Here is a 72,089-nt window from a genome sequence, read left to right as displayed (position 1 = left end):
GGATATTTAAAAAATCGGACAGGTCAACTCTCTCTTCGTTCTATAGGTGAAATATTGTGGATGAACTGGGTGCTTAAATAACTGACAGAATATCTCATAATATTTTAATATTAGCAACAGCTAATTTTTATTTTATTTTGATACTATTGTACACTTAAGACTTTAGGCATTTAACAAGCATCCTCTTAACTAATTGCTGTAGCAGAACATTACATCTTAACTAATTCACCTTTATTAGTTCATAGCAGTAGTTTAAGAAGAATATAAGTTACATTAAGTCTAATTACGTACTGGATACATTTATTTGCTCTGTGACCATGGAACATCTCCTATGGCCAAAATTGACAATGAAGTGGAAGGTGTTGCTACAAATAACTTGTTCTGGCCATAAATTGCATCTTTAGAGAGATGAAACACACTTGTCAAAACTATTCAGTGTTTATCTAATACTGCGTTTGTTGGGCCAGGAGCAGCTGCTATCTTAATTGCATTTCAGCTACAGCAGTGCTTAAAATACCATATACAACAGAGTAATAAAATATGGAATCATTTTTCATCTGCATATGACAACTGTAGGATTTAAGTGTTCCGACTAGGCGGAGGGACTTTCATTTGCCCACTTTTCTTTTTTTTTTTTTTTTTTTTTTTTTTGCCGTGGGAGAAAGCTCATTATACTGCAGCACACGAAATATTAGTCCACTTTGTTATATAATTGAATATAAGATTTGCTCAAATTCGACAAACCTTGTTGTCACAATTTAGTACAGGAAAATTTACAACTGTCATGGGCCAGCAAAGCATAACTTGATGCACTAACAAACTGTTCTTTCACAGCACAATGTCCTACTTCATCAGATGAGGTCATGAAATGGCCAGAGCACTTGCTGGCTTAGCACTACATTGACCTCAGTGAGAAAGCGCTGCAGGGCTGATAGGGGAGGCGTGGTCTTCAGGGACGCCTCCCACACGTCGTTACGGATTTCTGCTGGCCCTCGCTAATGTCTGTGGTATCGATTCGCGTCACCATATTTGGTGTGGCAACTAGATCTCTATAGGACACCACATAAGGTACTTTCACAATAATCTTCACGTTTTTTAAAAAAGATACATGTAAATAACGTCCTATCTTTGAAGAAGAAGTTATACTGGTTAGGGACTCACGCCAACAGAGGAAGAGCAATTTCACTGTATTTCCATGCTTAGATTCAATCACTGAAATATAACAAGCTCCTTGATCAACAAAATATGTTGGAATGTTTCTAAACCAGTTACTTAACAACGATCGATACTATGTGAAGCAAAGTTGTTTCCAGAACCATGGATTTACAGAACCCGTTGCTGAAACATAGCCGTTCAACTCGCTTATTTTATTCCGGAAATACACTAAAAGTTATGGTATGGCAGCCATATAAACGGCGAGCGTCAACTCGAGGCAACAGCGCCTGATAGTGTATGGGGCAGGAGCACGACGTGCGTATCTGAACACATACTGCAATGCTAATGTGTGGCATAGAATTAGGCAAATGGTTCGCAATAAATTACTAACGTGGAAGCCTCTCATACACACCTCAAGGAAAGAACAAGAAATAGGACGCACTGGATTCAACCGGTCAACAGGAAAAGAGACGATTTTGTGGCATTTTTAAAACTCGTTGAGGACTTGTGAAATGATGTTGATAAATTTTCGATGAATGTGCAAATTTTTTACGATCTATACATAAGAATAGAGGATTCAATCCAACGCCAACACGTCCTTCAAAGAATATATCCAATGTATACACATGTTCGCAGACACAATCAAATGACTGAAAATATTACACCTTTTATATTTTATTGTGATTTTCATAACTCTTTCAAATTAATTTAATATTGCTTCTCAGAAGGTGAACTTCTTAACCAATAGCGCTTGTAAACAACATTTATCGTCAATTCCCGCTTCCGGTAAACATAACTACCATCTTCAGATCTGTGAACGCATTCATACAATTTGAAATTATACTGAGGTAAAATGAAGTATAATAGCATATGCATTTACTAGCACGAATCATAAAATAAAAGTATTCCACAATGTCCTTAAAGGCAACAAATTAGATATTTTAGAGAACTTACGGATATACTGTCACAAGAAACGGTATAAAAAAATGTATTTAATAACCATATAGAATACATTGGCCATAATTTTTTCAAAATATTTCATGATGTCCTATGAATTACTTTCCACATATAATTAAATACAGTTTTCTTGTCAACCATTGAGTCATTGAGCCCATACACAGACTGTGTGCTACGATATCGTGCATTAACAGTTGGTGGTTTGTTATTGTATGTGTCACTTAGGTACAGTAATTATCAGGATCTGTATGTACCGAGCTATAGTGAAATGCCAAATACAGATTCAACATACACTTTTAAATTCAAGGAGTTCAGAAGCTGTATGAAACACTGAACTAGCAGTTGTAAACCTTGAGCTACATATCAGGTCGTGTTTCCTACACATTTTATTTCTCATATTTATATCATACGTCGATGATAAACAGTTGAAGATCGTGGCATCGACGGCACTTACTTAACAACATTAGCCATGAGGCAGATTTTACGTTACTCCTATGTAACCTTAGACTTTTGTCCACACATATTTCATTCCATAGGTTAGTTCACTGCATGCTTATATTAGCGATCTCATATGATTAACTGGCTCGAGGGCAATTTTATGGGAATAGAAGGGGACGTAGGTGAAGATGAAATGGGAGATATGATACTGCGTGAAGAATCTGATGGAACACTGGAAGACCTAAGTCGAAACAAGGCTCTGGGAGTAGACAAGGTTCCCTTAGAACTACTGATACCCTTGGGATAGCCAGCCCTGACAAAACTCCGCCACCTGGTGAGCAAAATGTATTAAAGAAAAATATAATAATTCCAATCCCAAAGAAAGCAGGTGTTGACAGGTGTGAAAATTACCGAAATATCAGTTTAACAAGTCACGGCAGCAAAATACTGACACGAATTCTTTACAGATGAATGGAGAAACTGGTGGAAGCCGATCTTGGGGACGATTAGTTTGGATTCCGTAGAAATGTTGGAACACGTGAGGCAACACTGACCCTACGATGTATCTTACAAAATTGATTAAGGAAAGGCAAACCTACGTTTCTAGCATTTGTATACTTAGAGAGCTTTTTACAATGTTAACTGGAATACTGTCTTTCAAATTCTGAAGGTGGCAGGGGTCAAATACAGGAAGCGGAATGCTGTTTGCAATTTGTACAGAAGCCATCTGGCAGTTATAAGAGTCGAGTGGCATGAAAGGGAAGCAGTGATTGAAAATGGTGTGAGACAGGGTTGTAGCTTATCCCGGATGTTATTCAATGTATATATTGAGCAAGCGGTAAAGGAAACAATCGAAAAATTAGGAGTAGGAATTAAAATCCATGGAGAAGAAATAAATACTTTGAGGTTTGCCGATTACATTATAATTCTGTTAGAGTCAGCAGAGGTCCTGGAAGAGCAGTTGATCGGAATGGACAGTGTCTTGAAAGGAGGATATAAGATGAACATCAGCAAACACAAAACGAGGATAATGGAATACAGTTGAATTAGATCAAGTGATTCTGAGGGAATTAGATTAGGAAATAAGACACTTAAAGTAGTAGAGGAGTTTTGCTATTTAGGTAGCAAAATAACTGATGATGGTCGAAATAGAGAGGATATAAAATGTAGACTGTCAATGGAAAGGAAAGCGGTTCTGGAGAAGAGAACTTTATTAACATCAAATATAGATTTAAGTGTCAGGAAATCTTTTCTAAAAGTATTTGTATGGAGTGTAGCCATGTGTAGATGTGAAACACTGACGATAAATAGTTTAGAGTAGGAGAGAATAGAAGATCTCGAAATTTGGTGCTACAGAAGAATGCTGAAGAATAGACGGGCGAATCACGTAACTGATGAGGATGGTCTGAATATAACTGGGGAGGAGAGGAATTTGTGGCACAATTTGAGTAGAAGAAGGGATCGGTTGGTAGCCATCGAGGGATCACCAAGTTGGCATTAGAGGGCATTGTGGAGGGTAAAAATCGTAGAGGGAGACCAAGAAATGGATACACTAAGTAGATTCAGAAGGCTGTAAGGTGCAGTAGTTACTTGGAGATGTAGAAGCTTGGACAAGATAGAGTAGCATGGAGAGCTGCATTAAACCAGTCTCTAGACTGAAGTCCACGACAACATGATGATTAACTGACCAATCAATCTAACTCATCTCTGTAAGTTGCAAGGCAGCAATCACGTAGTATTTTCAGGAAGCCGCATTCCTTTTACGTGGTTCCGGTGTAAGAGAATTAAGGTGATCACTGATTCCGCGCTTTTTAATTCCTGACCAGTTTTGTAATACTTTGAGCTGGCTAATCCTTCCGATCGGCACCGCAACACAGCAAACTTGGCAACTACAGCATTAAATTCAAATGGTCTTCCTCAATACCCCAAAATTCTGGCAATGGGTACAACCTTGGTGCTCTGTTACCTGAATATCGAAGGAACCTCTAAAATCTAATGTGAATATATCTCTCGTCTATGCTGTGAGAACAATGTGGGCGTAATTAATCTATAAGAATACAGTGATCTCCAAAGCAGAGGAAAAATCCCAGGATGTACATTACTAGATGGTCTTCACGATGTTCATCATGTGTACAGAACAACAACGTATGTTACGATGGATATAACTGACTATAGACAACATTCTTATCTTGGCAGTAATGACGTGCGGGTCGACTATTAGCAACATCTACAAACCTCCACTATTGATTTGACCCACACCCCTATTCAGACTTTATACTGACCTTGGCATCTATGTTAGCCTTCTGCCGCCGAGCAGTGTGTCAGCAGTGGGCAAGTAGCAGCATTAGTGCATATACTAGGCAGTCTTGTATTTAAATAACCGTTTAAATTTTGTGTAGAATTGTTTGTGCTCTCTGTAGATTAGTTCAGACGTTCGTTGCACAACAGTATTTAGCATGGATAGGGACTGCGACTGCTGTGTTCTGATGCTGGCTTCCAGCTTCAGGCAGTGTTGGCTTTGGTCACACAGCTTGATGCTGTTGCCAATGGGCATCACTGTGGGGATCCGGATGAGGGTTTGTCGGGGATGGCCAGCTCGTCCCACGCATCCCCCGATCGGACTACGACTGTGGCTGCCCGGGATATTGCCCACATTGAGGCTGACCCCTCACCCGTGTTAGAGTGGGAGGTTGTCTCGAGGTGTGGCAGCGGGCGAAAGACATTCCAGAGGGCCGAACGGAAGGGCTCTCCAGTTTGTCTGACGTACCGGTTTCAGACTCTGTCTCTGGCTGATACTGATCTTCAGCCGGACATGGCTGCTCGTTCTGTTCCAGAGGTTGCCTCTCAGTCTGCAAGATCTGGGCGGTCGCAGAGGGTGGGAATAGTGGTAGTTGGGAGCTCCAACGTCAGGCGCATAATGAGGCCCCTTAGGGATATGGCAGCAAGGGAGGGGAATAAAACGAATGTGCACTCCGTGTGCATACAGGGGGAAGTCATTCCAGATGAAAGAGTCCTTCCGGATGCCATTAAGGGTACAGGGTGCACCCATCTGCCGGTGGTCGCTTATGTCGGCACCAATGATGTGTGTCGCTATGGATCACAGGAAGTCCTCTCTTGCTTCCACGGGCTATCTGATTTGGTGAAGACTGCCAGTCTCGCTAGTGAAGCAGAGCTGACCACCTGCAGCATCGTCGACAGGACTGACTGCGGACCTTTGGTACAGAGCCGAGTGGAGGGTCTGAATCAGAGGCTGAGACGGTTCTGCGACTGTGTGGGCTGCAGATTCCTCGACTTGCGCCATAGGGTGCTGGGGTTTCGGGTTCCGCTGGATAGGAGTCCACTACACGCAGCAAGCGGCTACACGGGAAGCAGGGGTGTGTGGCGTGGACTGAGCGGTTTTTTACTTTAGGTGGCCTCGGGCAAGTACAGAAAGGGCAATAGCCTCAAAGGGTGTGGGGCAAAGTCAGGACATGCGGGGACCAAGCAGCAGTCGGTATTGTAATTGTAAACTGTCGAAGCTGCATTGGTAAAGTACCGGAACTTCAAGCGCTAATATAAAACACCGAAGCTGAAATCGTTATAGGTACGGAAAGCTGGCTGAAGCCAGAAATAAATTCTGCCGAAATTTTTACAAAGGCACAGACGGTGTTTAGAAAGGATAGATTGCATGCAACCGGTGGTGGCGTGTTTGTCGCTGTTAGTAGCAGTTTATCCTGCAGTGAAATAGAAGTGGATAGTTCCTGTGAATTATTATGGGTGGAGGTTATACTCAACAACTGAGCTACGTTGATAATTGGCTCCTTTTACTGACCTCCCGACTCAGCAGCATTAGTGGCAGAACAACTGAGAGAAAATCTGGAATACATTTCACATAAAATTCCTCGGCATGTTATAGTCTTAGGTGGAGATTTCAATTTATCAGATATAGACTGGGACACTCAGATGTTTAGGACAGGTGGTAGGGACAGAGCATCGAGTGACATTATACTGAGTGCACTATCCGAAAATTACGTCGATCAATTAAACAGAGAACCGACTCGTGGAGATAACATCTGAGACCTACTGGTAATAAACTGACCCGAACTTTTCGACTCTGTATGCGCAGAACAGGGAATCAGTGATCATAAGGCCGTTGCAGCGTCCCTGAATATGGAAGTAAATAGGAATATAAAAAAAGGGAGGAAGGTTTATCAGTTTAGCAAGAGTAATAGGAGGCAGATTTCAGACTACCTAACAGATCAAAACGAAAATTTCTGTTCCGACACTGACAATGTTGAGTGTTTATGTAAAAAGCTCAAGTCAATCGTAAAATGCGTTTTATACAGGTACGTGCGAGTAAAACTGTGAGGGACGGAAAAACCCACCGTGGTTCAACAACAAAGTTGGGAAACTACTGCAAAAGCAAAGAGAGCTTCACTGCAAATTTAAACGCAGCTGAAACCTCTCAGACAAACAGAGGCTAAACGATGTCAAAGTTAGCGTAAGGAGGGCTATGCGTGAAGCGTTCAGTGAATTGGAAAGTAAAATTCTATGTACCAACTTGACAGAAAATCGTAGGAAGTTCTGGCCTTACGTTAAATCAGTAAGTGGATCGAAACAGCATATCCAGATACTCTGGGATGATAATGGCATTGGAACAGTGCATGACACGTGTAAAGCTTAAATACTAAAAACCTTTTTCCAAACCTGTTTCACAGAGGAAGACCGCATTGTAGCTCCTTCTCTAACTCCTCGCACGAACGAGAAAATGGGTGACATCGAAATAAGTGTCCAAGGAACAGAAAAGCAACTGAAATCACTCAACAGAAGAAAGTCCACTGGACCTGACGGAATACCAGTTCGATTCTACACAGATTACGCGAAAGAACTTCCTCCCCTTCTAACAGCCGTGTACCGCAAGTCTCTAGAGGAACGGAAGGTTTCAAATCATTGGAAAAGAGCACAGGTAGTTCCGGTTTTCAAGAAGGGTCGTCGAGCAGATGCTCAAAACTATAGGCCTATATCTATGACATCGATCTGTTGTAGAATTTTAGAACATGCTTTTTGCTCGCGTATCGTATCATTTCTGGAAACCCAGAATCTACTCTGTAGGAATCAACATGGATTCCGGAAATAGCGATCGTGTAAGACCCAACTCGCATTATTTGTTCATGAGACCCAGAAAATATTAGATACAGGCACCCAGGTAGATGCCATTTTCCTTGGATTCCGGAAGGCGTTCGATACAGTTCCGCACTGTTGCCTGATAAACAAAGTAAGAACCTACGGATTAACAGACCAGCTGTGTGGCTGGATTGAAGAGTTTTTAGCAAACAGAACACAGCATGTTTTCTCAATGGAGAGACGTCTACAGACGTTAAAGTAACCTCCGGCGTGCCACAGGGGAGTGTTATGGGACCATTGCTTTTCAAAATATATATAAATGACCTAGTAGATAGTGTCGGAAGTTCCATGCGGCTTTTCGCGTATGATGCTGTAGTAACAGAAAAGTTGCAGCATTACAAAATTGCAGCGAAATGCAGGAAGATCTGCAGCGGATAGGCACTTGGTGCAGGGAGTGGCAACTGACCCTTAACATAGACAAATGTAATGTATTGCGAATACATTGAAAGAAGGATCCTTTATTGTATGATTATATGATATCAGAACAAACACTGGTAGCAGTTACTTCTGTAAAATACCTGGGAGTATGCGTACGGAACGATTTGAAGTGGAATGATTATATAAAATTAATTGTTGGTAAGGCGGGTGCCAGGTTGAGATTCAATGGGAGAGTCCTTAGAAAATGTAGTCCATCAACAAAAGAGGTGGCTCACAAAACACTCGTTTGACCGATACTTGAGTATTGCTCATCAGTGTGGGATCCGTACCAGGTCCGGATGACAGAGGAGATAGAGAAGAACCAAAGAAGAGCGGCGCGTTTCGTCACAGGGTTATTTGGTAAGCGTGATAGCGTTACGGAGATGTTTAGCAAACTCAAGTGGCAGACTCTGCAAGAGAGGCGCTCTGCATCGGGGTGTAGATTGCTCTCCAGGTTTCGAGGGAGTGCGTTTCTGGATGAGGCATCGAATATATTGATTCCCCCTACTTATACCTCCCGAGGAGATCACGAATGTAAAATTAGAGAGATTCGAGTGCGCATGGGGGCTTTCCGGCAGTCGTTCTTCCCGCGAACCATACGCGAGTGGAACAGGAAAGGGACGTAATGACAGTGGCACGTAAAGTGCCCTCCACCACACGCCGTTGGGTGGCTTGCGGAGTATAAATGTAGATGTAGATGTAGAATACCGATGACCACGCTCGGGGATACAAGGATGGTGATACAAATGACAGCATCTTACACCACTGGTTGCCCTTGTGTAGCTTGTGTTAACTGGTGTTAGTTTATTCCACGGCCGAATATTGTGCTTCAGTATGGAAAAATAATGCACCTATACGCAACCTTGACGTCAAATTGCATCAGGCAATGAGAATAATCAGTGGCACTACTAAATCTATACCACTTCCACGACTACCTGTATTATGCAATGTGGCACCTCCCTCAGTAAGATGAGAAGCAGCATCAATAAGAGACTTCCAAAAGTGTTTCACTCAGCAGAACTCACTTCCATATAATCGACTGCAGAATACACCTGCCAGAAGACTCATATCCCGAAATTCACCCTGGGTAATGCGAGATGTGCCTCTTGTATGTGATGTCTGTCAAGAATAGAAAGAGATTTGGGAGAAATTTCCTCCGAGTGAGTCTCATCTTATGACTGGCCTGAACGAACGTGTGAAGGGATTTGGTCTTCCCAGAAAACTGTCTACACCCATGAATCGATTCCATACAGGACACAAAAGATGTGGTGCCGGTTGATATTAATGGGAGTTAAAAAGATGCCCTGATGTGTGACTGGTGGTTCTATGCAAACTATGCTGCACCTGATTGTATTCGCGAGCTGCATTTGGTGACACACAGAGCTGGAGTGAGCCTAAGGGATCTACATAGTAACAATATTTTCTCTGGATTGTTTGTTTACACGTTTATATGACGCACATTTTTGTATATATTTAACTTTTTATATATGCATTCCTTAAATAACAGTGTAAAATGATCATATAAGCCATAGAAATAGAAAAACAAATTTCCGAGAATTTATCGACTCTCAAACATCTTTCGCTACTTAGGTGCTATTCCACTATAGTCTCTGCAATGCACTTCGAATTAAGGGGGAATATCAAGTGGACTGAGGCGTGAATAGCGATTTGGAATGAGTTCGAAGGTGTGCTGGGGCAACTTGCGCAGCAGTGCAAAGCTGCTGTGCCAGGTGGCGTAGTGGTTACAGCATCTGCTACGTAAACAGGAGACCCAGGCTCGATTTCTGGCCTTAAAAGTTCATTCGTCGCTTCAGATATGCGAGACATGAAAGCGTATCTGGAGTCATGTGGGTTCATTTGCTTAAGTAGTTGTTTTCTTCTGAATGTAGCAGTTCCTTCCCAGAGTATTTTTCTTTTAGTGAGGAGATGTGTTCCTTAATTCTTCATTGTCATTTTCAAAACGTGCGGTAGGCAGTAGAGCATGGTCTGGAAAGTCGTTTTCAGTTAGGCAGCGGTCTGTACTTACATATTAAAATTCTTACTTTTTGCTCAAATTAGAAGTTCTGCGCAAGGAAGCCACAGGATTTTTCTAACGCACTTCCGGAAAGCCACAGCTTAATTCAATGCAAATGATTAGCTTTTCAGAGCATTCACACAAGGTTGGCGCCGATGGTGACACCTACAACTTGCTGACATGAGGAAAGTTTCCAACCGATTTCTCATACACAAACAGCAGTTGACCGGCGTTGACTGGTGAAACGTTGTTGTGATGCCTCGTGGAAGGAGGAGAAATGCGTACCATCACGTTTCCGACTTTTATAAAGATCGGATTGTAGCGTATCGTGATTGCGGTTTATCGTATCGCGACATTGCTCCTCGCCTTGGTCGAGATCCAATGAGCGTTAGCAGAATATGGAATCGGTGGGTTCAGAAGTCTATTACGGAACGCCGTGCTGGATCCCAACGGCCTCACATCACTAGCAGTCGAAATTACAGGCATCTTATACGCATGGCTGTAACGGATCGTGCAGCTCTTATACGCATGGCTGTAACGGATCGTGCAGCTACGTCTCGATCCCTGAGTCAGCAGATGGGTACGTTTGCAAGACCACAACCATCTGCACGAACAGTTGGACGACGTTTGGAGCAGCATGGACTATCAGCTCGGAGACCATGGCTGTGGTTACCTTTGATGCTGCATCACAGACAGGAGCGCCTGCGATGACGTACTCAACGACGAACCTGGGTGCACAAATGGCAAAACGTCATTTGTTCGGATGAATCCATGTTCTGTTTACAGCATCATGATGGTTGCATCCGTGTTTGGCGACATCGCAGTGAACGCACATTGGAAGCATTTATTTGTCATCGCCATACTGGCATATCACCCGGCGTGATGGTATGGGGTGCCATTGGTTACACGTCTCGGTCACCTCTTGTTCGCATTGACGGGACTTTGAACAGTTACGTTCAAACGTCCACAGTGTAACGTCCACGAACAGTGGACGTTACATTTCAGATGTGGCTCTACCCTTCATTAGATCCCTGCGAAACCCTACATTTCAACAGGATAACGCACGACTGCAAGTTGCAGGTCCTGTACGGGCCTTTCTGGATACAGAAAATGTCCGACTGCTGCCCTGGCCAGCACATTATCCAGATCTCTCAGCAACTGAAAACGTCTGGTCAGTGGTGGCCGAGCAACTGGCTCGTCGCAATACGCCAGTCACTACTCTTGATGAACTGTGGTATCGTGTTGAAGCTGCGTGGGCAGCTGTACCTGTACATGCCATCCAAGCTCTGTTTGGCTCAATGCCCAGGCGTATCAAGGCCGTTATTACGGCCAGAGGTGGTTGTTCTGGGTACTGACTTTTCAGGGTCTATGCACCCAAATTGCGCGAAAATGTAATCACAAGTCAGTTCTAGTTTAATATATTTGTCTAATGAATACCCGTTTATCATCTGTATTTCTTCTTGGTGTAGCAATTTTAATGGCCAATAGTGTATATGACGTGACAAATAACAACACACAAGCAGTGAAGACTAGAATAACAAACGTCAAATACGTCTAGATGTAGACACCAATAATGTGCCACAGCTGCCATTGCACTCATCGGTTTGCTCTGGTGTTACCAACGCCTGTGGCTGTGGCTGTGGGGCCTGCCGTTTCCCACAGCAGAACCACGGTAGCCTCGTCCCGTTTACACGGCAACCGGACAAGTGTTAAGAAACCCTAACCGTCCGCAGTAACAAAATTTATTTCCTGAAAAATATCTGTCAATAAGGGTCTCGGAGGGTCCAACGGTACCGAGCGAACATCGTGTTAACCGCCAGGCGTCACTGGATGCTGATGTGGCTGGGCAAGTTGTCAGCACACCGATTTCCAGGCCATTGTCAGTTTTCGTGACTGGAGCCACTACTTCTCAGTCAAGTAGCTCTTCAATTGGCCTCACAAGGGATGACTGCACCTGTTTTACCAGCAGCGCTCAGCAGACCTGGCCTGGTCACCCACTCAAGTGTTAGCCGAGCCCGACAGCGCTTAACTTCGGGTTTCTGATGGGAATCGATATTACCACCGCGAAAAGATCTTTAGAAAACTGAAGGGAGCCAATAGACGTGGTGTTCCAAGTAATTACCCATCCAGGTACGAACCTGGCCTGACGCTGTTTAACTTCATTGATGGAATGAGGAACTGTGCATTCAATCTGGTATGGCCTTTGGTGCATACGCTAAAAAGTTGTTGTAATGTATTCGGCTCGTACTAGACTGAGGGGTCTCTAAAATAGTGAGAACTGTAATCAACGTGTGCAAAACACAGTTTTGTTTTATTTTCTTTGTTGCGTATTTCCTTATTTCTTTCCTGGTCTCTCGCTGTGGTGAAACGCATAGCTCTACTTAGAATCTTTCTGTCATTGCTTTGTCTTTCAAGACTGCAAAGGATCAACGAAGCACAGTACATAAGAACGGGCTGAATAATGATTGGTGTATCAGTACCATCGCCCGTAATACTTTTCCAATTAATCACAGGCTGACATCTATCTTTTCCCACTGCTACCTCAGTGCAGTATCCTTCCTTAGTTATCTTTGGATAGATGTTGTTACATACTTTAGTGACATGAATAAATCCAGGGTCTGGTTGGCGATCGTGTATCGAAACAATGTCGGGTGCTTTCGCACGTTTATGCGAAGTACATTATATTTACGGATTCCAAGGGCAAATTGTCATCTACAAGTCTGTACCTACAACAAAACTACGGCTTACACCACCACTAGGTCAAAGCTTATAACTTCTGGAACAATGTACAGTGTGAGTAACAATAAAAACTATGCCATTATTGACAGCGTTGAGGCACAGTTTAGTGAGAAGAGCGCTGAACATAGTGTTACAAGTTCTGATTAGGTAATTGCAGTAGCCGAAACGTCCTTATAAATAATGTATTTAGCTCATTCGACGTCTATATTTTACGAAAATAACTAGTTCCTGTCGAACCCACATTCATGTAATATTGGAATATCGGACATTGCTCCACAACTGTATGAGACCGCTTTTGATGTTAAGTATCTTAATGAAAGTGGCCGTTAGTGTTAATCAAACTAATGCAATGAGTTATTATTCCTTGTTCCATTTTAGCTTATTGCAAATAATGAAAGAGGATTTTTCACGAGATACGTTTCACTTGTATCTACAAAACATTTTATGTGGTTATTCTTGAAATGCAGATACGTAACAAGTTTCTATATTTTGGTATTTACAGACTGTAAACAATACTTCCCTATGAAATACGTGAACAATTTACTCACGATGTTTTTGCTTCTTGTTTGCATATTATACAAACCACTGCTTATTCGTTCATTGTTAGCGGAGGTTAAGGTTGTACAAAAATTGACTGCACATCAATTATAGCGAACGAAAACGCAGTGTGAACAAGAGGCAAAACCACTTTGAGTAAATCTTCCGCCAATTTTATAAGAAAATTCTGTCATTTATCTGTAAATACGAAAATGTAGAGAGATACTGTGCGTGGTAAAAGTATCTTCTTTAACAATTTTCAGTAAGCTTTAACTAGAAAAGCTTTAACTAGGAAAATAATAGTAATTGATTTCGACACCTGCAGCAGAAGACGGAAGACAGCCGTGTAAACGAATATTAACTTACTCAAGCAACGCGATCTGCTTATTAGAACAAATTTCGTTTGTTACAGAGAAGTTTCCTTGACGAAGGAAAAGAGGTAAACAAATACACAGTTTTGTAAATGTTGTCAGTACCAACTGGGTGCTCAGTATGGAGCAGTATTGTTTTTAATTAAAATTTGACTCATTATGACCAGAAATAAGACAGACTGTTCCATGTAACCAAAACAAATTGAGTACATGTTGAATTGTAATTGATCCATAAATTCCCATGAATAATGTGGCTCTATTTCTAGACTTAACCGCAAATCTCGGCGGACGATTATTAATTCGTATGTCTACTGCACTGAGTACTGTTAAATTATTAATTCAGGAGAAACTGGAAGTACCAACACTTGAATTTGAATTCCTGAAGGTCAGTACGGTTGTCTCACTTTGTGCTCAGTACTCATGTTTTTTTTTTTTCTACTACTACACATTTATAAACTGGAACAGATCTCAAGATATATCTTTCATTATTGTAATCGATGTTATATTTCACGTCACAAATTATTGACTGGTTGATTTCAATAGCAAAGAGATTTAGAGATTTTGATGATTACAGAATCTGTCTTGTCTCAAAACGTATTAAAATGGAAGACCGTGTCTTCTGAGCCTGTATGTGAAATTGTAATAAAGGGCCTTCAAGAATTAAAATCGGATAATAAACGTACATTGTCAAGAAACAGAAATGTTCAGAAAAAATTTAGCCCAACACTAATTAAAAATATATAAAAGAATCAACAAAGACAGAGTGAACTCATGTAAATGAGGAAAATTCTACTCGTAGCAGGTCCCTACAGAATACAACTTTACTGATAAGTAAATTATTTTCACGTTAGATAAGGGAAGTAGCTTCGAGACCTTCGAGTCGGTGGAATTTAGTTTGCGGTGTTGTGGTGATGTGAGGTCATTTAAACGATATAAAACATCTCTATGCATGAAAACATAAATTTTCATTTCTGTCTTGCTGAACTACGAGATGTTAACTGAAACCAAATGTCAGATTGTATTTAGTTAATTTGGGCCTTATTCATTTTTGATGGAAGTTATATAATTTAACGGACGCCGTAAAATGTAGATTACAAAAGCTGACATCGACTAATTCCTCATTACTGCCTGTAGGTATGAGTCTCTTACAAATCTTCATTAATGCAGGTGGCGGAGAAGATACATTTAAAATAGCCGCATTACGTCCCTGCTTCATTACACTACAACGAAAGCGTCGTGGGAGTGCTGCTTCCAACCCTATGGAGACGCTGCTAGAGAAACAATGAAATTAAGTATATTTTTGCTCTGGAAATAACGGTAGCATACGTTCCAAAGAGCAGCCATGCATTCTGTTAGTTTCCCCACATGCTTCCCCTGCAATACAGATGAGGGTATAAATGAAATGGTTTGGAGCACATTAGCACCAACTATCATTTTCTCATATGGGCATGCACATGATGTAATGAGTACAAGTGCAGATATTTCTGTTGGTGACTGAGGACGGTGCAATGAACAACGTTAGATATTTGTGTCATTTGCTGACTATGATCATAAATATTAGTAGCAGTGTGTTTTCAGGTTGGTTAGTGCCTCCAAGTATATGTTGTAAGAAATGTGGGGTGTGGACGCAAAACAGTTAGTCTTTACTGACGGTCGCATTCCACTTGGAGGTGCCCTTACAACCGTGCAGAAAACATCAGACAGTGCATTATGTGACACGTTTATGTGAAGACTGTTCAGCACAGGGAAAAAACAATCAGACTTCTGATGTGCACGTATTGAGTTACCACATACAAAACTATCTGTACTTATACCCGATGCAGCATGTACAGTGAGAGGCGGAAGGACGGAGGCACTGTTTCTAAAGCGGTTTAGTCTATGCATTGTCTGTCGTTAGAGGGCTAACGACGTCAGTGGCCAGGAAACTGGACCTTCGGGGCAGTGAAAACTGAAATGAACTTGAACTACGTTGAAACAATCTTTAGGGCACTACATTATATACCCATCAGGAACATGGATTACTCTGATACAAGGTAGCTCAGAATTCCATTACTACACATACTCTTAAATGGGATCAAGACCAAGCTCACCTCTGAAAGATTTGTTAAAGTAATAACTTGACGTGAAATATGAGGGCGGAAGAAGACAGAACAGCCGAAGGTTTAATAGAAGAGAATGTAATTTTTCTCAAAGATGTGGCATCTGTGGCTAATCAACGAGAAAGTACCATGGACTTGTGTTTACTATCAACTACCCAGCACCTAAATATAACATTGGAAATAAAAAATGAAGTCAGACTATGGTAATAAGGCTCATCGACGATCACGTCTTTAGACACGAATCACAGTGTTGGGTTGCAAAAGAAACGGGAACGAAATCGACCACGTCCGTTTCGAAGCACTCTCCTGGCATGTGACATGGGCAGTCAGAGATATCTAAATGTGGATGGCGAGATGGGAATTTGCACCGACGACGGCCCGAATGCGAGTCCAGTGTCTTCCGACTGTTCCATCTTACTCGTTGTTCACCAGGAAAGCAGGAGCTGAAGGACGCATAGGGAGATCGTCTGTCATCCAGGCTGACTGTAGATGAAACTTCCATCAGCAGGAAAGTATCAACATAAACACAGACATACCTCGCAGACTAACGTGTATCTTCTAAGAAACTCCTAATTTAGGAAGTGCAAATGCTAAATATTGTATTTAAAAATCTGTGGTAAGCATAAATGGCTCTGAGCACTATGGTACTTAACATCTTAGGCCATCAGTCCCCTAGAACTTGGAACTACTTAAACCTAACTAACCTAAGGACATCACACACAACCATGCCCGAGGCAAAATTCGAACCTGCGACCGTAGCCGTCCCGCGGTTCCGGACTGCTGTGCCTAGAACCGCACGGCCACCGCGGCCGCTTGTGGTAAGCATAATTTCGCAAACCAGATCATGCAGCTAGTCAGCACTCCACTTCTGAAACCACATTACTGGCCATTAAAATTGTTACACGAAGAAAAAAAGCAGATGATAAAAGGGTATTCATTGGACAAATATATTATACTAGAACTGACTTGTGATTACATTTTCGCGCAATTTGGGTGCATAGACCCTGAAACGTCAGTACCTAGAACAACCACCTATGGCTGTAATAACGGCTTTGATACGCCTGGGCTTTGAGTCAAACAGAGCTTGGATGGCGTGAACAGGTACAGCTGCCCATGCAGCTTCAACACGATACCACAGTTCATCAAGAGTAGTGACTGGCGTATTGTGACGAGCCAGTTGCTCGGCCACCATTGACCACATGTTTTCAATTGGTGAGAGATCTGGAGATGTGCTGGTCAGGGCAGTAGTCGAACATTTCTGTATCCAGAAAGGCCCATACAGGACCAGCAACATGCGGTCGTGCATTATCCTGCTGAAATGTAGGGTTTCGCGGGTGATAGAATGAAGGGTTGAGCCACGGATCGTAACACATCTGAAATGTAACGTCCACTGTTCAATGTGCAGTCAATGCGAACAAGAGGTGACCGAGACGTGTAACCAATGGCACCCCATACCATCACGCCGGGTGATACGCCAGTATGGCGATGACGAATATACGCTTCCAATGTGCGTTCACCGCGATGTCCTCAAACACGGATGCGACCATCATGATGCTGTAAACAGAACCTGGATTCATACGAAAAAATGACGTTTTGCCATTCGTGCATCCAGGTTAGTCGTTGAGTACAGCATGGCACGCGCTCATCTCTGTGATGCAGCGTCAAGTGTAACCACAGCCATGGTCTCCGAGCTGATAGTCCATGCTGTTGCAAATGTCGTCGAACTGTTCGCGCAGATGGTTGTTGTCTTGCAAACGTACCCATCTGTTGACTAAGGGATCGAGACGTGGCTGCACGATCCGTTACAGTCATGCGGATAAGATGCCTGTCATATCGACTGCTAGTGATACGAGGCCGTTGGGATCCAGCACGGTGTTCCGTATTATCCTCCTGAACCCACCGATTTTATATTCTGCTATCACTCATTGGATCTCGACCAACGCGAGCAGCAGTGTCGCGATACGATAAACCGCAATCACGATACGCTACTGTCCGATCTTTATCAAAGTCGGAAACGTGATGGTACGCATTTCTCCTCCTTCCACGAGGCATCACAACAACGTTTCACCAGGCAACGCCGGTCAACTGCTGTTTGTGTATGATAAATCGGTTGGAAACTTTCCTCATGTCAGGACGTTGTAGGTGTCGCCACCGGCGCCAACCTTGTGTGAATGATCTGAAAAGCTAATCATTGCATATCACAGCATCTTCTTCCTGTCTGTTATATTTCACATCTGTAGCTCCTTATCTTCGTGGTGTATCAGTTTTAATGGCCAGTAGTGTACATACTAGCTAAACACGTTTCACTAAGAATCTGACTACCTGTCGAAGCGGATAGTGGGACCACAGGCACGTATAATTATTAGTTATAAATAAAATGGCCTCTGGCTGCCAATTAGGTATTATAATTTTTTTATGACATGATAGATTTCAGGGTGTTGTGGCGTAGCAAAACAGCCACGCCACTCTGAGGTAGCAGAAAGGCAGGCGTACACACACGCCGGCTGGCGTGAATTCTGGAACAGGATACCTAATTAAATTGAAATAAGAACACCGTGAATTCATTGTCCCAGCAAGGGGAAACTTTATTGACACATTCCTGGGGTCAGATACATCACATGATCACACTGACAGAACCACAGGCACATAGACACAGGCAACAGAGCATGCACAATGTCGGCACTAGTACAGTGTATATCCACCTTTCGCAGCCATGCAGGCTGCTATTCTCCCATGGAGACGATCGTAGAGATGCTGGATGTAGTCCTGTGGAACGGCTTGCCATGGCATTTCCACCTGGCGCCTCAGGTGGACCAGCGTTCGTGCTGGACGTGCAGACCGCGTGAGACGACGCTTCATCCAGTCCCAAACATGCTCAATGGGGGACAGATCCGGAGATCTTGCTGGCCAGGGTAGTTGACTTACACCTTCTAGAGCACGTTGGGTGGCACGGGATACATGCGGACGTGCATTGTCCTGTTGGAACAGCAAGTTCCCTTGCCGGTCTAGGAATGGTAGAACGATGGGTTCGATGACGGTTTGGATGTACCGTGCACTATTCAGTGTCCCCTCGACGATCACCAGTGGTGTACGGCCAGTGTAGGAGATCGCTCCCCACACCATGATGCCGGGTGTTGGCCCTGTGTGCCTCGGTCGTATGCAGTCCTGATTGTGGCGCTCACCTGCACGGCGCCAAACACGCATACGACCATCATTGGCACCAAGGCAGAAGCGACTCTCATCGCTGAAGACGACACGTCTCCATTCGTCCCTCCATTCACGCCTGTCGCGACACCACTGGAGGCGGGCTGCACGATGTTGGGGCGTGAGCGGATGACGGCCTAACGGTGTGCGGGACCGTAGCCCAGCTTCATGGAGACGGTTGCGAATGGTCCTCGCCGATACCCCAGGAGCAACAGTGTCCCTAATTTGCTGGGAAGTGGCGGTGCGGTCCCCTACGGCACTGCGTAGGATCCTACGGTCTTGGCGTGCATCCGTGCGTCGCTGCGGTCCGGTCCCAGGTCGACGGGCACGTGCACCTTCCGCCGACCACTGGCGACAACAACGATGTACTGTGGAGACCTCACGCCCCACGTGTTGAGCAATTCGGCGGTACGTCCACCCGGCCTCCCGCATGCCCACTATACGCCCTCGCTCAAAGTCCGTCAACTGCACATACGGTTCACGTCCACGCTGTCGCGGCATGCTACCAGTGTTAAAGACTGCGATGGAGCTCCGTATGCCACAGCAAACTGGCTGACACTGACGGCGGCGGTGCACAAATGCTGCGCAGCTAGCGCCATTCGACGGCCAACACCGCGGTTCCTGGTGTGTCCGCTGTGCCGTGCGTGTGATCATTGCTTGTACAGCCCTCTCGCAGTGTCCGGAGCAAGTATGGTGGGTCTGACACACCGGTGTCAATGTGTTCTTTTTTCCATTTCCAGGAGTGTATAAGAAAAGTATGCAGCTCCTTGAATACTTAACTTTAATGCATCCTTGTGGTACATCGCTATTGACGATACAAATGAGTCTATCTCCAGATACGGTTAATTACAATCACTGTAAGGCTAATGGCGCCTTGCTAGGTCGTAGCCATGGACTTAACTGAAGGCTATTCTAACTGTCTCTCGGCAAATGAGAGCAAGGCTTCGTCAGTGTAGTCGCTAGCAAAGTCGTCGTACAACTGGGACGAGTCCTAGTACGTCTCTTTAGACCTGCCGTGTGGTGGCGCTAGGTCTGCAAGTACTGACAGTGGCGACACGCGGGTCCGGCACGTACTAATGGACCGCGGCCGATTTAAGCTACCACCTAGCAAGTGTGGTGTCTGGCAGTGACACCACACAGGGCAATAGGTCCCATCCTCATATGCACCTGCACACACACCTAAATATTCAAAACATTACAACACGTCAAGGCACGTACAATATAGACAGCGGTCATGCCACAGTGTTAACACTGGCACCCGTCAGGGCACCGCCTTTAAGAGTGGTCGGGAACGGCTAGCACTTGGACTGGTCACCGTCAAGGTCTGTAGCGTGCTGCTGGCAAGCGGGGTGCACTCAGCCCTTGTGAGGCCAATTGAGCTATTTGATTGACAAATAGCGGCACCGATCACGAAAACTCACAAAGGTGAGGAGAGCGGTGGGCTAGTCACATGTGTCTCCGTATCCGCATACAGTGACGCCTATTTCCTGAGGAGGACACGGTGGCCGGCCGGTAGCGTGGAGCCTTCAAGATCTGTTCGGATGGTGTTTATTTGTTTCTACGTACAATATAACAACAGTGCTGATAAATTGTATGTTACATGACTTCAAGGCTACCGGTCATGAGTTCAGGGTAAAGTTTTCTGATTAAGTCAGAAAATTACATTCACTCACATTCAAGATCTAATATTAAGTCAATAATAATTTCTGCCTTTTGAATGTCAATGTCAATGTCATTGGACATAGCTCGTAGCCCGTTGGTATCCAACTGGAACAAAAACCTCTTTCATTGGGGTTGTGTAACCCCTTACTGCAACCAACAGCCGGCCGGGGTGGCCGAGCGGTTCTAGGCGCTTCAGTCTGGAACCGCGCGACAGCTACGGTCGCAGGTTCGAATCCTGTCTCTGTCATGGATGTTTGTGATGTCCTCAGGGTTAGTTAAGTTTAAGTAGTTCTAAGTTCTAGGGGACTGATGATGTTAAGTCCCATAGTGCTCAGGGCCATTTGAACCATTTGCAACCAACAAACGTTTATGGACAGTAAAATATTTCTGGTTTGTGTCAATATGTAAAACTACCGACGTTTCGATCACTGTTGCCAGGGGCCCTTCTTCAGGGTGTTTTTGTTTACTGTGAATGAGAAATCATCGTTTCCTATATTCCTGCAGACGTAGCCGTTATCTAATTCTGACAGGCTGTTAAGGATGAAGGGGAGGGATGTTAGAAGTTCTTTATCTTTTTTGTATTATTTCTTTTCATTCGTGGAAACCCGACGTTTTGATTGGTGCTTGCATTACTGCTTGTGGCTGGTGGAAATCGGCGAATGGAAAACCAGGCGCAAGTTGTGACGTGGCATTGTTTTCCTGCTTCCTAGCCCGGCTGAGGCGCGGCAGTACACTATGTACCTGCCGCCGCTGCGGCCTCCCGCCCGCCTTTGTGTACTGCTTCACGTGAGATGTTGTCCTTTAACGCTGTTATTCCTGGCAGCCAAGATGGTTCAAATGGTTCAAATGGCTCTGAGCACTATGGGACTTAACTTCAGAGATCATCAGCCCCCTAGAACTTAGAACTACTTGAACCTAACTAACCTAAGGACATCACACACATCCATGCCCGAGTCAGGATTCGAACTTGCGACCGTAGCGGTCGCGCGGTTCCAGACTGTAGCGCCTTTAACCGCTTGGCCACCACTGCCGGCTGGCAGCCAAGACGTCAGAAGTCGGTAGCCTTCTTCTCTGTTCGAGTTGGCGGGTCGCTTGGCTATTTCTATTGCCTTTCTAAGTTACGTGGATCGACAACATATTCCTGTCATGTGACGCACATGCCGTCACCAGTGTCGTATAGAATATATCAGACGTGTTTTCCTGTGGAGGAATCGGTTGACCTATGACCTTGCGATCAAATGTTTTCGGTTCCCATTGGAGAGGCACGTCCCTTCGGATACTAATCGCACGGGTTTGCGGTGCGGTCGCAAAACACAGACACTAAACTTATTACAGTGAACAGAAACGTCAATGAACGAACGGACAGATCATAACTTTGCGAAAATAAACTTTTCACTCTAGTGAAGACTTGAACCAAGGACCGCTCGTTCCGCAGTTGCTCACGCTAACCACGGGACCACGGCGCTCCTCTGTCTACACCGTCCTTGATGTTGCCTATCTTGTGCATGGACTACTCAGTTTGTATATTTTGCTTATTTTTTTTTATAGTTCCACACAACTTCTTCCTGTTTTCTCGATTGTTCTGTGTTCAGTTTTTCAAGGCCTATCCACTGTGCCCAGTTATAACTAAATCTGAGGGGGGTGCGATGGGGAGGTTCCCTTGTGAGTGTATTTCAAATGTTATTCCTACCTTCACATGCTGTAATGAATTTTGTTATATTTCCGAACAAAGCTAGTTTGATACCCAAGTGCATCAGTAATGAATTCAGTGTATATGCAAGTAAAATCAAGGAAGATGCGCTATCTTAGAAAAACTAGCGAAGGCAGATATTACAGCACAATTCGCCATCTTCATTCGTCACGATCCAGAAGGGACTTCTTTACACAGATTTTCGAACATTGAAAAACAATGACCGTAGAAAAGAACGACAAATTAGCCGGTTGTTTGAGCATCCAAAGTCTAACAAGAATTAATGTTTTGAAACAAAATACGTTATAAAGACTACCATGTCAGACATAGCAAAACATATCATTCTCTAACCATTCTAGAAGGCGAAAGTATTTGAACCAGGACAATACTTCTACGTATTAACTGGAGAAGCAACTTTTGAAGAATTGAATTAAGGTAACGTGAGGCAACCGTTGCAACTGTGGTTTTGGTAGTTTCCCGCATTTGCAAGGAGAATGGCGGAACACGAATTTCCACCATCCTGAAACAGAAAAATAGACCAAAAGAATAAAAAAGTCCAAATGAATCCCCCTGTTTCAAAATAAATGGCGTCCCGAGAGAACAAATATCCCATCCTTAGAGTGGGTGCGCCCCCTTCAGGGGTGGATCAGTTATTTGGAATACTAAATCAATAAAAGAGCTTCTTCCTACCCACTTGGCGTTACATACAATATCCTACTAAGAAAACAAGATTAAAAGTAAACAATACCACAACATCATTAACGACAGCTGAATAAAGAAGGGTTCTACCATACCGCAACTTACCATCTCCTTCAGATATGGAATTAAAATTTAAAAAATAAGTACAAAGGTTACAACCCATAGTAGACAAATACTATCAGTGTTACTGTTGGCAACCTGCAAGTTGATAATAATAATTTCGTATACAACAATAAACCAATTTACGACGTGTAGCGCATTAGCTGTACAAGCAGTATAATTTCTACAGGACCTGATTTGTGCATTTGAATATTCATATGTTTGTTTTGAATGTTATTTGACCACCAAAGTTAAGTAGCATGAGAACACTAGTAAATAAATGTCTAGAGTGAAGAACAGAACTTCATTCACAGTCCCAGAAAATGGAGGCGACGATATAAAATACAAAATCTGACAATTCAAAGTTGTAAATTAAGACTGATCTTCAAAATACATCAGCTTTTAATATAATTTTCTCATTATTTTTTATAAATTACTTACATTAAACTATTTTCTTTTCCTTAAGAAATGATGAGCTACACATTTGATTCACATTACTGATGATCGGGACAACCATAATTGTATTAAATCTATTTTACGACAGGTATCGTTCAATGAACTTCATAAGCAGGCGCTTACAACAGTCTTCGCAACAAATTCTCATAGAATTGAGCCGATATTACGACACTGGAAGTCTACTCCTCTTCGGTAACTCTGGAGGCAAATTCTGGAACATAACGACCACATAAGCATTCCGCCAACCACCAGGCAGAAACACGGTGAGCAGTGAGTGCAGGGAATATGACGCGCTGAGCATGCTTGGCTTGACCAGTGTACACAGGAAACCACCTTAGATTCGGTGCAATTTATGGTCTTTTAACTATTTTTTCTGACATAGTTGTTTCTATACGACTACTTACACCTACCATTCTGAACAAGAAATTGCAGAGCCACAAATTCCAGCCTTCTTTGTAAAAAAGCTTCTATAAGTAAGCCTGAAATTTCTGCACCGCTGGATGCTGCCCGCAACAGCAAACGAACTTCTGCTAATTTCATAAGTTCCTGCAGCACGTATAATCAACCTTCTTGTTGTATGTATTGAAATCTATAGGTTCGCTTACAGTTTAGGTCCTGCTAGAATCCGTCTAGTGCCACGTAGGTATTCCGTTATCTCTTAACACATCTGCTATCAGCCTCTCCTCTCTTCTAGTTACTGTTTTCTGTACATTAATTTCCTCGCCTGTTCTGAGGTGAACACCACATTTCATCTTTTATCAGCCCACTATCTTTCTGTAGCACTAGTTTTCACACTTTGCAGCTCTGTTCATTTTCAGTTCTCTACCGTCCGTGACCGACATCCACATGTCAGAATACTATTCGCGTCCCATGTCCTATATAACTTTTTGTTGTACACATCCCTACATGTATTTTCCTACACATTTGTCGCCCACTACGGTTCCCTTTAGTACCATCGCACCTCACAGTTGTAACGCATGTTTTCTCTCCCTTTTTTCGTCATTTTTCTCTAACACCACACTTTAGTCGCTGTGATACTCAGACCTGCTGCATTTGAGACGTACACGCTTGGACACCTGAATGTTTAATTCTACTTGAGTTCTTTTAGTGACTAAATTTCTTTCTGCCTGCGCTTGTCAACTTCTTACATGCTTCTTGTTTTGACAGGTGTGAGCTAAATTACTTCCAAGTTTGCAGAATTCCTTAACTTCTTCTACTGCCTCCTCTCCAGTTATGATTTGAAGTTTGTCAGTGTTCTTATTTATGTTGTTTCTCGGTACTCCGCTTATGTCAGTTTATGTTTACTGTCAGTCCATATACCGAGCTTACTTGAGTTTTCACATGACTCATCTCATCCTACAATTCTTCCTCAAGTTATAAGAACGTCATGAGCAGATGTTATAGTTGGACATCACTACACGCTGTTCTGGAGACCTGGTCCTGAATCTTTCTTTGGCTTCCTGTGATGCTTCTTCAGTGTACAGGCTCGTCAGTAGAGGTGACAGGCTACCTCCCTGCCTTACACCTTTCTTTTTCTGTCTTGGTCATCCAGTGGTCTTAGTCTGAGCGCAAAAAGCGAAACAATTAAGACAACCGTAAAAGAGCGATTTGTGGTATCCCTTAGGACCCTGACGTATTCCGGTTGCTGTTATCATATTCACATTCGACTTGCATTTCACATTAAATTGAAGTTCAAGGGACCTAAATATTGTGAACTGTTAATATGAAACCTTTCAAAAGTTGATCTGTCGATGGCCAAATAATTAATCATTTAGAATCTACCACGCAACTGAGTATCCAGTCTAATGAGCACGTCTCTGATTGAAATGAAAGAACCTTCGAATCACGTACGTGATTGAGAAATTTCCATTAAAGCTACACAGGCTGTAAGCCCCCCACAAAATATATAAAAATAAATGAAAATGAACCACGAACCAAATGTATAACCTCCACACAAAAAAATAATTAAATGATTTTTTAATATTGTAAGCTCTGAACAAAATTAATTTTAATGTAACCTCTGAACAAAATTAGCTCCGATTTATGATCTCTATGCTGAAATGCATTTAATATAACCACAAAATTCAATTCCTAAACACCGAAATAATAAAAAAAATTCAGTAACCTGGTAAATTTTATGACGACAGCAGCGCTGCGCCTCGGCCCTGTATTCTGAATTAAAAAAAAAAAAAAGGAAAAATTCTTACCTCAATAAAAACTGCGAATATATATCTGCTCTTATGTAGAATTTTTTTGGCACAGCTTTGTGCAATGCTGGCATATATATATATATATATATATATATATATATATATATATATATATATATATATTGGAGGAATGATCATGTATTGGAATTATTCTTTAAATTGAACTGAATGCTTTTCTTTAAAACATTACTTTATTTATAAAAATTATTATTGGAGGCATTTTTTAAAGGAAATTAATTACACTTAATATACATTACTAGATATTCGCAACGCTGCTTCTTTACCTTCTACAATAATACTCATCCTACAGAGTCCCGACCAGAGCAGACTGCCGACACGCGCAGGCACGCGCCGACTCCTGTCGACTACAGCACACTAGCACGGACTGACGACTACTGCCGACTCACGCCGACTAGCGACAAGCAACAACTAACTACATACTACTCTTTGGTCAGAGAGTCTGTCATGCCTCGCCCATCGCCGGCAATGTATACGTCTTACATAACCCTCCACTGGGGGGGGGGGGGGGGGCAAAAATTTGGCAGCGATGGTGAGTCAATTGGACTTGCCATGAGCAACAAATTTTTCTTAACTAACTAAGTTTACAATCACAGAATATATACATATATATATAAGTGCAGAACATGAAATAAAATATAGTGCACATGCACTGAGTACAGAACGTATCAAGTATACATAATGAGTACAAATCATATTAACAAATGACATAAAGTGCACACGCACTGTACTACTGAACATATCAGGAAATCACAAAATGTATAGGCAATGAGTACAAATCATATTAACAAATGACAAAAAGTGCACACACACTGTAGTTCAGAACATATCACCAAATCACAAAATGTATATGCAATGAATACAAATCATGTTAACAAATGACAAAAGTGCACAGGCATTGTAGTACAGAACATATCAGGAAATCACAAAATGTATACGCAATGAATACAAATCATGTTAACAAAATGATAAAAGTGCCCATGTACTGTAGTACAGAACATATCAGGAAATCACAAAATGTACAGGCAATGAGTACAAATCATATTAACAAATGACATAAAGTGCACATGCACTGTATATACTTTATTTACTATTTTACAAAAACTAGGATAGGAAAGGGAAAGATTGCATCATGGTTGTAGCACTTTAGGTTGCACGCAGCTGCACTGAAAGTCCATATCATTCTACAGAAGCACAACACCAAGTGAGACCATCTGAAGTTCTTTTCCTTGAAGTATTAATCAGTGTAGCCAAGACACTGACATGTCGTAGTAATATTCCATGTTATCATTTTGGTAGTACATTAGGTACACCAAACAGTGGGACCATAATAACATCTCCATCACTCAAGGTGGTGGACAGCATGTCGTGTCAACACCACGTTCTTGTAAGGTACACCAACATAGCATTAGTGCAAAAACCAAATATAGGGCTCCATGATCATGAGGATAGACAAGAAAAACGGATATTGCAGTAATTTCTGGTAATTAGGTCAGAAGGTGAAGGACATTAAGTCATATACTAGTCCTCATTGAGAATTACACTAGTCTAACAACTGATTTGAGTAATTGGTGGCACTCATCGCCCAGTTACTGAACATTTCTGTACCATGTATGAAGTATTACAGAATAATGTTCATAAATCATCTGTTTACAGAGAACATTGGCACTCATTGACCAGTTACAAACCATCAGAAGTCATCATTGAAAACAGGAGCTAATGAATGTCATAATATTAACATAATTCACTTAGTTATAGTAATCATTGGCACTCATCGGCCAGTTACAAAACATATAGCAAGTATTGAATAGTACAAAACATTTTTCATCATTCAAGTGACATACGACATATTTAAAATGTAACACTCTGTAACTATTACTCAAGGTCTGTGGTTAGAAAACATTACTCAGTATTACTCAGAACTCATCATTCAAGTGACATAGGACATATTTAAAATGTAACACACTGTAACTATTACTCAAGGTCTGTGGTTAGGAAACATTACTCAGTATCACTCAGAACTCATCATTCAAATGACATAGGACATATTTAAAAAGTAACACACTGTAACTATTACTAAAGGTCTGTGACTAGAAAACATCATTCAGTATTACTCAGAACTCTCTTAAACTGGTAGCATTATTTGGGATAGGTAATACAATTTTTTTGTGCTAGCAATGCATTGCGTTGGGATCGATAATTAATTACTGGGGGATGAAAATATTTGCTTTTGACTTATTGCTGTAAATGAAGGTGTATAACGTCATTCGTCATGATTCAGCTGTAGCAAGGTTATGAAACAAGTGGAATATATGTGATCACATTCATGAATGACACACGTTTAATGAACAACTGCTTATAGCACATTAATTTCATGAATAATTTCTCCTGCGAACTATACAAAAATGGATTACTAAACTGAAAGAAGAAACGCATATTATGCTGAAAAGTAGTGAACTTCGAATTAACAGGTAGTGAAATGTGTATAAAAAATATATATGTTCTCTAGCTGTCCATTCCAAAACCTTCAGTCATCATACCATGCGATAGACATACTGTCAAAATGAACTGCAACAAATACATAAATAACTACATGGCATAAATACATAAACTTCAACATTATCCTCATGTGCAAAGAAAAAACTTCATTATCCATATTATCATAACTCCATTATTATCATCACCTGTAAAGAAAAACTTCATTATCCGTAGTAGCATATTCTTCATCATTATTCATCACCATTCATTATCATCTTAAAAAAAGTCACTTCATTATTCATTACACAACTATTCCTTATTTCTAGCATATTTCATCACTAAAACTAAGATGTGTGGTTTGTCTAACAGCCTGCATCAATCGCCTCGCATTCTGAAAGAAAAAATTAGTTAAGACTGCTATTCTACGATGTGTATAGTATATTCTTGTTAATGCTTGTTAATTCTGATCCAATTACTCTTCGTCACGAGGTATTGCATCTTCTTTCGTTCATTCCGAAGGTGAAATTCCCATTTCTGTTTAATTTATTTCTTTTACACGATATTTCTTTCTGAAAATGATGAACAAAGATTAATGTGTTGCATTTAAATCATATACCCATTAAATAGAAACTGGTTTCTAGTGATATAATTGAGCATACAGCATATCATGACAGAAAACGTAATATGTCAAAAACATAGACAGTGTTCAGAGGCAAAAATGTACACAGAGTATCACAATGTAGCAACAAAAAAAAAAAAAAAAAAAAAAAAAGGTCACGATATTGAGATATCATAAGGCAAAATGTTAAAGTCAACTGGTATTTGTTATATCTTGAATATTTCATAGTGCATACAAACAAAACAGGAAAACAATCATACATACATAAAAAATGGAAAATGTGCACAGTCTGATGTGTGACGACAAGAAAAGCGACCTGCTAACCTTACCTTGCCGGGCACTTGCCAAGAAAAAATACGATAATCATCAGTAAGTGTTCGTGTGAATATAATTGCATAAGTGGTCATAAAAAAATTAGGAAATGGCATTACAGTGTGATAAATCATAAAGTATGTTCATTCAATAAAGGGTTTGATGTTGGAGACATGGTGATTGCCCTTGCTTTTTCTGGTTCTCAAAGTTTCGACGTGTACTACATTGGGATGAGGAATGCTGCGAATTCGATATGGACCTGCTTATAGAAGCTCAAATTTAATGCATCTACTCTTTCCTCTGTTGGATAAATAGTGTGTACGTACTAATATCTTCTGTCCAATGTGAAAGTCACGGCGTGTACAAACCTGTTTTTGGTGTCTTCTCCGGCGCTCTGCGGCACGTTTGTCGTTGTTCAGCGCAATGTCAATTATCTCATGGTGTCGTAGTCGACGAGATGTAGGAAAGGTTACTAATTCTTTAATTTAGTTAGGTGGTTCAACATTTTTCAGTATAACAGACGGAGATAGCATACCAGATTCATTTGGTATGGAATTAATTACATCCTGGAATGAGAATGTGTATGTGTCCCAATCAATATGTCTTTTATGGCAGTATATTCTACACAGTTTACCAATTTCTTTCATTAATCGTTCACAAGGGTCCGAAGAAGCATGGTACCTGGATATATAGATCGGAGAAATGTTTCTAGCTCGTAACATATGTGTCCATATAGCAGATCGAAACTGTGATCTACTGTCAGAAATTACTTTCAATACATACCCTACATGAAATAGAAAATGTTTTACAAATGCTTCCGAAACAGTTTTAGCAGTAGCTTTGCGTAATGGAGTGAAGGTAACAAATTTTGAAGTGAGTTCAACAGCGACAAAGATGTAGCAAAAACCTCTATTAGTTCTGGGAATCGGACCAAAAATGTCTACAGCGGCCATATGTCTCAATTCAACAGGTACAATGGGATGTAATGGAGGAACATGTGAAGTCGTGTCTGATTTAGCTTTCTGGCAGATTTTACATGACGCTAAAACTCGTCGTATACGTTTCTCCATGTTGGTAAAATAACAGTTCTGTCTCAGTATAAGAAAACATTATCTGGCTCCGTAAAGTGCGTAACTTCAATGAGTATACCAGATTAATTTGTTAACAAGTTCGTCAGGAATGCATAATAACCAATTGTTGCTGTCAGGATGAGAGCGGCGAAACAGAATATTATTGCGTACAGTGTAATGGTTTCTAATGGTAACATTATTCCTATCTTGCCAAAGGTGTTTAATCTCTTTCCATACGTTATCTTTACTCTGATTTTGTGCTATGTCTTGTAATGACGACGAAATGAAATTTTCAAATGCAACTTGTTGAATGTACATGACGCTGAAATTTGCTTTGCAGAAGTTGGTTGCGATGTCTTGCTGATTGTTGTTAAGAGAACGGGATAGTGCGTCTGCTACAATATTTTGTGTACCGGGAATGTGAACAATTGTAAAATTAAATTCCTGCAAATAAAGTTTCCATCTACTTAATCTGTCGTGTGAAAATTTAGCCGAAAGTAAAAATTGTATCGATCTATGATCTGTGTAAACGGTAGTGTGTCTTCCATAAAGAAAATGCCAAACTCTGGTAAAAGCCCATACAACACACAATGTTTCAAGTTCTGTGACAGAATAATTTCGTTCAGCAGGTGACAGAATGCGACTTGCAAAAGCGATGTTTTTAAATACTGTACAACCATCTTCTTCAATTTCCTGAAAAATATGTACGCCTAAAGCGGTGTTAGAACTATCGGTGGCAATGAAAAAATTCTGGTAAGATCTGGGTGCGATAAAAGTGGTGTATTCAACAAAGCATGTTTCAAATAACATTTTCGTAAACAAGATTCTGTGTATCTGACGTATTGCTTGCGTTACTGGAATATGCAACCTGTACAGTATCTTGTCAAATTCTATCTGACGTGCTATTGTTTTCAGGAGGATGCTGTGGCATTTCCACTATTTGTACTGTTCTGTTATTTCGTCCTGACGTATTACGTTCTGGATGATACCTACTGTCTGGTTCATTCATGATAATATGTTGTTGCTGATGTTCTTGCTGCTGATAAGATCGACTGTTATTAAATGTACGCTGAAAATTGTGCTCATTATTTTTACGTCTGTCATGATAGTCATTTCTATGCGGTGCATTGCGATAGGAATTGAAATAGTGTTTTTTCCGTACATACTGATTTCCTTGTTGCTGTGCGTTACTGTTTGTTGGTGCTGACGCTATACGTGTAGGCGGCGAAACATTAAAGCTTGGTTGACCTTGTACATTGCATTGTTGGTTAGGTATGCTAACCGGCTGGTTTTGTTGCTGTTGTAGAGAAAAGCCTCTATTGTTACCAAAATGTGTTTGCTGTTGCTGATAATTCTGACAATACTGATAATTAAAATTTTGTCTGTTATTAAAATTCTGGTGAATGTCATTTCTGAAGCGTGTATTAGCTTTGCTATTGAAATTGCGTGGCTGATCGTAATTGCTGTATGTTTGTTGACCTTGGTTATTATATGAAAAATTTTTGTTTATAAAGGAATAATCCGATTGCTGCACTTCCAAAAGCTGTAACAGATCTCTGAATGCCGAAATATTTTCTTTCTGCTGACCCGTTAAAAGTGACACTCTTAATGATCGTGGTAACTTAGAAATACATAATTGAATAAGTGCAGATTCACTGTATGGTTCACTTAAGTACTGGTTTTGTTGGACCATGTGTTCAAAAAATTGTGTGACAGTGGAAAAATTTGAGTTCTCATAATTTGGTAAACTAATTAATTGATCCTTGATTCCGCACTGTGTCGTCTTCGACCAATACGCTGACAGAAAAGCATTCTGAAACTCTTCTACCGAGTAGCGTTGTCTCGCGATCGGTCTCATACGAGTTGCCGGTTCGCCTTCCAAAAAACTGCTAATAAATTCAAGTTTATGTGTTACAGGCCAATTCGGTGGAAAAGCAAAGCTAAATTGTTGTATCCAATCCAAGGGGTGAATCTGTGTTCTGTCGTTTTTAAATACTTTAAATTTTCTCACGGATGGAAAATGTTTGTAATCAAAATTATCGTCTCTGTATGTCTGAACAGGTTCAGGATTGTATGAGAATCTATTTGTCTGTGACTGTTCGGAATCTACGTCACGTACTCTCTGTAAATTATTTAAATTATACTGGCTGTGTGAGTGTGACAAATGTTCGGAATGTGCCGTATGCTGTGACGTGTTATTGACTGTAATAATTTTCATCTCTGTCACTTCTTGCTGTAAAGTTGACAATTTTCTACGTAATGTATTATTAGACGAATCTATCTCACTGCTTGTGTGCTGGAAATTTTGAAATTCAGGTGTTTGATTAAACGAAATCGGTGAAGTATCGTCTGATTTGCTGTCATTATTACTTTCAATAACGTCAATACGACTCGCCAATTCGTCATATTTTTCAGTCAGTATTTTTACCTGATCATCGTTTTTATTATCATAAGCATTAATTTGTTTTTGTATTTTACGTGTGGTTTCGTTCAATTTCTTAACGTCTGCTTTGATGGCATCGGGATCCTGTATTTGTTCTAATTGTTCAAGTCTGTCGGTCACTGTCTGAAAGTCTACTATTTGTGTATCTGTTTTTGATTTAAGATCGGAAATTTCATCAAGCAATTCAGTGTTCAACTGTTTGATAGTATTAATTTCGTCTGATACTGTAGCAATATTGTTGTCTACGTATGTTTTTGCTTTCGTAAACAATTTACGCTTATCTTCCTGTCTCTGTGCGGTAATTGTTTCCATGACTTGTCGTTTTACTTTATTTTGTTCCTGTATGAATTTACGGTAACGCGTTTCACTGTTTTGTAGGTGGTGATTAAAGCGTTCGTCAATTTGACTGTTCTGTTGGTCGAATTTCGCATCTACTTTTGCGTCCAGTGTGCGCGAAAGTTCTGCTGACATAAATTTAAACTCCTCGCGTAACTGTGTTGTGGTTTCAGAGCATTGTTTAGCGACTGCACTAATTTCGTGACTAAGTGATTCTGTTGTGGCTGCTTGTATATTACTTAATTCCTGTGCAACAGATCTAATTTCTTCACTACTTTTACTAGCACAAGCCTTAATTTCTTCACGTAATTGTTCTTTAGTATCATGACATTGCGCGGCAACGGCTGAAATCTGTTCACTAAGTTGTTTGTTCTGTTCATTTAGGTGGTCGTGTTTTTCATTCAACTGTTTGCAATTGTTGTCAAGTTTTTCATTCAGGTTGTCATATTTTTCATTAAGTTGTTCGAAATTTTCACTAAGTTGTTTGTGATTGTTGTCTTGTCTTTCACTCTGTTGTACCAATATTGCCATAATTTGATCCAAGCCAATATTACCTACTCTATTCTCTGTGCTGTTTGATGGCCTACCTGCAATTATCACGTTTTGAGTAACCATTTGGTCATTCTGTGATTCTCGAAAAGGTTTTCCAATCGGATGTGCACTGTTAGTCACTACCTCGGAATCAAATAAATCTGACGTATTCTGATTACACTGTTCATTTTCATTATAAAAAATTTGTCTGTTCGTTACAAAAATTTTGCAAACCGGGTGTGTCGAACTGGGCAGCGTTCATTGCAACATAACGTGCCACGTCATCAATTGTTGTTAGATTAACAGACAACACAATTGAAATTGTTTGCTCATTAATAGGATCAAAATCAATATTAGTGGTCGGTACGCACTGATTGTCTACAATTAGAGGATTATCATTATAACACAAACTGTCGCTAGTATGATCGGTCAAATCATTAGAATCGGCTATTTCGCTCATTGTACATCGCGATGTACTGTTAACAGTTTTTCGCGGCATTTTCTCACAAATGTAAATTAAGCACAAATGAAACAAGGACAATGCAAAATGCAACAAACACAAATACAAGAAAGAGCAACAAATTGCCGATGATCTGTGAAAGAGACAGTGACAAATTAGTAAATGCGCTGCGCCAGATGCAAACTACATTTAAGTAAATAAGAGCAGATATATGACTACTTATCAGAAGATTCACAAAGAAATACGATCCTGGTCGGATGTCGCCAAGTGTAACCTCCCCACAAAATATTTTTTATAAAAAAATGAAAATGATCCACAAACCAAATGTATAACCTCCGCACAAAAAAATAATTAAATGTTTTTTTTTTAATATTGTAACATCTGAACAAAATTAATTTTAATGTAACCTCTGAACAAAATTAGCTCCCATTTATGATCTCTATGCTGAAATGCCTTCACATTTAATGTAACCACAAAATTCAATAACTAAACACCGAAATAATAAAAAAAATTCAGTAACCTGGTAAATTTTATGACGACAGCAGTGCTGCGCCTCGGCCCTGTCTTCTGAATAAAACAAAAAGGAAAAATTCTTACCTCAATAAAAAATGCGAATATATATCTGCTCTTATGTAGAATTTTTTTGGCACAGCTTTGTGCAATGCTGGCATATATATATATATATATATATATATATATATATATATATATATTATTCTTGGAAGGAATGATCATGTATTGGAGTTATTCTTTAAATTGAAATGAATGCTTTTCTTTAAAAAATTACTTTATGTTATAAAAATTATTATTGGGGGCATTTTTTTAAAGGAAATTAATTACACTTAATATACATTACTAGATATGCGCAACGCCGCTCCTTTACCTTCTACAATAATACTCATCCTACAGAGTCCCGACCAGAGCAGACTGCCGACACGTGCAGGCACGCGCCGACTCCTGTCGGCTACAGCAGACTAGCACGGACTGACGACTACTGCCGGCTCACGCCGACTAGCGACAAGCAACAACTAACTACATACTACTCTCTGGTCAGAGACTCTGTCATGCCTCGCCCATCGCCGGCAATGTATACGTCTTACAAGGCTTAAAAAGGCACTCTTAAGATAAAAATTCATCAAGCTGATGCGGAATCGGATGAAGGGAAATCTGAAGTACGTTATGAACACAGTTTTAGATTTCACCAGCTGTTCAGTAGACTAAATTTATTTCCATGGAATCGGATAAGCATATTGAAATTCAGAATTAACCGTAGCTTTTTTTTTCGATAGCCTTTCAGGTCATGATTCAGCTATGATTATTAGTAGCCCATTGGTGGACCAGCAAAACTGCTAGTTGGGACCCATCAAAGCTTCAGTGTCAACTTCATGAAATGCCAATTGCATCCTCTCTCTCTCTCTTTCTTTCTCTGCAGCTATCTGCGAAATGATGTAGCAAAATATAATGAACGTTGCAATGCACAATTTATAGGCGCAGTAACAACCCTTATACTACCCTTTCATTCATTGACTATAATTACGATGAAATACACACGGGGTATTTGAAATAAAGCGCCTGTGTTGATACTATATGTGAGTCGTCTACACTAAATCTCATGCATGAATTTTTCACATATTATTATACTCAGTGGCATCAACGGCACCACACGTCGCAGAAACTGCATTCAGCATTGTGTATATTTCTAAATATAAGTGCAAACTAAAATATTATGACAGTCAGTATTAGGAAATAAAGAGGGACTAGTGACGAATTTCCAGAAATACCAGGAGTCAGCGTGAATCATATAATAATATGAAGTGTAAGAACTTGAAAATTAATTGAGATATTTATTGATGATATGTTTCTACAAGTATGGTGAAAATATATTTCTTTCAGGACGAATGTACCTTGATATGCTCACCATTAGTGGCCCGACAGACATCGAATTTGCATACCACATTTCTCCAAGCGTTTTGCAGCTTTCCAGGAATGTAACTTGCGATTGCTGCATCAATGCAAGGATGCAAATATGGCATATCACGAACTGGTGTCTAGTACGCTTGGTTCTTGATAACACACCACAGGAAAAACTCAAGTAACTTAATGTCTGGGCTTCTAAGGGGCCAAGCAATCGACGAACTGCCTCTTCAAATTCAGTGATCTGGGAACTCACAATCCGAGAAATCCCTCACAACGTTCGTAAAATTGGCATTGTGCGCCATCTTCTTGAAATATCACGTCACGATTAAGTTGTGGCACAGCATAAAGCTCCAACGTTTCTACGCTGAAACCTTCCCGTCTCTTCTATATCTCTTTTGTTTACTCAACAACCGTCTACTCTATATCTCTTTTGTTACACAACCTTCCCTTCTACAATAACCTATGAAACCTTTCCTTAGGATTTCTATGTCTTGATTAATAATACCAAATGAAATCTTCCCTTTGAAATTTATTCTCTTTCTCAATCTTCACATACAAATTTAATAGTTGCTTATTAAAAGTGATTTTCTGATTATTTCGACGAAACATAGAATGTGTCGTCGTCGTGGCCCTCAGTCGTTATCTGCAATAACCCAAAACTGTTCCTTACCTTTTTTACTGTCACTGGATCACCATCTGACTGCTACATCGAACTACGACATGAATATACTTACTCTGTTTTACTATACTTCCTTAGCTGCTGGTGGGCTGTCATAATATATGGCTGCATTTATTACTAAAGCTGACGTTATTCTTTAACAGCAAAGCTGACGTTATTCTTTAATTAATTTGAATGAGGTTACGTAATTCATAGTTACACTTTTTCTTGACAACAATAAAATTTTTGCAAAGTTTTACGTCAATGTTTTGTGGGATGGATTATAATTAGTAATGCAACATTGCTGGCAAAAATTAATTATATTCTGAAAACATTTCTTCAAATATTTACTGCTGGTAATGAAATGATTTTGCAAACGTTCAAATGGGACTTACATTTTACAATAATCTTACAACTAGCATTGCGCAAACATGCCTTCAGTAGTCTTGAGTTTCGCAAAGGAAATAATTCAATAATATTAGTTCCTCTTATGATAATAGTTAGCTGATGTCTCTGTACTTCCGTTTATAGTCTCTTGTAAATCATAGCTGGTGGCTGGCAGGCACACCGCTCCTCTCAACCTCTCGCTTCACATCTGTTACCAACTTGCTTCACATCTCGCTTACTACTGACTTATTACGAACGCTAAAGTGCGGTCTCTCCTGCCAACAATGCTTTTTGGTGCAGACAATCCCTGCTACCATTACAAAATGTATCAATGCGCGGTCTTTCCGGCTCTTTTCTTAAAATGTATCCATACGCCGTCTCTCCCGCCCTTTTTAAAATTGTATCAATTTGCGGTCTCTCTTGCCAACAATACTTTGGTGCAGACATTCCCTGCTGCCACAATTATTTCCAACATGACAAATAGTAATTATTCTTACTTCATCCTATTAGTAAAATATAAACATCTTTCATAAATTGTGGTTTGACAATAGACAATAGACAATAACGTCTTACAACGTACATTTTTCTGTTAACTGTTAGCTCCACGAAGAAGAGTGGGATTATTAAACCTGTCATTCAACAAATCACATCACACATTCACTTTCGCACTCTCACATTCCCACTCTTAGCATTACGCGATGGGGTTTATTTCTCCATATGCGGCAATTGTGTTTACTTTCACGGATGTGTGGAATGTGGCGTCGATAGAGAAACAGACAAAATCGAGGAACGTCTTGTTTTCATCCATTTTAGCCACAGCTGTCCCCGCGGACGCCTTCCGTTGAGGCCTGTCCTTAAGCTTGGTTTTGTGACAAAACTGCAGTTTGTACTCCCATAGCCGCAACCTTCTCTTGACGACATCCAGTACTGTTGAACGAGGTAACTGTAGCTGCCTACCTGCTTGTCGGATTGATTTACGAGGTTTACGCAGGAAAGATGAGCACGGATTAATTCAGCAGTGGCCTCTGAGTGCTTGGCGTGGTGGCCCTATATTGAAAGCAAACTCCCAGCTTCCCAACTGCGTACGTCTCATTTCTTGATTGTTACGTAAGTGGGAACATTGTCAATTGGCCTCAGTCCACACTCAGGCCGTAAACGGCGTTGTACTAGTGTTAACAAACCTTAGCTCTACGAGAGACAGCATATAGAACACATTGTTATGGGGAGTCAAATTGGGTAGTGGCGCGCATTGACGTGGACACAGCAGTTACGCGCATGCGCAAATGGCACCAAGCGCCACAAGCAAGCACAGAAAACAGTTCTAGTTACCATACGTGTTGAAACAAACGGCCAACAAATATGTCGGGTTCGTCAGAAGTTATTACATTTTATATTATTATATGATTAAACTCAACGTCCTCTAATGCCAGATAAAATATGCCCTGCACAGCAATATGCCGTTGCTACCACGAAATATTTAATTATCATTTTGTTTATGTTAGTGATTTCTTTAGCTGTTTGCAACATATTTTCATGGTCTTTTTAACAAATCAATAGCTGTGACTTGAATGAAGTAGGTTATGGAACAAATGTCTTGTTCCCACAGCTATTTTATAGATTCTACCTCGTTCCCACTTGATAAACGAAAATAAAATAAATTTTACTTGTATAATTTATTATGATTTGCGACAACAATCAGATGTCATCAAAACACAAAAGAAATTTTCTTTAACAGTAGACTGGACCCTTTGCAGCGCTTTGCTAGTGACAACAAATACGTGAGACAGATACTTTTAAAAAAGGTATTAACAAAGCTGTTAACTTAATGAATACTATTGATCGTTAGTAGTAACGTGGCATTGATTGATAACTGTTTCAGCAAAGTGGTGTAGAAATCGAAAAGCTTAATTTGAAATTCGCTTTATAAGCTAGCAGGTCATCAACTAACGAGGTTGTTTCAGGCTGTCAAGTCACTTCCTCAGAAACAAAAGTTTAGTGCCACTCTTACAAATTCTACCTGCTATTGATTTCAAATATGTAGTTATTTCTTCCTGACTCACAGACGAGGCACGGTTTACAAATAGTACTGGCGTCCTGTAGATATCCTTAAACTGCTGCTAAAATGTGCCACTACAACTAGCATGATTCCAGTTAAGACACAGAACTCAACACCATGATGGTACTTCACAAGAAAGTGTGGATGAGATTCCGTGTTGGCTTCCAGCCCTTATGTAGATTATGGTGGGCGTTTGGGCTGGGGCCATTTCCTAAAGGAAGCGCACATGAGACGTGCTGCCTAAATCGCAAGATGACTTTGTGGAAGAAATTGATTACTCCTTCTGTATTCTGGTTCTTTGTGATACTTGCCATAAAATTTATAGTTTTATACTCACATGTGAAAATATATCGTAACATTTCACAGCTGATAACGCTCACTTACATCGGCTTAGATATAGTATCGTCACTGAAGGTGCTGTCGACGATGGGGATATGCATGACGACTGGACTTCGAGAATTACGACTATATGGTAGAGAGCTGAAGAATGCAGATGCCCTCCTGGTATGGAAGAAGTCAGAAGACGTCAAGATGCTAGGAGGTTTCCTGTTGGGTGTCAATGTAGTAGTTGTTGTTGCTTTGCTCGCCACTGTTACTCAACACTCAAACGGGCTCCGTGAGTACCTGGAAGTCACATTCTCTCTGTTCTTAGACTGTGTGACAACCTTACAATTTGTTGTTCTGGAATTGGAGCTGTGGGTGAGATTCTGCTCCCTGAACACCAGACTGCTGGAGGTGATTCCAGTACGAGTGACATCTGTGTCTCTGGAAGGGGATTCACCGCCGCCACCTGTGGGCAGGCTTCGCCAGCTGTTGGAAGCATACACGGCTCTGCGTCATGGGGCGCAGCATTTGCAGAACCACTTTGGAGTGCCTGTGGCTGTCAGCGTGGCACAGTCGTTGTGCTGCTCCACTTGCAGCGCCTACGAAGTACTATTGACACAGCTGCGTCCCCAATGGGCCGAGCAGTTGCCGCTCAGTCCATCTGTTGGCAACTCACTAATGTTTATGACATCGCACTGGCTACGACTAACGGCAGTGGCGGTGTCTTGTGCGGCGGTGGAGCACGCTGCAGCGACTACTGGCGGAATGCTCCTGTGGGCCTCAGTGGTGTGTAAGGGCCGCTGTTCTGACCTGCAGTCCTTTTTGCCAGTCATTTCACATGGTCCGCGATTGCATTTCTCCGCTGCCGGGTTCTTCATAGTCAACCGTCGTTTGCTAGTCTCTGCATTAGCCATTGTCATCACTTACCTTGTCATCTTGGGACAGCTCACTCCAACACAGTGAACAGGTGAGAAGGTTTGCTACAATACATATCATAGGGTCAAAGGACAATGTTTTCGACATCCCCTTAAAGAACATCCTAGTAGCTTTGGAAGATCATGAAGAACTTGACCAGAGAGTATTAGGACCATCTACCAATGCCGTATGTCATAGCAATGACTTCATGTTTATCTTGGAGTCGAGTGTATGGACTCAGTGCAGTGTGAAAAGGTAGACATGAGAATGCAATGGAATGGCAGAAAGGACCTGCCCATGACCACAGTGTGAATGAAGTTGTCTGTTTTGTTGGTGTGTCTAGGTGGAGTGTTCAAGGCATATTGTTCTACTTGCCACCATGCGACATGGGATCGGGACGGAGTTCGTTAAAAGCATCCTAACCAACAGAGAACAGAGACAGGTGTGACGCCATATCTTTTACATCCAGTTTGAATCCCAACAGGAATTGCTGTTGTCCAGGAATGGAAGTAAATCTTAAACAATTTACCACATGAACACTGAAAAGTGAAATAAAAGACATTTAGTGTCAGACATCATGCAAATTGTCTTTGTGGACAACTGATGGTAAGTAAAACACAATCAGTGCATCAGAGACATGAAAATTATGCAGTAGGCGACTGTACAAGAGCACTGTGGTCCTATGAGGTACGATTTAGTTCTTTCTTTTAGTTTTGTTGAAGATGATACAAGGAATCGAGTGAATGGACAAGCCAATAGGCCGTCTAAGGCACAATGTATGGAGTCTACCAGCCAGATGTGGTTCTGTGGTGTTTTGGGGTGCTTTCTGACTAAGATTTTGGACAACCCCTTCAAATAACTGTGAATATGAAGTTTGTATGTGTATTTCAAGATTATCAGATAACTACCGTGACTGTCTTTTACATTTTCATGATGAATGTTTTAAGTAGATTTTCCGCTTCCAAAATAACTACAACCCTAGTTACAGCGACGCACACATATATTCCTGGTTTGGAACGTATGTCTCCTTCACTGCCCTGCCAAATCATCCACCTTTAATCCCATTGAAAATGCCTGGGGCTGTTTGGAACAGGACGTGAAACATAGCAATCAGCAACACAGCAGTCTGTTGGTTTTACATTATTTAATCATAAAAAGGTTTCTACATAATGCACAAGCGAGATGATGTTTCGTGATATTACCGAAATCTCCTGAGGTGAGTTATTTTTTTTGTACACTGTTGCTGTGTTTCATGGGTGTCTTTAAGTACTAGTTTTGGTTTCCAAATTACCACCTCATCTCTGTAATAATACGCCAGCTACACACACAGGTTTCTCCTTGCCCTCTTTTATCATAATTACTAATAATATCACTGTGATTTGTTTGGTAGGACAGACAGTGCAGAGGAAACTGAGCACAATTCCATACAAAATGAAACTAAAGACTATTAAAGACTGATTGTTAGTCAGTAAGAAATACTAATGTAATCATTTTATGATAGATATCTGCTACTTGCTTGTATTAGAATTGAGCATGTTATTGTGCTATCAGACAAGTAATGCTTAGCACGTTCTTAGCAATTTCTGGCATTGGCTGGTAACATAAGGACAACATTGCGAACTGAAGATGCAATGCTACTGGAGGGAGGCGAAAGGAGCTGGCAGCGCCGCATTTACGTGGAAACAGTTTACTTAACGTATCACATTTTGGATTCCAGAAGGTTTGCTCCACTGAGAATACTATTCGTGAATTCACTCAACAAAATATTGTGAGTTGTAATTTTTTGTGAATTTTTCTAAGGTGTTTAATTGTGTACATCATGTCACATGCTTAGCAAAAGTCAACTCTTATGGAATAGATTGCTTTACACACAAGTGATGTAAATCGTTCGTAATAAACATAATGCCAAACGTTCTGCTGAATTATTCGAACAATGTTGGAAGTGTACAAAATTGAGGTGACTGAAGAGAAATCAAAAGGTAACCCACAGGGTTTAGTCTTAGATCTACATCTATTTCTTATACGTGTGAATGACCTTCCACTTAATGTTCAGCAAGCACAAGTTGTGTTTTTTGTAGGTAGTGCTAGTATTAGAATGCCAAACGCCTTGCTGCAGTCACTTGAATGGGTGACGTGTAGTCTGCCGAGCACTGTTAGCAAGCGGGGTACTCTTAGCCCCTGTGAGGCATATTGAGGAGCTACTTGATTGAGGAACAGTGGCTGCAGCCACGAAAACTGACGACGGCTGGGAGTGTGGTGTGCTGACCACTTGCCCCTCCATATCCTCATCGACTGACACCTATATTCTGAGGATGACTCGGCGCTCGGTCAGTAGCCTTGGGCCTTCCGAGGCCTGCTTGGATGGATTTTAGTATAGTTTACTATTGTAATGGCAAATGCCATTAGAAAGGAAGCCACATCCAGAAGAGGTTCTTGATGACGTTTTTCGTAGAATTATTATGCGGTTCTCCGAAAAAGGGCTAAGAACGCCATAGTCAGTTCATTACAGAGTCATACCAGCAATTGATTTACTACATGCATGGGAGTCAGTGAACAGGTTAGAATGCTCCAAATCTTTCGATGTTTATATTGATGAAAACTTGAACTGGAAGAAACCTGAATGAGAATTTCACTCTGCAGCGGAGTGTGCGCTGATTTGAAACTTCCCGGCAGATTAAAACTGTGTGCCGGACCGAGCCTGGAACTCAGGACCTTTGCCTTTCGCGGGCAAGTGCTCTACCGACTGAGCTACCCACTCACTCCCCGTCCTTACAGGAGACGAGGTACTGGCGGAAGTAAAGCTGTGAGGACGGGGCGTGAGTCTTGCTTGCGTAGCTCAGTCGGTGGAGCACTTGCCCGCGAAAGGCAAAGGTCCCGAGTTCTAGTCTCGGTCCGGCACACAGTTTTAATCTGCAAGGAAGTTTCATGGAAGAAACATGTTACCAGGATTCTCAAAAAATTAACTCCAGCTACTTTTGCCTTTCATATAATTGCTAGTCTTGAAATCCAACCAATCACTATTCTGATACTTTTTGCATGTGTCTGTGCGACGATATCTTATGGCATAAGACCACTTAGAAAGAAAATATTTATTTCTCAAATGTGAGCAGTAAGAACAATATGTGCTGTTCACCTACAGTCATCACGGAGATGCTCCTTCAAGAAGTTAGGGGTTTTAATTGCACCGTCGCAGTACATAAATTCGCTATTGGAATTCGCCGTAAATAATCCATCACAAGTTGAGAAGATCAGTGACGTCCATAATAAGATACCAGAGGTAAGGATGTCCTTTATTACCGACTACTAAGGCTGTCGCCGTCTCAGAATGGAGTTCGATATGCTGCATCAAAAATCGTTGATCATTGGTGTAATAACAAGTCTGTCAAGGATCATAGCAAGTTTTAAAATTAACCTAAAATCATTTCCCCTGGACAAAGTCTCCTACTCCGTGGACGAATATCTGTTTGACAACTGTTAGCCTAAGAAAACAACAAAAGGAGGCTTGAAACTTCCTGGCAGATTAAAACTGTGTGCCGGACCGAGACTCGAACTCGGGATCTTTGCCTTTCGCGCGCAAGTGCGCTACCACTTTTTTCCCACAAAAACAGTAACAAAAATGGCTACAATTAAATGACATAAATAAGGTGACAGATAATTGCAGTCATAAATTACAGCATTCAAAGAATGAGTCTTTAGCAGTAGCACAATTTAGCACAACTCACGAACTGTCCTCACATCTTTAATTCCGCCAGAACCTCCGCTGCAGAGTGAAAATATCATTCTTGTTTTGGTAGTTGCATGAGTAAGACAAAATAATCTAATCATTAATGTTAACACTAATCACGTACAAATATATAACGTAAAATGACTCGTTCCACATCATTAAATAAATAAAATGTTCAAATGATCACTGGAACATATAACTAACTAACAAAACATAATGTGTCGGCTATGACCCGAAACCCTTAGTTAGAAGAATTACACCTCCTTCAGGCGAGTTGAAGGGGATAATTACAACAACATGACAATTAATAGACTTCTAGCATCAATTAATATGTAAATAGGATACTTCTTGCCTTTTTGTTTCCATGTCGCTCTATTTGTACACATAAGATTGCCTGAAGGTGGACACTGAATCCTCGGAAATCAATTAAATTGTTTAAATAACGGTACTGTGGAAACGTCGAATTTTATTTTTGTGGGTCACATGGTTCATCACATTAAGAACATAATTACAAATTGATAAGGCTTTTGAGACTGTTACTAATACAGGGAGGTACATAAAGCCGTATATGCGTAAGATCCCATGATAACAACTTCCACCGCCGAAACCGGTCTTCAAAATAAAAAAGTATTTACCGACTTTGAATGTATGTAATATCTCTCGTACAGATCTAGTGTACTAAAATGCAATGACAGAAAGCAGAAATACACAGATTTCATGTACAGCAGACAGGACAAAACGAATCCAAAGTATAAAACTGCTACCAGTATAGGCTCGAAAATGGGATGATCTCTTCCAGCCATCTATGCAATGTCACTGTATTAATACAAACCCTGTTTTAAGACATCACGGAAAGATATCCTACCAGATGTTCGATACCACTGTTCGATACTTCTTTTAAATGAGCAGTTGTGTGTTTTAGGGAAAAGAAGAGACTTTCCAATAGTAAGACATCTCATACAAACTCGAATCTTCATGGACGTTGTTGTGAAGAAGAAAAACTAAATAAGACACCGTTTCTCATACTGGCTCGAAACTTCGATTTTCTGGTACGTACAACCATAATGTCTGTAACAAAAAGTGTATACTGCGACACCACGTTAAAATAAATGAATAGGATAGAGATTATACAGCTCTAACATACGACTTGACCAGGCTTCTTCGTTAAATGATAGTAATTCGAGAAAAAATTTTTAAACAAAGTATGATTAACATTCCTAACAAACTGTATAGCTGGAACTAAGATTCATAGAGTTTTTGTGGCACTGATATGCGTAACTGCATAAATGTTTTTGGTTGGATTAACAACTATCAGCAGCGACTTAAACCTGTTAGATAAAAATATCGATGTTTAATTTTCAGTTGTTTTGTAATAGCTTCTGTTTCAGAAACAAAAGAAGGAAAGAACTGATGAATAGTTTTTCAGCCTGTTATTGCTTTTGGCACTAGGAACTGGGGTGCGCCCACAGTAAGCCTGAAGCTCAATAACATACTGCAAAAACAATGAGATTTTTCTAATGACACTGGGAACAAAAGAGAGAGCGAGAAACGTATCCTCAAGATGACGATTCGAGTACGTTTTATTGGTTGTAGCTTATTTGTTGTTGATACCCAATTCAACAACGCTATACATAATGCTAATGAGATCGAAAAGCTTCATGTATAATTCATTTTTGATGTATGTAGGCCATCAGAGAATTAGGCGGTTTCAAGCTGACATGCCTGTTATTGACTGTTTCACTTACATTAGTGCCAAATAAACAATCCCAAACTCAACTAATTTCAGCTGCAACCAATATCGTCCTGGCACTCAGATGTGACGGTTTGGGAATATTAAGGACTTCCATTACACTCTGCAGTCTGTCAGTGTAATAGATTACTCTTCAGTAAAGACATAAACACAAGGCTACTACAAATTTCGATTTGGCTTCACCCTATTATATGGAGTGCAAGTGGCACTTGGAGTAGCACCATTTTGAGTAAGAAGTGGAAACACATTTTACTGGAAACATCAGAACACTAGTTTGAAGATTATAATAACCCCATCTAGTTCTTCTTTATTCTACTTGTCAAAATGGAGAATGTGTACTCAATTGTGACATTTCAGTGCTCGTAACACTCACATACATCGTCCTATATATATTATCAGCATTGAAAGTGCTGCTGACAATGGAGATATAAGTACGTTGTTACTGGCCTGCAGGAGATACGTCATTAGACTGAAGAAATAGAATTACGATACCCACGTACTACTTAAGAAAAGCTACCCTTTTGGTGTCTACCCGCTTGGAGGTTACGCTAGGTGTCGTCGTCGCTATTGCAGAGAGCTCTAGCAGGCTTTATCAATTCCTGGAAGTCATATTCTCCCAGTTCTTTGACCCCTGACGACGCTGCAGTTTGCGCTATTGGGAGTAAAGCTCTGGATGGGGGTATGCGCCCTAACTGCTAGATTTATGAAGGATCCTCCGGTGCCCCGTTCCATTCTGGGTCCATGGCTCACGTCCATATAAGTTCCACCATTGGGCTAGTTTCATTCTCTTTCTCCTATCATAATCGTATACATAATGTGAACTCTGAAACGATAATGTATATTTAATGTATTGAAATATTTCGTTATGAACAGTAATCTGATTTCCTATTGTGTTTCTTGCTGTAATATCAGCGGGTTAGGTTTTTCTATTGATGTCATAAAGCTTTATTAACCAAGTAATTTTTGTTTCTAGTACATCTTTTCTGCAATAAGTGTGACATGATGTGTGTGTAAGAGACAGACACAATACTGTGTCTAACTATCAGTATAAACATATGAAACTCAGTCCATTTTCCTGTTCTACGACTGATGTGTGATAGAAAGTGAAGATGATGAACTATTCGGTTGTCTGACCTCTTATTAACAAGGTTTGTGTCAAATTACCATTTAATTCTAGGAAAATAATACTGTTAGTACGAGAGCCCACGACGGAAACCATGTCTCATTCTTTTACGGCCAAAACAGTATAAAACAGTTAGATCAGACAATCCTGAACCCGACTAGATACGCAATAACAGTCAAAAACGTCACAGTTTCACAGGGCTCTATTTCTGTTGTGTCACAAAAACGGGTGGATGGTGTTATCACAATGGGTCTGATATTAAAAATGTACATAGATTTAGTCATGCCACCAAGAAAATGTTTGTTCACCGACATTTAAGCCGCAGTCTTAGGAATGAGCGCATTTTTGAAAAGTCACCAAATTATACCGAACTGTATTTTAGCCACTGGATTCATTTGTTAAGTCTTTCTTATGACTAACAGAATTACCAGAAATAGTTTCCAGAGTCTTTCGATATCTCCTATGTTGTTACGCTCCTATGTTGACAACTGCTATATACCTGTTATGCCCTTCTCCCTTCATTCTTTGCAACAGATCTTCGTAGTAGCTAGGAGAGAGATTTTGACGATAACATAATGATGGTTCTGAGAGTGATTAGAAACATTCACATTTCTTTCATTTCAATGAAACTGTATTTTTCAAACTTTGTCCCTGTTCCCTTCGTGAAAATTATTTAAAAAGTTCTCCAACTTCAGTACGATGGTGTCGAGCAAGCTCTTTATTAATCATTTCAGAAACAGTGGATTGCAACTAATTAATTGGCTTATTACACAGACTTTCATACCCTCAATATGACTTTCTAATAATACGCCAGTAGCAAAAAAGTGTCTGATTAGTAAGGTCTTGCACAAAATTTTTCTACTGTCACTTTATTTACGTCTGGGAAGTTTATTTTGTGATATCCAACAGTTTGCAGACAAAATTTTCTGTTACTGCTATTTTTCTTAATTTTCTGAAATTTACAGAATGGTTTCAAAAGGGAAGGTGCTCAAATTATCTTCTCAAAAGTTATTTTTTTTCGTGTTAATTGAACTAAATTTTCTGTTACAACAGACCTTCAGACGAATTGCTATAATTTTTTGACTAATTCTTTATTTTTTCGGACTATTCCCGAGTTTGCGCTACGCTGCAAGAGTGTAAAAGAGGTGTTTTCGTATTATTAGACGTGTCATTCAGCTATATTCCAGAAGTCAGGCGAACTGCTATGATACAGTTCGGTATATTTGTTTGACATTTTTAAAAGGAAAAGAGATGTAAAACATTTGTGAAATTAGTATTTTTTAGTTTTCGTTCATCTGTTTTTTACTCTTTTGGCCATATTGTTATAAGTCAAAAAAACCTTTTGTGGACTCTTTTACTATACTATTTTGAGTGCTTTTCAGATTACCTGTCAAATATACCGGAAAAGCAGTGTATTCCATTTTATTCCACAGTCGTTTATCTGTTAACGTTATTGACCATGTTATAAAGTTTATGAGGAGTGTTCAACTGTCTTCAGTTTTCAATGGTTTGTGCACCTGCTGTAGATGTTCACCTTCCAACGTTTATTTGCAACACAAACAGGAAGCATTACGGAATTGTTTTCAGCTCAATCTGCAAAACTACCTTAAGATTGTGTAAAGTGTCCAGCTGGTGGATTCCCTAATAACCTTCGTTACTGAAAGTGCATCTTTTTCTGGACAGTGAGTTATCTTTACCTGTTATTTTACTTTGGCACTTTCGCAGTTTTTATCTAAAAAGAGGAAATAATTTTAACAAATTGAAATGTAATTTCAAACCACCTCGTGCATAGAGTTTGTTAGTTCTTCAGTTTCTACCTGTGGTCATATTCTGTTTGAAGGTTTCTATAGCTTCCTTCAGCTTCACTGTAACCAGATCATCCACTGAACTCAAGCCCTATACTATACTTAAATTTTAATTCTTTGTTACTTCATACCACAGGTTCTTCTAATGAATTATTGATAAGATTTATACTGTATTATACGTAGCTGGAAATATCACCCTCTCACTGATTTGTGGGACATTTTCAGTGTTTTATAAGCTACTTTTTATCGCTAAAAATTGTATTCAGTTAAAAGCTTTTACAATGAGTTTTAAAGGACTTACCATGATATTCTGTCAGATTTATTTTCTGTTTAAAAGTAAGGTGATTTACTGATAACTATTTTGATATTTACGATTTTATTCTCGTTTTTTTCTTCCCTGCCAAACTTAAATTTCACCGTCTTAAAAATGATAGGATTTTTTGTTCAATATTTGTTTTTGCTCAATTTATCAACAGTGTAGTGATTGTTTTTTTTATTTGATAAACAGTTATGTCCCTATTTTCCACCTCTCTCGCTTTTTCATTGGAATCCATGTTTTATGTCGAGCAATATAGGTCAAGTGATGTTTACAACACATGTTAAAGTTGGCTTCATCTAATTTTCTGTTTTGTGCGTTTTAGAAACCAGCCATTGCCCATGTTTCTCTAGCTGTTTCGTTTTATATAATTTTATTGTTTCTGTGGCTTTATGGCTGCAATTTTAGTTTGTCCTCTGCAAAACCCCCCCATTCCACCCTTTTTCCCATTATTTTCAATATTTATTGTTAAAAATTAGTTCGATTATGACGTTGATGCTTATATTTCGGCAACATGGGGCGTATAACGCCATTGGTCGTCACTTTGAAATCATATTTGTGATCTGTTTTATGGATTGCTTGACGCTATGTGTCAGAGTCAATGGAAGATATTGGAAGCTCTGATTTATTAAGTCCTCTCGCTTACAAGTCACACATTAATAATGACTTCCTCTGATTTAATACATTCAAACACGGTTTTCTTGTTTTTTAGAATTCACATTATTAAAAATTTTAAGCACAATAATAATAGCTTATCTTCCCTAGATGTGTACTTAATTACATACTGGAACATTTTTAATCAAAGATGATCTGAAAGCATGAGAAACATTGCAAATGAAAGTCTTCAGACTACAATACCTAGAAGGTTAACAAAAATTAATTACAGTATAATGAGGTTAACCATTCTATTAAAAATAAACAAGTAGAAAAATTTTGTTATCAGGAAGTTTAGTAATCTTAAGTTCAATGCTCTTCATCACCCCATATGATGTTCTGATTGGAAAAAAAAGTGCTGTGTTGTGTTAACTGAATCTTACGTCGGTTCTTAGTGGAACAACATTGTAATAAATGAAAAGCGCCAGTTTGCTTTTGTTCTACAGTATTACTTTCATTGTGTTAACCGGTTTTCGGCTTATAAGGCCATCTTCACACATTAAATGTCTGAAGATGGTCCTGTTAAACGAAAACTGGTTAACTTAATAAAACTGCTGTGTTCTTAATCACTGCCGAGTTAACAATATTCAAAGTAGATTTTTCGCTATTTTGTCGTCATTCTGTCCTTAGTTATTGACTATCAATATATGGTTGCGGTAATGTCCTGAAAAATGTGGTACTAAATGTTTCATTATACACCTTATTTTCAAATGCTTTTCTGGTTTAGGTTACGCTGATGCAAAACCTATTTCACTTATGAATATGGGGTTAAGAGAACCACACGTTTTGGGGTTAAGTGGTCAGTGTTTCAGTTACCCGCTAAAAACGTGCTGTATATATATTTTTACATTTACTGTTATGCACAAAAAGAAGCATAATTAAGCATAATAATCAACGATACTGTGAATTACAGTTTTCATAATGTGAAGAGTAAGACTCTCAATCACTGACGGTAACCACCAGACTGCTGCAAGACACAGGGATTAAACACATCAAAAAAATGGCTCTGAGCACTATGGAACTTAACATCTGAGATCATCACTCCCCTAGAACTTAGAACTACTTAAACCTACCTAACCTAACGACATCACACACATCCATGCCCGAGGCAGGATTCGAACCTGCGACCGTAGCGGTCGTGCGGCTCTAGACTGAAGAGCCTAGAACCGCTCGGCCACTCCGGCCGGCTTGAACATATCCATTAGCAAATTAGAAAGATGCATCGACATTTCTACGTCATTACTTAAATAGTACACAGAAAATGCTATTATTTTAGAAGTCGACAACATCGGTTTTAAGCCATCAAATGAAAACTTAAACAAGTTCACAAAAGTTTGAGAAAAACAGTTTCTGACAATATTACTCCTGCACATAATATTCCTTATGATTTAATCCAAGAATTCTGGTATATGGATTTGCTAAGAGGGTAAATTTTCACCAAAGAGTAGGAAAGGGAGAACATGAAATGGTTCAGGGCACCATGAAAGAAGACAGACTTTCATGACATGCAACATAACAGCTAATTATAACATGAGCCGCATCCTTACAGAGTCAACTGTGGACCTGTTATTTAACAATCTTATCTCCTCAAAGGAAAGCCGAGTTTGAATTGCAAGACATCTGGAAGCTGCATCAGGAAACGCCAAACCGATGTGGGCAAGCCACTGAAAGTGCTCAGGCATGCTGCAAAGCAGTTGGACAGGCTGAATCTGATGTGAGAAGTTAATTTGTGTAAATAGTGGTAATAATTAATAATTTTCTCACGTTACTTGTGTTGCATTTTGAACAATACATGCACACTGTGTCTCACTTGCTTCTGGGCTAGTCATATCCTACGTTGGAAGCGCAGTGAATTACTTTTACCAGTTACACAGCATTTTGTCAAACATAAAATCCCCACAGAAGAATACTCTACATTCATGATTCTGGACAATCATAAAAGCCACCCAAGTGTAGCAGTAGTATGATATGCAAAAACAAATGATATTATTTCACTTATTGTGGCACGCAACTCAAGATGTATGTTACTTCATCTTGATTTGGGAGTTTTGGTTCCTTCAAGAAATTCCATGATGTGGCACACTGAGCAGGGCTGTGAGTCACAGCCTATGACATTGGTAGACTAACTGACAGTGCATTCCTTCTTGCCATAACCGACGGACATATATGCAGCAGTTTAAGGCATCCACTGAACACAGATATTTTGCGACCTGAAACTATCAGCCAGATTATTTGATTAATCAACTTTTAGTAACTTAGATGATCACGTTTATATGTTTGCCATTTACTTCGACTGCTGATGTCTCTGATAATATCATAACTGCAAAAATTAACATTCCTCGGTATTCTGAAAGATGTCGAAGTCAGTGGCAGAAGGAGTGAGGCAATATCTGAATAAGACATTCGTCCTCATCCCAAATCTCCCCGTCTTAGAAGAAAATAAATTAAGAACACCAAATGAATGATTTAGAAATACCGGGTGATCAAAAAGTCAGTATAAATTTGAAAACTTAATAAACCACGGAATAATGTAGATAGAGAGGTAAAAATTGACACACATGATTTGAATGACATGGGGTTTTATTAGAACCACCCCTTATTGCAAGACGCGTGAAAGATCTCTTGCATGCGTCATTTGGTGATGATCGTGTGCTCAGCCGCCACTTTCGTCATGCTTGGCCTCCTAGGTGCCCAGACCTCAGACTGTCCAATTATTGGCTTTGGGGCTACCTGAAGTCGCAAGTGTATCGTGATCGACAGACATCTCTAGGGATGCTGAAAGACAATATCCGACGCCAATGCCTCACCATAGCTCCGGACATGCTTTACAGTGCCGTTCACAACATTATTCCTCGACTACAGCTGTTGTTGAGGAATGATGGTGGACATATTGAGCATTTCCTGTAAAGAACATCATCTTTGCTTTGTCTTACTTTGTTATGCTAATTATTGCTATTCTGATCACATGAAGCGCCATCTGTCGGACATTTTTTGAACTTTTGCATTTTTTCGGTTCTAATAAAACCCCATGTCATTCCAAGCATGTGTGTCAATTTGTACCTCTCTATCTACATTATTGCGTGATTTATTCAGTTTTCAAATTGTACTGACTTTTTGATGACCCGGTGTATTCCCATTAAAACAGACTTAAAGAAATATCGTAGATTAACAGAAGGAAAGATAATGAAATAATCTAATACTCCTACAGAAAAATGGTCTGGAAATGAAAGGAGCAAAAATTTAAATAGAAAAGTATTTGACTTGATAAATCAGAAAGGTCTGATGGCTTTGTTACCTATAACCACTCATCTTCAGCAGTGCGTCTTTGTTCACGTGAAGACAGCAAAGTGTAATCTTTAGGACATATCATGACTGGGAAAGCTCATGGCAAGGAATCTACCATTTTAGACACTATGTTGCTAAGGTTTTTAGCAAGTGTGGAATATGGAGCTCCAGTAGCGTTTTACATAGATATGACTTAGCCGGCCACTGTGGCCCAGCCGTTCTAGGCGCTTCAGTCCGGAACCGCGCTGCTCCTACGGTCGCAGGTTTGAATCCTGCCTTGGGCATGGATGTGTGTGATGTCCTTAGGTTAGTTAGATGTAAGTAGTTCTAAGTCTAGGGGACCGGTGACCTTAGATGTTAAGTCCAATAGTGCTTAGAGCCATTTGAACCATTTGATTTAAACCATAGATATGGCAGGAGTAATTACATTTATGCCAGAACATGAAAGAGGTTTTGTACAAGAGACTGATGTTTAGTGCATTACTAACCAATTTAAACTTTCGTCAGCTCGATTTGTTAATATCCTGTCTTTTAATCATGAGCTGAGTGACTTCATGTTGTATTACAATGTAAATGGGTCGATAAACAAATGTACAAACAAAAGTGGCGACAGGGGAGCACACATATAAAAAGGTACTGAGATTTTCAAGCTTTCAGTGCCAGCGGAAGGGATCTCTATATTTATTCTTCATAAATACAGCCTATTATCTGGAAAGCTAAAGTAGGCCATACGAATTACATTTCCTTGGGTAGTAATAAATTATATATTGACTGTTTATTTCTGATACTTAATTTTCTAAATACTATAACTACTTGTATTACAACAAAACTACAGTAAAACACTTGACCAGTTGTCCAGCTACTGTAAGCACTACAGGATTAGCTCTCTGGTTGTTAATGTATTTTGGTATATGTAAGGGGCAGACAGTTGGTTCCGCTACTGGAGCCGCCCTCATGCTGTCCCAGCTAACAGCCAATGCCCGATTCCTTTGGCGTCGGGCAGCATGTCAACTACGTATCCACTATAGCAAGTATTTCCACCCAACACTATCACTCTCTTAAGTCCACACTTCCTTGATCACTTATACCACTGCAATTTAGATTCCTAGAACACTGTTCCGTTCAGTGGTCGCCAACCTCAGTCATCTTCTCTCTATCTGCAGAGTGAAATATGGAGCCTTATTTGGATGGCAGCACGCTGACTTATTGTAGAATGCCTCGTGAAATCTTCCTTGGTCTTCCTGGGTACTGTGGCTGCCATATCGTCTAAGTCGCGCCAGTTCGACTCGCTCCTTTGTGCTATTTTTGGCTCTGACATCCATAATACCTGACGTCCATTACCCCCGCATCTTTATAGAGCGCACAATCCCACAGTGTGTGTTCTGGCATACCCATACAGCTACAGGCCCAGTTATAATTCTTTTAGATTTTGTATATATACGTAGCATACGGCCCGTATCCAATCAGGTAATGAATCATCGCATTCGAAAGTTTAAGAAAGTAATGGAGAGATTGATACGTTCTCCTGCCTGCGCCTGAAGTCTCCCATTTATTTTGCCAGAGCTATAACGTGCGACCTATTACTGCCATTCTCTTATCAGCCTCAGTTCCAAGAACCCCTCCTAATACCATTTGATTGTCTTTCTTTAACCAGTACAAGGCACCACTTCTTCTAAGTTATACGAGGTGCATTCAAGTTCTAAGGCCTCCGATTTTATTTCTCCAGACTGTAAAGAGATAGAAACATGCGCATTGCTTTGCAATGAGGCCGCGTTCATTGTCAATACGTCCCAGAGATGGCAGCACCGTACGGCAGGTGGAATTTTACCGCCAGCGGCGAGAATTAGAACTGTTATCAATACTTAAAATGGCGACGTTTTCCTTACTAGAACAGCGTGCAATCATTCGTTTTCTGAATTTGTGTGGTGTGAAACCAATTGAAATTCATCGACAGTTGAAGGAGACATGTGGTGATGGAGTTATGGATGTGTCGAAAGTGCGTTCGTGGGTGCGACAGTTTAATGAAGGCAGAACATCGTGTGACAACAAACCGAAACAAACTCGGGCCCACACAAGCCGGTCTGGTGACATGATCGAGAAAGTGAAGAGAATTGTTTTGGGGGATCGCCGAATGACTGTTGAACAGATCGCCTCCAGAGTTGGCATTTCTGTGGGTTCTGTGCACACAATCCTGCATGACGACCTGAAAATGAGAAAAGTGTCATCCAGGTGGGTGCCACGAATGCTGACGGACGACCACATGGCTGCCCATGTGGCATGTTGCCAAGCAATGTTGATGAGCAACGACAGCATGAATGGGACTTTCTTTTTGTCGGTTGTGACAATGGATGAGACGTGGATGCCATTTTTGAATCCAGAAACAAAGCGCCAGTCAGCACAATGGAAGCACACAGATTCACCGCCACCAAAAAAATTTCGGGTAACCGCCAGTGCTGAAAAAAATGATGGTGTCCATGTTCTGGGACAGCGAGGGCGTAATCCTTACCCATTGCGTTCCAAAGGGCACTACGGTAACAGGTGCATCCTACGAAAATGTTTTGATGAACAAATTCCGTCCTGCACTGCAACAAAAACGTCCGGGAAGGGCTGTGCGTGTGTTGTTTCACCAAGACAACGCACCCGCACATCGAGCTAACGTTACGCAACAATTTCTTCGTGATAACAACTTTGAAGTGATTCCTCATGCTCCCTACTCACCTGACCTGGTCCTAGTGACATTTGACTTTTTCCAACAATGAAAGACACTCTCCGTGACCGCACATTCACCAGCCGTGCTGCTATTACCTCAGAGATTTTCCAGTGGTCAAAACAGACTCCTAAAGAAGCCTTCGCCGCTGCCATGGGATCATGGCGTCAGCGTTGTGAAAAATGTGTACGTCTGAAGGGCGATTACGTCGAGAAGTAACGCCAGTTTCATCGATTTCGGGTGAGTACTTAATTAGAAAAAAAATCGGAGGCCTTAGAACTTGAATGCACCTCGTAAGTCCAGTGAGCATATTCCTAGAATTTCAAACAAAGCATCATTTGTGGTAGTGCAGTAGGCGCCTGTTAATCTTAGTAGTATTCGTCTTTGAACTCTGCCCACTAACAATGATGGCTTCGCTAGCTGCAGTCTACGAGCAAAAACGCTTCCACCATATCCTATGACTGATGCTAATGTAGATCGGTGGTATAGTCTGGTTGTTTTCAAGGCAAGCTGAAATTGCGTATCTGCAATGGTTATAACTTTGTTCACAACCTCTGTACTCGTACTTTCTCTGTATAACACCCCAAGAAACCCGAAAATCCAAATAAGAATATCATGATAATTTAAAGTAGGGAACAGTGTTATCCTGATAGGTACGACAACTTTGACAATAATATAACACTTTAAAGTTTTGATGAACACCAATTTCAATAATTATTGAGTATGTCATGATATAAAGCTGCTAAGAAAGTAAGGTTATTTTTAATTAGGTATCAAACATCTTAGTAATAACTGCAAATCAGTATGACGAAAGTTAAGTCCAAAGCAATATGGCGTTCAGAGATGACATTTATAGTGAAAGAAAGTTGTAAACGTGGCGAAAAGGAAATTCAATGAGTCTACAATGCTCGTTCATGGAAAAGTGAGCCGCTTCCTAGCTTGCTTGCTTTCAAGTCGAGAGAGAGCACCGTTTCTTATAGTACTACAAACGGAACGCTATGAGTATGTTTCTTTTCAAAAAAAAGTAATACTGTGTGATAGAGATTCTTGGACTTTGTTCTCAGTTATTATGACTTGAGAATTTGGAACTGAAGTGATATTCTGATAGTGTGCAACGAGTTAATGAACTCTAATTATTGGAGATATTATTGCTGGACTCAACCTTCATCAAAGTGAACAGTTACACCAAGAATGCACATAGTATCGAAGACTGCAATACCTGATTAGCCTTGAGTATGAAACATTTTAATATGACCACACGAAGATAATTCAAATACGCCGTTTCTAAAAGCTCACGTAATTCTCACGATCATCGAATTGAAAAGAATCGTAATTGATCTGATCCATCGGTGTGCGTGTGGTGTGATAATTATAAACTAAGTGCTAAGAAGGAAAAATAAAATTGTTCGTCAGTAATGGAAATCTCACGTGTTAGTTCCATCATTAATTGAACTGTATGATAGTTGATAATCAAAATTAATTAACTGTGAGCATTCTAATTGAAAGAGTGACTTAATGAACATTGAAAATTGAAAGGAGTGTTTTGCCGTAATAATATCACGACGCACGAAAGCAAGATAGCCTTATAGATTATCGCTGGATTTGCGTAGTGCTGTAGTGAACAATTCTGCCTAGCAACGTAACAACAGCTACTGATATTGAACCGCAAATGAATTTTTTTATCGCTTCAGTGACGTGAAACGACGATGGTGATGAATAATTCACTCAATACTGCAATAACTAACTAACCGGGAATAACAAATCATCATAAAACCATAACAGACAATTAAAATCAGCAGTTCGCATCGCTGAGAAGACTGTGCGGTCTCCCAAACTGAATTTCGTACATTACGCTAGGAACAATTTTCTTTAGAGATTGTCAGGTGCTGTTCCACGTTATCGGACGGAGACAACCATCACTGCGCGTCGCGTCTCCATTCCACCGACCGAGCTGTAGCAGTAGCGGCTCAACGTCAACAGCGACAACAAAAGCCGGCCGGTGTGGCCGTGCGGTCTGGGCGCTTCAGTCTGGAACCGCGTGACCGCTCCGGTCGCAGGTTCGAATCCTGCCTCGGGCATGGATGTGTGTGATGTCCTTAGGTTAGTTAGGTTTAAGTAGTTCTAAGTTCTAGGGGACTGATGACCACAGAAGTTAAGTCCCATAGTGCTCATAGCCATTTGAACCATTTGAGTTTCGACAACAAAAAGGGGAGAGGGGACGTCACATCTGCCAGCTTCCTTCATATGATGGGCAAAGGTACGACGTTCGTCCAGAAATACCCCTAGATGTCTCGTTACTGCGGTTCTCCTTTTTTATTTTAGTGTTTCTGATTATGTTCCCTTTCAGCAGGAGGTAATCTATTTTATGAGGTGCTAATGGCAATTTAACATTTCGACACCAGCCCTGAAGTTCCTGAAGCGCCGCATTACGTTTGCCCTCTATAATTCTTCAGAAGTCATCACTTACAACATACAGCACGTCATTTAAAAGGCTACCAATCAGCTTATGTCACCACTGTGATGTAATATATGTAGTATGGGTTCCAGTGCTACATCCCTAAACTCTGGACCACCCACTGATCCCTGAGGTCACCTGTTGTTATTGTCTTCGTTATTTTCTTTCCTGAGCATGTTAAAGAAGCATGTCGTCCGTGGAAATAGTCTGTCAGGCAGTTGTACAGCGCTTCTGGGCAGTCCAGATCCCTAAGGCAACCTAAGAAAGACGGCCACCAAAGGCTATAGAAAGCGCCAGCAGTATGAGTCATCATCACTAGAGCACACATGGAATGAGTATCTGTCACTAGCGAAGTCGCCTTGTTAATTCCGTCTTCACTTGACCTGCTTTTTCTACTGGTGAGGACTTATCCCGTGTACCAGTCTGTAATCTAGTAATCTTTCAAAGTCATGCGTTATAGTACCTCTCACTGCATTGTGCAGTAGGCTACAGAATTTCACAGGACACCTTAATTAGTTCACTGTTTTATGTTTCCTAGATATTTTTGATAAAAGTTACAAAATTTTAAGCACATTACTTGCATTGTTCAGATTCAGTTTAGAGCATACACTTCCACAAAATTTTAAGAATACTAAACCAATCTGCATATATGACAACAAATAACAAAACAATTATAAAACAAAACAATTACATATGTCATTCACATAGAACATGAATAAAAAGGGTTAGGAGACATCTCCCATGGTTCCAGGGGCATTCCTGGAATTACTTCTATAAGTGTCGATGAAGTGAAGTATAATTTCTTATATGCTCTAAGACAGAAATAAGAGGCACTACGAAGGAGATTAACCAGATTGGATGGAAATCTGTAGATGTGATGCACCTCTACCGACAAACAAATGATTACCATTTCACAAAAGCTGTACGATATAATAAAGAGAAAGCGCTTCACATACTGAACAAGTCAATAACAGTTTTGACCAACTCGGGCCCTTACGCAAGCAGGTATTTGGCTTAATATTTGCTGATTTATTTTTATTTACGCGTATGGCTCACATGCAGTTTAAATTTATTTACAGGTATATGGCATTAGTAATACTATATATAACTGTGGTGTAAGACAAGGCTGTGTGTTGGCATCTACACTTTTTGGAATTTTCCTCTCGGGTCTGCTCCAAGTGGCTTTCGAGAACTGCAATGTTGGAGTACATCTGCATACTAGGAAAGATGGAAGGCTTTTCAAAGCCAGTCTTCTGAAGAGTAACACAAAGCTCTTCGAGATAGTCGCTCGTGAACTCCTGTATGCTGATGATGCTGCAATTGTTGGGAACTCCGCAGAAGAGCTGCAAGAGCTAGTATCAACATTTAGTCACGCATGCCACCTATTCCCGATGAGTGTAAACAGCAGTAAGACCGTAATTATGGTTCAGGGTGCTAATACAAAGCCGAAATCACACTAGATGGCACTACTCTGCAAGTCGTAGATGACTTCTGCTATCTTGGATCTACTATAGAATCAAACATGTCTGTTGACAAGGAAATTGCTGCTCGCATTGGAAGAGCTGCGACAACTTTTGGCAAACTGTCTAAACGTATTTGGAAAACAACAAACACTCTTTGACCACCAAAATTCTTGTATATCAAACTTGCGTCCTTTTGCATGCATCGGAAACATGGACTACCTATGCCAAACAAGAACGTCGCCTTAATGCTTTCCACATGCGGTGCCTGAGATCCATCCTCGGAGTAACGTGGAAGGACCGAGTGACCAACAAAACAGTGCTATCTAAAACTAACTGCAACAGTATTTCAGCTCTCTTGAAGCAGAGACGACTCCGCTGGCTGGGACAGGTCCTCTGTATGGATCCTGACAGATTACCACGGGAGGTGATGCTTAGAGAGATCTCTATAGCCTAAAGACCTGTAGGACGTCCTGTATTGAGGTTCAAGGACTCCCGTAAACGAGATATGGAGAGCTTTGGAATCGACACAAACACGGGCTGGCATGAGACCAGAGTGGCGTGATGTGTCGAAGCATGATGAAGGCTTGTTGGACAGATTAAGGCAGAAAAAGCTTCGCAATGCTACCACTGCTCCTGCCTCAGCAGCCAGATACACTTGTGACAATTGCGGCAAGAGATGCCGTGCTGCCAATGGCTTGACAAGTCATATGAAAAAATGCAACCGATAAACACACAGGCACTGCAACAGTCATCTACCAAGATGTCGTGGCCAATAGATAACAGAAATTTGAAAATACAAAAGTACATATTAAACTAACTAAATGCTAATCCATATAAGAGTCGTATCATCAGCTTTCAAAAGGTCACGCCCTCAGTACGAACGCATTCGTCTCTAATATGCTTCATTGTCTGGTTGGGAGCTCCACAGTCACAAACCTGAGACTCTGTAGCACCTCATTTCTAACGAGCGTCTGCGCATCGGCCACGCCCAGTGCGAGCTGCGTTCAGTTTGACCCACGGTTTCCTGTCGAGTTCTGTGTCAGCAGTATCACAGTTATACTTTCGAGACGACTCACGCTCTTCAGGGTTTTCAGTAAGTTGGTAGCCCTGGTCCCACAGGCCTCTCACCCCGATATCACTGACTTCTAGCTGTTCTGCATGCCGTAATGGTGGGTTTCTGGAACGGAGCCTATTTCGTCGTCAACTTGGCATGTCTTCCTGTAATTCCAGATTCTCCTGTAGCTTTGGGTATTACTTAAGCAAGGCCTTGCTTCTGAGGATTGCGGGTGGATGGATGTTGCTCAGCATAGGAAGCCACTAAATCGGTGTTAGTCGGATTGTCCAAGTTCTCAGCCAAATAGTGTGGTTCAACTGGTCGTCGGTGAAGTTGGTGTGGCAGCTTTATGGCCACACTGGGCTACAATACTCGACTGCTGAGAAGACCAGGGTAATGGATGATATACGTAAGGTATCTGCTGGAGTTCCAAATGTCAGTGTACACAATTACTGAATAATATTGTTACGACTTTTTATCGTGCCAGAAGTATTCTGAAGATGTTTTCTATAGGAAAGGGAGTGGTCAAGGATGACACCAAGGTACTTAGGGTACTGGTTATGGCAAAGAATGTTTTCGTTAAGTTTCACTCTGAGCTCTGCCTTAGCTTGTTTGTTTGTCAGGTGGAAAGTATATACTTCAGTTTTACTTGTACTGGGTTTACGTCGCCACTTTTTAAAACTGGCGTTCATAATTGCTACATTTTCTGGGAGAATCCTTGATTCTACAACCTAGAGCGATATCGTTCACGTAGCAGAATTTTGTTGACCTGAGATAGGGGAGATCAGAGATATAGAGGTTGAATAATAGAGGTGCTAAGATGGAGCCCTGTGGTAAATCATTACTTAATTTCCTCTCCTTGCTCACATTTTCTCCAAAGTAACAAGGAAATATCTACTGTTTATTATGGTGTTGATGAGAGTTACAGTTCTTCGCCATCAGATTGTGTTTAGTAATTTGTATATCATCCCTTCTCTCTAAACTCTGTCGTATGCCTCGGTTAGGTCTACGAAGGCGACAGATGTCCTCATGTTTTCATGGAAACCAGCCTCTATGAAAGTTGTTCAGGCCAGTACCTGGTCGCAGCAACTTCTCTGTGGCCTGAAACCCTCCTGCTCAGCTGGGATATATTCCAGAATGAAGCCACTAATTCTATTATAGATGATCCTTTCCAAGAGTTTGTAAGTACAGCTCAAATGGCAAACTGGTCTGAAGCTTTTGAGGGTGGTCAGCTGGTTTACCTATATTTAAAATCGCCACTATTTTTCTCTCTTTAGCTCGTTGGGCAGTGATCCACTATCTAGGATGTTGAAGAAGAAGCGGACCACCAATTTTTTCCGCCGTTACCAATGTTCATCAGAAATTTCGGGATTGTATTATGCAGGCCATGTGCTTTATGAGGTTTAGTTTGTTTCAAGGCCTCATCCAATTAAGTCAGTGTAAATGGAGAAGAGAAACTGGATTTGTTCAGACACTGAGCTTTTATCGGCGGAGGTTCGAATCCTCCCTCGGGCATGGGTGTGTGTGTATGTCCTCAGGATAATTTAGGTTAAGTAGTGTGTAAGCTTAGGGACTGATGACCTTAGTAGTTAAGTCCCATAAGATTTCAAACACATTTGAACATTTTGAGCTTTTATAGTCGTCAGTTGTTTTATTTTGGAAGTATGTAATTTGTCAAGGGATGACCTAAGATGTTTTAACTATATGATTAGCGATTTGGTTACCAGAAATACCAGGTTTATGCGTGGGTTTATTGGAGGCTGCGCCAAGGTTAAGCAGAAGACTCCATGCTTTTCTACTTCAGTGTCTGAAGTTTACATTTTCTTCCATCTCACACCATCGTATTGTAATATCGCTGTCACCAGTGTCGGTACACTGTTCATAAAGTTGTTCACAATGCTCATATCAGCCTGGTATATATTCCTTTCTGTACACACGAAGAATACACTTCTTAGCAGCAGTAAAAACAGCTCCGACGAATCGTGGGTAGTTTTTAGTTTCTGGTGGAAAAGAACAGATATATTTGTCTAGGTGCCCAGCAAAACTCAGCCACTCAGCCCTGCGGAAGTTCGATCTGGGTCGCGGGACAGAGAGCTGCGTATTGAGGATTACTGCCCGTGCTGGCTGTGTGGGAAATTAGGTACGACTTCTCTGGATATAGGCACTGGGTGCCCTCTGTAGCCCCGGGACACAAAGCAGACATCCGCGTTGTAATCTCTTCGCCAAGCGGTGAATGTGAATGTTTAAAAATCCTTGGCGTCATAAACCGGGTATAGATTTACCTTTTCAGCCCAGTCGTTGAGTGCAATACCACACTCATTGTGAAATGCATAGTTCCTGTGACCGTGATGATAATTCAAATCTCCAGCTCAAATAGATGGATGGGCAGTAATCGGCAGAACGTCCAGTGGCCACAACACATTTGGTGGCTTGTAAATATTATTTATAATGGTCTCCTCCACTTGTGACATAATGGCTCTCGTCTCCTGTATTTGTCGAAATGAGACGAGCATCCTCGTTATTGCTCCTTACATATGTTGCAACACCGTAAACAATCTGATATGTAGCACCCATAAGATCGTAGCCATGGATCCTACCTCCTACGTGCATGTCTTCCTTAGTAGGAGTATATGTTTCAAGGATTAGAAGTACATCAGTATCATTATCTACATGGAGTTTAGATATATACTTGCTTTTAGCTCTGCTAATGCCTTCTATATTTAAATCGTATACTCGGATTGAAGGACCATGTCTTTTAATCAGTTGTTTCTGAGAAAGATCTGTTTTTAAAGAATTTTGCTTATCATTTGTGCGCATGTTTGTAGCCAGGAAATCCAAAATGTGATCTGGCTGCCTATTCGTTGATTTGTTGACAGATTTGTTGTATGTCCTTGTAAAGGCTGTCGCTCTAACGTCTGTCCGACTGACGCGTTAGAGTTTCAAAATCCCGAGCTGGTAGGAGCGTCCTTCCCATTATGCTCCCAGTGTTCTCAACTGGGGAGAGATCCGGCTACCTTGTTGGCTAAGGTAGGGTTTGGCAAGCATGGGAGACAAGCAGGAGAATCTCACGCCGAACGTGGTGGGCAATATCTTGCTAAAAGTAAGCCCAGGATGGCTTGACATGAAGGGCAACAAAATGAGGCGTAGAATATCGTCAGTGTACTGCTGTGATGTAAGGGCGCCGGGGATGACGTCCAGAGGCGCCTTGCTATGAAAGGAAATATCACTCCACACAATAATTCCTAATTGTCAGGCCCTTTGATGGGCAACAGTCAGGTTAGTATCCCGCTGCTATCCAGGGCGCCTCCAGACACGTCTTCGGCCTGAAATCACTTTGGCATACATAAATCAATACTTGTTCCACAGATCATGAATATATACGTATTGAGTAGAAGGATTTGTCATTTAGAAATTCTTTTCATTTGCTTTTAAATGTTGGTTGGCTATCTGTCAGATTTTTAATGCTATTTGGCAAATGATCCAAAGATATTTATGGCAGCATAATTGACCCCTTTCTGTGCCAAAGTGAGATTTAATCCAGAATAGTGAAGATCATCATAGGCCGGCCGGAGTGGCCGTGCGGTTCTAGGCGCTACAGTCTGGAATCGAGCGACCGCTACGGTCGCAGGTTCGAATCCTGCCTCGGGCATGGATGTGTGTGATGTCCTTAGGTTAGTTAGGTTTAATTAGTTCTAAGTTCTATGCGACTGATGACCTCAGAAGTTAAGTCGCATAGTGCTCAGAGCCATTTTGAAGATCATCCTTTATTTTAGTGTTGTAGCTATGCATTTCTCTATTATTTTTTAGTTAGGAAGGTTTATTAATAACAAATTTCATAAGTGGATATACGTATTGCGAAGGTGCTGTGAATATCCAGATTTCCTTAAATAAATGTCTGTTAGGTGATTTTTGGTGGGCTCCTTCTATTATTCTGATTACACGCTTTTATGCAATGAATACTTTCTCTCTAATGACGAATTGCCCCAAAATATGATGCCATATGAAAGCAGTGAATGAAAGCTGGCACAGTAGGCTAATTTACTGACATGTTTACCACCAAAATCTGCAAAAACCCTAATAGCATAAGGAGCTTTCAATTCAGTTTTTCATCAACTCACACACCCAAAAATTTTGAATATTCTGCCTTAGCAACAGAGTTCTGTTCATAGTCTGTATCAACAGTGTTATGCCATTCAATGTCTGACTGGTGCAGAATTGTCTTCAGTGATGAGTCTCGCTACGAAGCGAGTCCCGCTCACCAGCGAAGATGTGTCTGGAGACACCCCGGACGGCAGTGAAATACGAACTTGAAAATCGGTTGCCGTTTGTTTTCACAGCAGTAACCATTTAGATGTCATCCGCAGCACTCTTGCAGCAGAGCGGTACGTCGACAAATTTTACGTCCCGTTTTGTTGCTCTTCATGGAAAAGTAGTGTTATAGGCCCTCTGTTGTTCCTTATCTACGTAAACGATTTAGGAGACAATGTGAGCAGCCGTCTTAGGTTGTCTGCAGATTTTGCTGTCGTTTGTCGTCTACTAAAGTCTCAGAAGATCAAAATGAAATCCTAAACGACTTAGAGAAGATATCTGTATGGTACAAAAATTGGCAATTAATCCTAAACAACGAAAAGTGTGATGTCATCCACAAGAGTGCTAAAAGGAATCCTATTAAACTTTGGTTACACGATAAATCAGTAAAAACTAAATGCCATGAGTTCAACTAAATACCTAGGAATTACAATTACGAACAACTGAAATTGAACAGAACACGTAGAAAATATTGTGCGCTTTATTGGCAGAATACTTAGAAGATCCAACCGATCTACTGAAGAGAGTACAGAGACTTTTGGAGTACCGCTGCACGGTGTGGGATCCATACTAGGTAGGATTAACGGAGTACATCGAGGAAGTTCAAAGAAGAGCAGCATGTTTTGCATTGTCGAGAAATAGGGGAGAGAGCGTCACTGACATGATACACGATTTTAGGTGGAAATCATTAAAACAAGGGCGTTTTTCATTGCGGCGAAAACTTCTCACGAAATTTCAGTCACTAACTTTCTCCTCCGAATGCGAAAATATTTTGTTGACGCCGACTTACGTAGTGAGAAACGATCACCATAGTAAAATAAAGGAAATCAGAGCTCGCCCAGAAAGTTATAGGTGTTCATATTCCTCCGCACGCTGTTCGGGGTTGGAATAATAGAGAATTGGCCTTTTAGGCACTGAAGTGTGATTTGCAGAGTATCCAAGTTGACGTAGTTGAAGATGCAGAAGTCGTCCTGGGCTTACTTTTCAGCAAGATACATCCGCACATTGCCAAACACTACCTTAGCCAGCATCTAACTATCTAACCTGCAAGATCGCTGAATCTCTTCCCAATTGAGAACGTCTGGAGCATTACGATCAGGGCCCTTGAATCACCTCGCGATTTCCACAATCTAACCTGCCAGCTGGACAGAATTTTTCACGATATTCCTCTGGAGGACATCCAACAAATCGATCAATCAATGCCAAGCCGAACAACGGCTTCCGTAAGGACGAAAGGTGGGCCAACGCCTTATTGACTTGCTCAGTTTGTGAAGCTCTTATTCTTGAATAAATCGTCCAGTTTCTCTGAATCAGTAATACTAGTTCTTTTCCACACGTACGTCATATCTCTAGATTTCCATCTCATTTGGATAATTCCTTCGTGAAGTGTTGCCTTTTATTCTTTCTTTTTTTGTATTCAAGGCAGTTTTTTAAAAAATATTTTCGGCTTTTTCCATCCTAAGCTTACTGCAAACAATATTAATACATCAGATACGTTTATGGTAGTGTGGATACATAGTATATCGATAAATTTTTGTCTTTATTGATTAAAAATGATATTTCCTTATGAAGTAGGCGCACAATGAATTTACTGTGTTTGAGTGTGTTCCTTACAGACTCTGTAACCACTGCATTTTCTTTCGTTGTTAGTGGAAGTTGAGGTAGAAAAAAATTGGTTTCAGAATGCATGTATGTGTGGTGTGCGTGCGTGCGTGTGTGTGTGTGTGTGTGTGTGTGTGTGCGTGTGTGTGTGTGTGTGTGTGTGGTGCACGCGAGCTCACGTGTGTGTGTGAGAGAGGGAGTGAAAAAGAGAGAGAGAGAAAGAGAAGAGAGGAAGAGAGGGACAGAGGGAGGGCGGGAGAGAGTGCATAGTGAAGATATCTCAGATATTCATCAAAGATATGAGTGAATTGAGTGAATGAAGTGTTGTAGGAGGATGGCAGTGTTTAGAAGGAGAGCAACAGGGGATGATGGTGGTGATAAATAAGGACTGTTTTGGGTAAGGGAGAGGGTGGTGGTGAGTGAGTGACATATGGTGACATGTGGTCGTATGTTTAATATTATACTAAGTGGTCTATTAATCAAAGCAATATGTCATTTGCCAGGTTGGTGAGGTCATTTATGAATTGCTGCTTTTCAGTTATCATTTTGTTGTAGCAGAGATAGTATTTTTTGTTGGTGTTTATCCTTCTGATTTCCATGTTTTTGTCTCTGATAGTAATTCATTGTTGGTGATGCGTAACGTGTTTCGAAAAATTGAATGATTAGATCTGTACTTCTATGGTCTTACATGCTCATTGTATCTGGTGTCAAATTTTCTCCTGCTTTGAATTCAACGCCTTTGATGAAAGGTATTATTTTTTAGTTGGCATATGTCTGACTTCTGGTATTGACCTAATTTTTATACTGTTATCAGAAAGTACTTCTGAATTGAATTATTACGTTAGTGAGCTATTTTCATGCCTTGTCTTCTGAAAATATGTGATATTATGTATATGTCTGAGAGTGTATACAGGTGTACCATTCTTGTTCCCTTTATCTTTCATACTATGTACTGTTGCTGTGATTGTGTCTTGTATGTCTGCTTGAGTTGGATTCTGTCCTCTCTTGTAACTTAGCAGCAAGGCACCTATTAGACGGAATGGTGTGAGCCGGGTAGTCCCACATCCACAATCGCTGTGTGTACAGAGACTCTCGGGGCGGTGTGGCACAAAGAAGACACGTAGCAGTGTCTCCGCGGGGGCGGGCCATAAAAAGGAATGGAAGCAGGACAGTCCCAAACTGATGTGGCCCGGTGGCTTATTGTGAATCATTCTGTTGTATCATGGATATGGAGACAAATTATAGAGACCGAAACAGTATCCCGCAGACCAGGGCATGGCATACCATGTGTGATCGGAAAGAGAGAAGTGTTATTTGCCTGTAAGGGCACCACGGTACCGCCTTAGTACTGCACAGCGACTGATATTTGAACTTGCAGCATCAACTGGACGTCTAATATCGAGGCAAACGGCGGCAGAAGGTTTCGGCAGTGTGTCCTCTATTATCGGAGACATGCTCTATGTGTACCTATGATGCGTCTTCACAGAAGAGAACGTCTAGAGCGGAGTCGTCAACATATCATCTTTCGAGCAGTGGTTCAAAATGGCTCTGAGCACTATGGGACTTAACATCTGAGGTCACCACTCCCCTAGAACTTAGAACTAATCCTAACTAACCTAAGGACATCACACACATCCATGCCCGAGGCAGGATTCGAACCTGCGACCGTAGCGGTCTCGCGGTTCCAGACCGAAGCGCTTAGAACCGCTCGGCCACACCGGCTGGCTCGAGCCGAGGCCCAATGTTCTTTTCACAGAAGAGTCCCGATTTGATCTGGAGAGTGATTCTACAAGCATTCATGTCAGAAAGGATCGTGGAACACGATTTCGGGACCGATATCGAGGAGGATCCCATAAGGTGTGGGCATTGGTTATCTGGATCACTAAAAACACCTTGTAGTATTACTCTTTAATTGGTAGTATTTATTTTGCTTTTAAAATTATTTCCGACGGTTACGGAGTCAGACATTCCATATTATATCCTGTCTCATAGTTTCATCTGTGTGTACTTATAGATGTATCTGCTGACGTACAACCTCTGTTTAATTTCTTTAGTCATTTTTGTGTCTAATTCTTTTGTCTAGCGTTCGCTGGTTTTTCTTCTGTTCTGTTCCCGCTCTGATTAGGTACGGACGCATTGTCATGACTCTCTGTATGAATCTATGTTAAAATGTACCTTAAGTGTTTATAATATAAATTTCAACCCTATATGTAACTTTGTTATTAATATTTTATGACTTATGTTTTTCAGACGATCACGGCTGGAAAAGAGGCACCGACGGCCCATTGTTAGTGGACGTATATGGCCGAACACTTTCTGTGTTGTCATTAATTTAAAACCGCTTATATCGCTCCACGTCCCTGAGACCGGTGCGCCGATCATTTCATTTGCATCCCGCCGCAGTTTTCACGCTACTGACGCAAAGAACGATTCGGCCCGCCGTCCACATACAGTGAGGTCGTTGTGCGATCTACACCAGTCGGACACAGGCCCCGCTTCGTTCAAATTATTGACGGTGGTCCATGTTTTATTTATTTATTTTTTTAATTTATACTAGCCGCTACACACCAAACTCGGCACGGAGCGTTGCAGTTTCATCGCGCTGCGCCGTCCGTATTGCGGGCGACAATACGCGCGCGACCACCATCTAATGGCACATTGCTCCTTCTTTATTAATTTGGAATGCTAATTTACGTTTTTGATTCCCGTTTAAGGCTAGGAAACGCGTCAATCTCTTCGTGAAATCGTACAGGTGAATCGGCAAGGTTTAAATGTTGTCAGGTATCGTGATGAGATCTTGGGACCTTATGTGCGGTTGTTGCGACGTGATGTGGATCCAGAATTCGTACTGATGGACGATAACGCTCGACCTTGTAGAGAACGGGTAGTCTTGCAAACGGAGAATGTGGCACGCATGGCGTGGCCTGCTCGCTCTCCCGATTCGAATCCCATAGAGCATGTCTGGGATTGCACTACGGAGACGGGTTGCATCACGTCAGCATCCACCGGCCAGTCGTTCATAGCACGCTCCGTCAATGTCAGGCCTGTATTGGTGCTATAGGTGGTCGACCTCATGCCACATTAACCAGTTGTCGGAATGTGTTTGCAAATCCGTTAAGTTGGAAGAAAACTGAAGAACATTTTTGTCTAACGTTATGCATATAGCAATTACTTATGTTCTATATTCTTTACATTGTTTCTACATTGCTATCATCTTTTTCTACTATATAGTGGCAAAATAAACGCAACCTCGCCAAATTTCTATTTGTTGCTTTAATTTTCGACGCCGGTGTATTTCTGTCTAATGATCTGCAGAGGTTTTTCCAGAAAGTATTTTGGCAGCCTCATAAAGATAAGTGTCTAATTTTGTAATAGCTGTTAATTGATTTAACATTACACTGTCAGTTAATTAGAGTGTTTTCTAACTTATCTATTTTCTAACTTACCTAGTGAATACTTCACTTTTTCAAACGTATTTTTCGAGGAAATAAAACATTTCTCAGGGCCGGTTTTCGCTTTTTCCAGACGTAGATTTACACAAACAAGAAACTTCTGGGTAAGTATTAAGTCTAGAATTTAAGTTTTGTTTGTTCCACGTACATAAAGTAGATCCTTATCTACTCAGGGAATTAAATATTTCATGTTGTATCTTTTATGTCTTCTTAAAACGTAAAATTGTGCATCACGCTTACGTGATTTTTCGCCTAATTTTTCTAGTGTACAAATTCAGCGTTTTAACTGAATTTTTAGTGCATTACGTTTGTGTTTTAATAGTACATACATATATTAGTGTCCTACATAACTTTAGTGTCTGCTGGAATCTGTAGATGGTAGAATATTTTATTTATTTTTTAGCTGAATTCCTTAAATGAAATTGTAAACAACCATGAGGGCATAGTATTTCAACTTCTGGAGGAAAGTTAGTTGTGTGGTTCTATGCAGCTGTTGTGACACATGGTTTCAATGGGAGAAAAATAATGGAATCAGCATTGGGGAAGTAACTGAGGTATTGCAAACTACGTTCAATGGATAGGAAAATATCTGAGCAGGAAGGGAAGATCAGAGCCATTAACGTTCGACTGGACAGTTCTACTGAGGAACTGATGAGATTAAGGTGGGAGGATGATAAATACAAGTGGAAAGTGGTAGCTGGTACAGAAACAACAGTATGTAACAGTTTCATTAGTGGCTCAAGAAACTAATTTGACTTGCTACCTCAGTTAAGAAAGGAAGAAGCTGAAGTAGACTTCAGTGTAGTTAAGGCACAACAAATTTTCCTTAAGAAATCAATTTACCCAAAGACAAAAATGTGGACAGTAAGAGTCAAGTTCTGTTCCTATTAAGCAGCTGTGGAAGAGGTGTGGTCCTGATTTTGTAGGAAAAATTAGGTGACAAGAATCTGGTCAGAAACTTTTTCAAGACCAGTGCATGTCTCTTCCAAGTGGTAGAGAATGTAGGATCCTTGTGATAGGGCTTTACAAAGTAGGATCATGTTGTGATTGTGAGTGGAGCATGAATTGTTATTGATACTGATCAGGGCTGCAGTATTCAGAATGATACGGTAAAAAAGCTTCTGTAACGATCCATCTCTGAGGTATGGCAATGTGAAGTTGGACTGGCTGCTTTTTGTGGCTACTATGTCAGATATGGGTTTGGTTCCTGTCGATGCTACTGGTAGGTGGGATTTCAGTAGACACGGCCCCCATCTGAATAGGAAAGGGGAGGGTAATTTGGATGGTTTGATAGCAATATCCTTAAGGGGGGGAGGGGCAGTGAAAGTTATGGATGTGCCTGTTTCTTAGGCTATAACACTGAAAGAGAGTGGGCAAAATGAGATCCTCAGACAGTCAGATGCTTAAGATGTTACGATATCACAAGGTTCTTGTAAAAGAACAGTGAAAAATAATGTTAGCATATTGCAGCGGAATAACAGTCGATAAAAAAAGTAAATGAAATTGTTTGTTTAGTTGATTTAGAAACAGAGTATGCAATAGATATAGTATGCCTGTCTGAACATCCTGTAGTCACATGTATGAAAAAGGTAACTGTAGCAGATATAAGCTTTCAGCACATGTAAGTACAGACAGTATGGAAAAATGAGGAGTTGCTTTTATGTCAAAAGAGATCATAGTGTGAAAAACTTAGAAAAAAAAATTTGTGTAGAGCAACATATAGAATCATATGTCTGTCAGCTCCAACTTAATAATGGTAATTTTATAATTGCAACTGTGTGTACATCACCACTGGGAAATTTTCGCAGCAGATAGAGTGGAATGATGTGGACCAGGAATCCAATCCTAATTTAAATATTTTTGAAAACACTCCCCTTAAGAGAACAGTGAAATGCAATTATAAGAAACCGTGGAAAAACCAGAGGTTATTAAGTGTTAAAAATATACTGTAATTGCA

The sequence above is a fragment of the Schistocerca cancellata genome, chromosome 2, assembly GCF_023864275.1.
Source record: "Schistocerca cancellata isolate TAMUIC-IGC-003103 chromosome 2, iqSchCanc2.1, whole genome shotgun sequence".
NCBI lineage: Eukaryota > Metazoa > Arthropoda > Insecta > Orthoptera > Acrididae > Schistocerca > Schistocerca cancellata.
The sequence above is the reverse complement of the archived record's forward strand: the minus strand, read 5'-3'. Positions refer to the sequence as shown.